Genomic DNA, 72,089 nt, shown 5'->3' on the forward strand with positions numbered 1-72,089 from the left:
TGTGAGATTTATCAAAAGTTTCATGTAGCCATAAATAATTTGTATATGCAGTCATAAAACAGACATTTTGGTAGTCACTGTTTCATTCTAAAAGGATTGAGACAGACGAATGCAGTACAGTTGAATGGCTGGTCTAGCTGATATAAAGCAGGCCTCTCCATAAATTCAATATCTCATCTAACGCTTGCCAAAAACATCCCTCAGACTAAATCACTTTATTTTCATTGTCCAGCTTTGGATCTTCACAATGAGCAGCTTCAGCAGCATCTCAGATCACAATATTCTTAGTTAGCTGTCAAATATTCAATAGTTGATCATGATAGTCACTATTCTGTTACTTAAAAAAGACGCTTTAGGGCAGTGTAAAGACAAAAACATGAAAGAGAAAGTAAGAGGATGGGGGAAAATGTGGTTGCCATACAAACGCCTTTGCTTTTACTTTCAGTTTTGTTGTTCAACTATGTCAAAGCTGAATTTGAATGACCGTTCTCTCATAAAGGAAAAGATCAAATGTTGATATGTACATTATTTACTTTTAGCACAGATCTGTTGCTAGACTTTGAGGTCATTAAACCAGAACAGAAATGGGAGAACTGGGAAATACATATAAAAAACAAAAACCAAGGTTCATGTATGTCTTTGCTGCTGGAGCAGTTTGAGCATCTGGTAGTCCAGACCCTCCTCCAACAGCTCAGCTCTTTCCAATCACACTCGGATCTCTCTCGGTCTGCTGGCTATAACAGAGGCGCAGAGAAGTGGTTGTAATAACGCCTGAACTTATCCTTCTAAATGCCGCCGACATTGTATGTACTTTATTGCATTGTAGAGATTTGTAACAGCATGAAAACAGTCCCAGGTTATGAAAGAAAAGAGCTTTCTGAGAAGTTTTGCAACCAGAAGTCCAGAGTGCACAGTATATTTTAATTCCTCTTGTAAAGCCTGTTGTAACTTTTAAAAGGTGCAGTGTATTAAAGTGTGCCTGGTTGCTCGCTTAGCTAATTAGGTCTAGGGGGAAAAAAATTGTATTTCAGCAGAATAAAATTGATTTCAGTCCTTATTAAATCATAATATTCATTTCAGCCATATCCCATAGCTGCATATATATCTCACAGTAATCCCTACATACCTTTAATACACACAAATTCACCTAATCACATTACAAAACAGACTCACTGTTAAATTTAGCTGAGCATTAATCAACATTACTGAGCTATATATGTGCAATTTTTTTGCTCAGTTTTTCCAAAATTTTCATTCATTTTAGATGAAAAAGTCAGGAATATATAGTATTTGTCCACTCAGTAATGCAACAGTCAGTGCAACAAGTGGAAAAACACATTCTGATGTCATCTCGTGAAATCGTCTGTGAAATTCCCTCATATTTTTCCCAAACACAGTTGCATTTATCCAGCTTGATATTTGGTTCTTACACAAAATGAAGCTTACTTTGAGGCTGTGGAACTCCACGCAGCTTCCAGCTCTGCTCCTGGCGGCGTCCACTTTCTCGTCCTCCATCCCCACTAACATCTCCATGTCAGAAAACCTCCGTCCCCCTGCTGGCATTGTGACTCTGACAGCCTGCTAAACTGACATGAGCTCACTCTGATATCTTGATTCACCTCTTGAATTTTAGTGTCTTCTGTCCTGTGTATCTCCTCTTCTTCTTCTGGTTTTCCTTTCAAGCATCAAGTTCAGAAACCCCCTGCTTCTGCACACTTATCCATTGAGAGGAACCAACACATTCACAAAACAAGCAAGAAAAAAGGCAGATTTTTCTTCCAACTCTCAGCCTCAGTGCTCCTGCCTGTCTGGCGGGGCAGAGTGTTTGGTCCTGTCCAGTCGGTCATCCCCACCTCCCACCCACTCCCCATTCATTCCATGCCCAGACAAGCCTGTCTGGTCCCATTGGCTAGTCAGGTGGAAGGGGGCAAACAAGGGGAGGGGCTGGGGGCAAATAGAGGAGGAGGTACAGTATAGGAGAAATGGATGAAGGGGAGTCAGGAGGAGGGCTGACAGCGTCCCCCAAACTGTCACACAGGAGGCAAAAAAGGAGGGAGAAGATGATAAACGTCGATTTCTGTTTAAACAGGGTTGATTTTTACCACCTTCTCAAGGGGTCAGCAAGACATGAAGGGAGGAAAGGTGGTGGCAGACCAACATAAGCGTCTTCGTGGAGCCTGAGACTTAACAAAGCAGAAGAAACTGGAGTGAAATAAAGTCCAGACTCAGACATGCTAGCAGAAATGGGAAAATCTGCCAACAAGTCAGACAAACTGACAGCAGCGATAAAGCAAACAGTGTTGAATGTGTGTTTGTGTGTCACCTAGTGCTCATCCCACAGACTGATACTGGTGTTGTTAACCTCCACCCACTGCTTCCCCAGTAGCCTTTGCTATTCAAATACACTATGCTGAAGTGAGAATAGGCGCCATTGTGCTGAGATTTATCTAGTGTGGCACACACACACGTATGTTTAAGTTGGGAGATAGTGTCTGTTTGCTTCATCTTGTCAGGTTAGATTTAGGCTTACATTAGTGTTACATTGTACAAACGTTGTAATCCATCATTGCATCTCAAATCATCATGAGTTTTTTTAGAGCAGAATATGTGTATATTTTTTTTAAAAGATATTTGTTAATTTTTAGCTTGATATGTGGAATAAATTAAGTTCCCAGTCAACACATTTTATGCATGTTTTTTCAAGCATTTAAATTTGATGCTATTTGAATGACAATACCTCAGGAACTATGCAAAATAAAAGAGTGGAATTTGTACAGTTGTTTCTATCATGTCACTGATTCACATTCTCTGAGATTGGAGAAGTAGATCAAATAACTTCTGACTACGAGTGAGTTAAAATATGTAAACTAATTGCAGCTGTCATGAAAAATCCCAACTTTGAGCACACAATAACATAAAAATATATAATACAGAAGTCAACTATGGATATTTTCTGAACCACATGTAGCTGAATGTCACAATAGCACAAAACAAAACAGAATATTTTTAAAATGAAATACTTGGTTTGCAAATAAAAATAAAGCTATTTTCATCTAATTTTGAGAAGTGAAGAGGTATGAGAAGCTGCAGCACAATGACAAAAACATTGGTAGACAGCGTACTCCATGTGTAACAGAAAGAGATTCTAAACAGTTCTTTTGACTTGTCCAATGTTGCAGATTCTAAATCAATGTCATTATGAGAACTAAGAGTGAAAATTTCAGGCTTTTATCTCTAATAGATCTTGAGATTATGTCATTCAAACAGTGTCTGCGAAAAAATGTGTGATCCCCACCGAATAAATGCACTTGAATTAAAGGCTGGATTTTCCTTTTCTTTCATTGTGGTCCTATATTATTTAGAAAAAATGAATTTATTAAAAGCGCATCTTATTCAAGGGTGCCAATAATTATGGAGGGCGCTGTACACATGAGACATACCTTAAACCAGTGAAAGCAGAGTAGACAGTCAAATAAGGAGGGAACACACACAAAGGAGAAAATGAAATAACAAGAGAGGTAAGGAATCTTTTCAAGATGACAGATGAACACCATACTGTAGTTTCTTATATGTGGTGGTATTTTAAAGCTGTATCTAAGTCTGATTGTGTCAGTGTGTCAGAGCAGGATCCTCATCACTTACACCACCACACTTTATCCACGGTTACACAGGCTCGCGTGTATGGAAACCAAAACACAAGGAGACCAGACACAAAGGAAATCTTTCCACCTCTTCTGGGAGCTGAGGACATGAGATACTGTTGCCGGTAAAGACACAGTTGAAAAGATTAAAGCCTCCAGTCTGAGACTCTTTTAATGATTTCAGTCACATGTGAAGGTTAAAGAAATGCAGGACACAGACAGATGGGGAAAAAAAGAAGAAGCATGGCAAACCATAACAGTTGTAAAACCCAGACCAGGTGAAGGATTATCAGGCTTCAGTTATACTTTGGTTTCTTGTGGGATTTTCATGCTTCAGTCATGACTTCAGCAAGCCTGGAGCAGCAGTTTGTTTGCTCACTTTGATAGATAGATAGATATATTAGATAGATTAAACCTTTATTAATTCCACAGCTGGGAAATTTACAGTGTACAGCAGCAAATAGAACACTTGAATCAAAGAAAGAGTGCAGCACACAATGCACACAGTGCATATTATTTTCTTCAGAAGAGAAGAAAGCTAGCTCGTTAAAGTACGCCGGCCCGCGGGCGGGCCGTTTTTTTATCGGTATACGCTTTTTTTAAAATAGAAGGACACTGCAAACACGATTATACAAACACTATACACACATAGAAAGCTGAGATTCTCATGAATCCGCCGGTATAAACCACTTTCAGATGTGATTACCACAGCGGGTAATATAAACACATTTATCCAACAAACAACAAGTCATGTAAACGTGCACAGCTCACCTGTCGACGCAGTTTGGACGCTCGTTTCTGGTCATAAAAGAAGATAATCCACAAAAACTGGCCAGAACCCAAGCTTAGCCATCCAGAGGAAACAATCCAGAATAATACTTTGGCCAAAACATGTCTCGAAATAGGTAAAAAATCCAGAAAACGATCGGCTCCGTGCGCGTGCTCGCGGCGCGTGGTGGCGCTGTGCGTTTCATATTCACTGCATCTTTCTATTATAACTTTATCATACACGGTCCTATTCCCTTTGTTCGCGATTCAAAATGGATACTGAACGCTTCTCGACCGCTTCAAACCGGACTTCAACCAATCAGGTGACTCGTTTCCGCCTACTTCGGCGATATAGCCAACCATGGCCGAGTCTGACAGATATCGATTACATCACTTGATTGACTTGTTTCTCAGCAAATCACGCCGGAGGAAACGTTAGATTGACAGGCCTGGTAGCCAATGAGCTTGCTGAATGGCTTGAATATAAATCCCGCCTCTGCCAGCGGCTTTATATGATATTTCATTCGTGAGCTCCGGGCTCCACCTGCTGTTTCTCTGTATTCCTCTCAATCTGTTTGTGTGATCGACACTGAAGCCTATCTGAAGTGATTTTTTGAGTTCTTTATGAGTTTTTGGAATGAAAATAATGTGAAAATGAAGTGAAAATGAATTTATACCATTCTGTACAGAGTGTGCACAGTGTATAAAGAGTGTATCCAACATTGACAGGGGCGGAGCATATCAGTACAAATACATGTGTGAAACACTCATTTCTTGTAGTATTGCTCTGAAATTTTGACCTGAACTATGTAAGACCCCAGGCTTTTGCAATATTGTGTTTTCAAGCTCTTACAGTGCTGCCACACTGATTTTCAGGTGTTTTATTAGGGAAAAAATGTAGGCGAGAAAAAAATTAATCCTAATTCAGTGTGTGCCAACATGAAATACTCTGTGCCAGTAGCACCTAGAGTAATTCTGACTGCACTGGGTGAAAATTCAGGTAGGTTGTCAGCTTTCAAATGAGACCCCAACCATGCATGTACTCCAAACAGTTCAAGAACAGCATTCAATTTACTTTCTGTAAATCTCAGTAGAAATTTCGGGCGGAAATTGCCCAGACCTTAAAGGGCTAGCCTAGCCACGCTAGACAACCCATGGCAACGAATTCAATTCTCTGCCAGGGTGGGTCTAGTTACCCTCGGTAAGCCTTGAGGTTGGATGCTCCTAAAACTGGCCAACGAATCACTCTGAAGTGTAGAGTCAGAAGGCGGGCGTAACTAAGTGACGACAGAGGCGTGATGATTCTGACAGAAACAAGCGGAAACAACTAGCCTAGCTGCGCTAGACAACCCACGGCAACGAATTTAATTCTCTGCCAGGGTCGACAACAAAAACGACAACAGTCGTTGAGCTCCATTAGCACCGACTCTGAATAATCTTTCTGTTAACATGTCTGTAATATACTTGAGCTTCGCCCATTGACTGTATAAATAAGACTTCACCAAACTACCACATCCTCTGATTTCCAGCGCTCTAGGAACTACGTCAGCCTATTCGTTGCGCTGATTGGTTGTATACCTACCCAACTGCTGCAGAGTGATTTGAAAGACAACCTTTTAGCCCGCCTCCCTCCCTGTTGAGAGTTCCTAGACCCTTGTGTCTTCAGAGCTCGGTCTAGCAAGGCTAGGCTAGAAGAAAGCAGTATTTACAGCAAAATTTCTATGAAATTGAAATTGCACAGCATCATTATTTACATTTTTATTGCACAGTTTGTAAGTGGGTAAACTGAGACAACTGAGACAACTATATAAACAATCTGTGCTTTTTGACATTGTATAGAGTCAGTTTATAAATTAATCATATTTGAAATGCATTCATTAATTTTTAATTAGCCATCAAACAATTAAAATAAAACCATCCAGCACTTCGGTACAGACAGAAATATCTACTGTAACTATCTACTATTAACTGTTGGATTTGGATGAAACTCGGGTCAGACATTCAGGGTCCCCAGAGGATGAATTCTCCTGAAATGGTGACTTTTCCTCCAACACCACAGTGAGGGCTGATATGTGGTGAGAGTGATGTGTGATCTCATATCAAAACCATTTGCTCAGGAAATCTACTCATTCCTGGAAAACGTCCAAGAAATATTCAGACAGCTTTTCGCAATTTCCAAAATCTTGGATCACACCCTCCCCAAGATGAAGTGTAACCTCAAATTGCAGACATTTTTTGCACAAATAATAGTGACCTCTGACACACTACGCAGGTTTGTTAATTCCTCCTTTCCATTAATTTTCTTTTTTACTCAAATTTGCGAAAGAAGGCCAGAGGCTGTTTAGAATTCCACAAGTCCACCAAGACTGTCGATTTTTATATTTGAAAAAAAGATTTTATGCCATTCCATTAATCCTGTCTTGACCCAGGATCCCCTCCCACTCCCTCCAAAATCATCCCGCTTGTTGTGACGAGCTGCAAACTGCAGGAATCAGGCATTAAGATAAGATACAATAAGATATTTTGACAGCACACGATGAGTTGCTTGGACTCCTGCTCGTAACCCGTCCTAATACCTTCCCTGGACTCTCTCCCTCGGTGTGTTTAGGTTTGCCTTGTGCTCCAGTTTCAGCAGTTTATAGAAGCAATGTGTATGTATATGTAAGGATTACACTCTGGCTGATGTCAGGCTGGAAAAAAGATCTTTCCATAAAAGCTGTCGAGACATTTATTGTGCGATGTAAACTCACACATGCATATTTTCTGTCGCTCCATAAAAGCCCAAAAAAAAAGCAATACAAGAAATACAATTTGAAAAACATCAGATTTAATGCAACCAGATGCATGGGAGAAAAATACACTGAAAACTGGATCATGAATGTGCACACCACTTGCATGCATGTGTACACTGTAAGCTCTGGAGCTTTCATGGACACACGTTGTCGCTGGTTCGTGGGAAAATCAGTGGTTTATCCGGTCAAAACATTCAACTGCCACGCTGTCAGACTCAGCACAAAGATGACCGTCTTGCGTAAGCCCCAACATCTCACCCACTGACCAATCTTTGGTCTGGATTTGACTAATTGGATCACGACTCACTCAAGCTTTCATAATTCCAGACAGACAGCTGACAAAGACAAGCAGACAAAAGGTTTTGAAGTAGGCTGAGCTACACAAGATGTTTAATTAGCGGCAGCCTTGTTCAGCACAGAATACAGTGTTGAAGCAATGTGATGAGTGAGTGAATATCTTCTTTGTATCTGTGTGATATTTATCATTATACACTAGTAGTCTGGATTGTACATCACTAATTAGAATCAAAACAAACAGAAATGAGTCCTCCTCAACTTTATAAAGACATTAGAATCTTTGATCTACCTTTATATCTGTATCTTAGGTTATATATATAAAACATACACTGCTGTTCAAAAGTTTGAGGTCACTTAGAAATGTCCTCATTTTTGAAAGAAAAGCATTTTTTAATGGAAATAACATTAAATAAATCAGAAATACAGTCTAGACATTGTTAATGTGGTAAATGAATATTCTAGCTGGAAACGGCTGATTTGAAATGGAATATCTACATAAAGGTACAGAGGAACATTTCCAGCTACCATCACTCCTGTGTTCTAATGCTACATTGTGTTAGCTAATCGTGTTGAAAGGCTCATTGACAATTAGAGCACCGTTGTGTAGTTATGTTAGCACATGAATAAAAGTGTGAGTTTTCATGGACCCCAAACTTTTGAACAGTAGTGTACATTATTTCCATTACATTGTGTACTTTCTTTTGCACAGTAATTGATGTATGCATCCATGAATCAATGCAATAACAACAGTTAACGGTTTGTTTCATGCACTGTAACCAGAGACAGTAGTTGCTTGCTTCCTCTTGCAGCTTATGGTATGTTTACAGCCCCCTGTAACAACAGCAAAGTATGTTTTATATATGCAACGACTGTATCAGTTGTATCTATGCAACTATGGCTGTAACTGCAAAAAATACAGCTATTTTTCAGATTTGTAATGTCAAGTTTCTCATTATTTTCTGTCGCCATTTCATTACAACTCATTTAATGAACAATAAATAAGTAATTTTGAAAATGTACAACTTGAGAATTGATGTTTGGTTTAAAAATGCAATGCTGTTTTACAATGTGTGTTAGAGACTGAAGCAAGTCACATGACCACAGTTTAGTTAAGGGTCATGTGATACGGCTGCAGGATACCCAACATTGCTAGAGAAATTACATGGCTTAAAAACTGAACTCTTCTGTGCAGTCTGAGAGGCCCACATGACAACTGCGACTTTAAGGTTTATTTTTTTCATATTTGTTGGCATTCTTTGTTAAAGTGCGTTGTATAGACGATTTTAATACACTATGTTGAGACTTATTTTTGGAATCCGTCTAATTAGACACATTTTTGTCAAACTTTGTGTATTTGAAATGCTTGTATATGTTAGAAAAATAAATGTTCAAAGACATCTGTATGATGCGAGGCCTTCATTATTTTAGACCAGAGTAGTTGTGATGGTTAAAGTCCCTCTGCAGTCATTGAGTTAACTACTAATAGCTCATCTTGTTCATCAAAGTTACATATTTTGAGTTTTCTTTGATGAAAATAGTCCCTGTCTACCTTAAAATAGTGTAAATGTTGAGAATGTGTGGATCTACATTGTTTCCATCTCTTTCTTCACCCAATTCTCCCCACTCACTGCAGCTCTGCACACCAGCTCACCTATGATTCTGCCATAAAACTGCTCTACATTACGTAACAGCAAACCCTAATATTGGAGGAATTCAGCCCATATGAAGAGCCCCAACCTGTAAGTTGACTGCAGTGGTGTCCTAGTTTTGTTACATAAGGAAACCCTGGAAGTCAACTGTGGCGTTCACTGTTTATGTTAACAAGGGTAAATACTTCATTTTCTCCAGAGGGAGCCTTTATTTGACAGATTTTAGTCACCTAAAGGCAACTAAATTACAGTGTAATGAGAATTGTCCTTATTGCACTTTAAATGCCAACATTAAATGCAGCACGTGATGCTATGTTACTCCAGCAGTGAAACATGAGTTTCCTTTATCAGTCTATAAGGCTCAATACTTACACATAAGTCATAATGCAGAATCATCCAGAGCTTAATCCCTTGGACAACGGTCTTCAAAATCAATAACCATTGCAGTCTTACAGATTAACTTCAAGAGAACTGGACATATGCAGCTGCTGCTGCTGCCCCCATTTGTGTCATCTGTCACGAATAAGGATGGAATTATAGTTGTCGGCAAACACAAGAACAGATTTGTGCCTTGTCCAAGCAGAGAAAGGTTTGCAGAGCAGTTGACACGAAAATGATTCCAAATCCCAACAAGACAGCAGAAGAATCTGGCAACAAGCACACTGGCCAGCTGATCCAAGTCATAGTTGGAGGCAGATTTGAAACAGAAAGCGAGTACACACACACACATTCTATACCGGTGGGGACTTACCATTGACTCCCATTCATATCTAACCCTAACCCTTACCCTAACCCTAACCTTGACCAAGACCAAAACAATGGCTAACCCTAAAGAAATGTTTTTGCACTTTTACTTTTTTCAGTAACAAGAACATGGCCAAGAAAACACTGTTTTCCAAATGAGGTCCCCACAAATGACGTTTCTTTTCGTTTTCCTATTGCTGTGGGGACATTAGGTCCCCACAACCCCTATAATTACCCGCACACACACACACACACACACACACACACGCACACGTATGAATGCATGAACATCTTAAAACAAATCCATAAATGTTTTCTCACAAGGAGGTTCTGCCTAAACAGTCAACATTTTGTCACCATATTTCAATTTTTCCTGGTATCTCAACTCTTCTGTATTAACCATAGACCATATATAAAGATGGACGTAGCATCTGGCTCCAAAAATGAAGCCCACCCGGAAGTGTCAAAAACTTGCAATATCACGCCGTCTGCTAGGGTTGGCTCCAAAATGCTTTTGCTCCAAAGACCCCAATTCATCACCGGAAAAAATAAAATTTGATAGACTGATTTTCTACAGCTCGGGATTTTTTTCCCGTTAGTTTTCATGGTCAAAATGAGAGATCAGGTGGTCGATCTTAAAATAAATCAATACTGAATTTTAAATAAATCGTTAAAGTTGGCGGAGCCAGGGGGCGTGGCTATACTTGATAGACAGTCTTGTCTGGAATGATTGACAGATCCTTTAGGGAGAGGCTTTCAGCACTCTAGCTTCAGTCTGGCCCACCCATAGACTGGTCCTGCCCCTAGTTGCTCTCCGGTCCAGCCTGTTTGATGAAGCTTTTAACGTCACTGGCTCCAAAATATCCAAAATGGCGACCAGGAAATAGCAAAATCCGGGCTTCATTTTCTCAGCGTTGAAACCAACGGGTGACTTACATCTTTATATACAATCAATGAGAGCACAACTAATCCGAACACAAATTTCCAGGAAAGAATAGAGGAAGATTGATCGACCTTCCCTCCCTTTACCGCATCTTCTTCTTAAATCTGGACAAATCACCAGCTGGGCTTTTCCACTTATCAAACACAATGCTCCACCCTAATAAGGGACATCTCCAAATAATGAATCTTTATTGCTCCTCAGTGTGTGTCCAGAAGTGACGATGACTGACAGCTGATGTCAAAGTTTGTTCAAGAGCTCAAGACTCTGCCAAAGGAGGTAAATGAGTAAACATCTGGCATAAAGAGTCAGGACTCTGATCCCTCCTCTTACATCCTCTTCATGTGTCCTGGTCTGCCTCTTCATTTATTTAGTGGGTCAATTCTTTACTTTCCCATTTCTGTCTCCTCCCGCTGAAAGTGTTTAACCATCTGAGATGTTTTATGTCCGCTCTAATGAGAAGTGTAAATCACAGATATCTCCCTGTGGGATTGAATTCCTGCAGGGCGGGATGGTTTTTGTCTGCTGACCTCACGTTAAATTTTACCACTGTTGTGAATAATTTAAAAATGATCTGGAAATATGTGTTTTAATGACTAACCTGACCCTTTCTATAGGCTGAACTGGCAGCAGTCCACCCATTCACACATATGCAGATGAATACTCTGCATTTTTGTTTATTCATTTCAGAAGAATAAATGTCAGTGTTAGTGCTGTTATTTCTCTGTTGGTGGACTATTATGTGTCACAGCAGGTGTCAGTTAGTTATCTGTACAGTACAGCTGATTAAAACAAGCCAAACGTGACTTGAAAATGTGTGATTTCATTCCAAAGAGTTTTCTGGTTATTGTCTCAGATAGTAGATTTTTCAGGTTAAAGGATAAAAACGTGGTTTCTACAATAAAGGAGTCAACTTTGGGTTAGGTCTAACGTGTATTGACTGACTGATACACCGATGTGATACACAGATAAAATTTTGAACCAGTAATTAAAACATTATTGTTCTTTAATATTAGAGGATCTTCTCCTGTTTTATTTATGGCAGACAGCATAAATGGCATTCAGAATAATACTGCCATTGTATTTATTTCTTGAACACAAGATTAGACAGGCTTATAGTAAAGACAAGTCTTGGCCTCCAATATATTGTCCAGTTTAAAACATGGGCTTGTTTTGCTCAATAGTATGGCACAGTCTGATTCAGACATCCATCCATTCTCTATACACCGCTTTATCCTCACGAGGGTCACGGGGGGTGCTGGAGCCTATCCCAGCTGACTCTGGCGAAGGCAGGGGACACCATGGACCAGGGGTGTCAAAATCCGTTCCTGGAGGGCCACTATCCTGCATGTTTTAGATGTTTCCCTCTTCCAACACACCTGATTCAAACGATCAGGCTCGTTATCAGGCTTCTGCTGAGCTTGATGATAAGCTGATCATTTGATTCAGGTGTGTTGGAAGAGGGAAACATCTAAAACATGCAGGATAGTGGCCCTCCAGGAATTGAGTTTGACACCCCTGCCCTGGACAGATCGCCAGTCTGTCACAGGGCTACATATACAGACACAGGGAGAACATACAAACTCCATGCAGAAAGATCCCGGGAAAGCCGGGACGCGAACCAGTGATCTTCTTGCTGCAAGGCGAAAGTGCTAACCACTAAACCACTGTGCAGCCCCAGATTCAGACAGTAGTACTCTAATTTCCACTTTATTCAGTGATGGCCTAGCTATCACGGCAGTTCTGTAAGAAAAGAAAACAAGCTCAGAGAGAAAATTTAATTCCAAAAAGACTGATATTTGAAGATGGGGAGTAAACCTTTCTCTCACTTTAGCTTCACTTGAACTATCAAATGCATTTTTCTGCCAAATTACATTCAGGAGTGTAGGAGTTGGTTTGAGAGTAAAGTATATACAAAATAACTTATCCAGGCAGACTGATAGATATGTGGTAGGGGTACAGAACACATGGGTATCAGAAACGGATCCCTGCTAGACAGGCCTTTATTGCATGTCTATCCGCTTTTTCACCTATCTTGACTCCTTTTGACTCCAAGAGTCAAAATTTCAAATTAAAAAAATCCACAAACAACTTTTCATTTAAAGAGCAACTGTTTTAAGCCGTGTTACACTGTATGTCTCCTTCGACCTCAAACTGCATATCAGGATGGACAAACCCTCTCTGACACCACCCATATAAATCCTGAAAAGTTATTTTAAAGCCTAGTGTGGTGACACAGGCTGTTGCTATTTTTGTTTTTGCCGGACTCATCTTTACTCCCGACTATTCCCGAAATACACAAAAACAGTAAGTGGAGCTGAGATGGGTCATGAAAATATCTCTGAGCCATTAAATGTCCTATAATATGATAATCATGCATAACTTTAAGCCTTAATAAAATTCAGACATGTGAGTTAAATAAAGAAATCATGCACTTAAAGTTGCCTTGAATGGGTAAATTAGCTAAAGAGACCAAAACTGTTTTTGTATCAGGCTGTAAACATATGAAGAGTCATTTGCAAAAACAGGTAACTCTGTTTTCAGAAAACTCATTTTCTTATTGTTTACTTGAGATAACAATAATAATACCACTAATAATTTAATTTTTCTCTATTTTGTCATGTATTTTTCTACTGAGTCAAATCCACTCAACTTCAGTTTGATTGATATTATCTCAAGGTAAACAATTCAAAAAAGTATTCTGAAAATTTATCAAAACGGAGTTATCTGTTTTTGCATATGAACTCTTCATATTTACTTCTTCTGTAAAGTTGGACATTTCAACATGGTGGTCTGTGGGGACTGTTTCAGACTCAGGTGGACATCTGAGGAACTTCAGTTTTCAAACAGCAAAGGAATGGTCGCTGTACAACATCACATCACCTGAGGTTCAACAGCTTTTAACCAAAATAAAATAGTAATATCATCTAAACAAGTTCCTTATCGGAAATCCAAGAACTTTGACCTTTACATCATGCCAGTTGTGTTATATGGCCCTGATTGTGTTAACTGGACAACAAAATCCCTCCAATATCCCACTGTATTTCAGAAGCACATCATGAGACTTATGACTAACAAATGCCTCAGTGGCCATACTCTCATCAATGAACTATTTAACACTACCAAACTGAAGCCAATAACATCAGTTACTAAATCAAGAGTACTTAAATTATAAGGTCAAATCAAAGATCAACCCATGATGTGAGTAAGATATGTCTCAAAGGAAATTTAGCCAGTAAAAGGAACAAAGGTTGATAACCAAAATACTGATGGTACAGCCCTCACTCGACAGTGTTCACTCATGGATTGGACTTAACCTTTTTTCTCTTAACTTATCTGCCAGTGATCAAATTTTGTGGAGACAAATATCTCATGTTGATGCAATCTGCAACAAGCGGAGAAAGCAATTGATGAGTTTTCAGCCGTCCTGCACTGATTTCCTCTTTCTGCCGTGGAGGTTGCAGCTCACCTCTGGCTCACCAGTGATGCCATTTGAATCTGATTAGTTGCACCTGTAACCCCACCCAATGATTATATCACTGTCACTGTTTACTGACACGAGAGAAGATTTTTAGTTAAGTTACTGTTTAAAACAACAATTCTGATATTTAGTTAAGATCCAAGCTATAGAAAGCATCATGGTCTGAGGGCTACAAAGTGGGGTTAGCACTTTCGCCTTGCAGGTAGAAGATCCCCAGTTCGCATCTCGACTTTCCCGGGATCTTTCTGCATGGATTTTGCATATTCTCCCTGTGTATGCGTGGGTTTTCTCCAGGTTCTCTGGCTTCCTCCCACAATACAAAAATACGCTGAGGTTAACTGATAATTCTAAATTGCCCATAGGTGTGAATATGAGTGTGATTGTCTGTATATGTAGCCCTGCGACAGACTGGCGACCTGTCCAGGGTGTCCCCTGCCTTCACCCCAAGTCAGTTGGGATAGGCTCCAGCCCCCTGCAACCCTAATGAAGTTAAAGAGATGTATAGATAATGGATAGATGGATGGATCATGGTCTGACAGTGCAAATGAACTGATAAATTGAGATTTGCTTTCAGTCTCATCAGCTAATGTCACGCTCCATCCTATTGTTTACCTACTGTTTAAGATGCCTCACAAGATGTAATCTAAGACACAGATGTCAACTAAGCTGTCAGTTTTCCAGCCTTTCCAGCCACTTTTAGCCTTAACGTGTCTTTAGCCACGTGTAATTATTTAGTCAGCGACAAACAGCACAGCAGGATGTGTGGGTGAAAGGAAGACCAGATGATAATGTGCCGGGGAGCATGTCGATTGTGGAACAAATGTAAGTAATGTGTCGGCGTTGGAGGAGAGGGGCTGATGAGTAAGAGGGAGGACAATAGGTTAAAGGTGAATCACAGTGTGGTCAGCAGACTGAAGGGCAGACAGCAGCACAGAAAGGGATGCACAAGAGGCGATCGTAATCAGATGTGTTTGTGCATGAGTAAGAGGGAGAGGACAGCTTTTCATGGTGCTGACGATAGATCACTGTGCAGGAGAAGGATGTTCTCAGCCTATTGTCCAGTTTACCAACTTGCTTTACGTGTTCTTTTTTACCTCATGTGGCACCTCATTTAAATGAACAGATCCATTCAGTTGAAGAAAATCTTGTTTTTTACCTCTACAGCATGTTCTTTTTAATGCAGGAAGACAACTCATGACCAAATATGGAAGTCAGTACTATGGACGAGCATTTCCTCCGTAAACTACTGATGGCAGTCTCGAAAACACAGATTCATACGGCTAAGGAAGTAATCCCTTCAGCTTGCAGGCTTTCAGAATTGTTTTTGGACTTTAACATACATTGTGAATTATTCCAGTTTTACAACTTGACATTGTGTAGCAGAGAGTAATTTTAGTAGATCTGCACATTCCAGCAAAAGCAACTTCTAAACAGGAAATTTTGATATACAAAGGTGAGCATTCAAGGGTTTAAGCAATGACCAGAGATGGCGTTTAATCCAGATAGATGAAATAAACCTTTGGGTAATTGTCATGGTTTGTGGTTTTGGTATGGTTTTGCTTGTTCCATCCTTGTGTGTTCTCCTTCTGTGTCTTTTGTGATTTGAGTTCACACCCCTGTTTTGTCTGCAACTCTGCCTGCCTGCTTGATTCCCTTCATCTGCATCTGGTTTGAAATTTCAGTTTTTTGTACCATGTTCATTCATTTCATGTTTGCCTCCCTGTTTGCTTTTCTTTTCTCTTTGGATTCATTTTTGTTGGACTTGTTCCCTGGAATCTCCAGCCAGTTTGCTCCCCACCTTGTGTTAACTAGTTGTATTTGATTGAAATATCCTTTATTATTCATTTTTGTCACAACCTTATATGAACACTCCCTCACAGTAATTGATCCTTTCTTTCCAACAATTTGCTAAATGGTATTTAAGAAATTTTAGGCAAAACTGAAAGACCATGGGTATGTCAACCATTTAAGATCAAAAACAGCTCTTACATATTCACTATAATATCTGAGTAGCTGCAGAGACACATCTAAACCACTTTGAGGCATGAAGGGATTCTACATACAGACAAATCTGTGTAATATTAATACTTGCCTATCAGTATTTCTTCTCAGGAAAGAATTTGTGCAATACCATTGATTTATGCAATATTGTTATTTCCATATCCAGAGGAACTTATAAATATAAATAAAGGTCTTGAATCTTGAACTTGGACAATCTGGACTGCTACTTTTGTATATTATTGTTTAGTGTTCTACTGATCACTCTTTCCAGGACTTCGTAGGCGTTTTTCGATATTGTTGTGACCTAAAATGTCTGAACTCGCGGCAGCTTTTCTAAAAATATTGCGATCTATATTGTGGTGTTTGAAGCGTATTTGTTGCTGACCTTTGTTTCTGACCTTTCCTGAAAATTTCATCCAAATCTGTGTCAGGCCAGCAGCAGCTGGGCCTAATTGAGCATGATTCTGTGGTTTTGTTGTGTATGCTTTTCTCCCTCTCTCTAGGTGTGGCTCAGCAGGCAGGAGTGGCAACAGGTGTTCTTTATTCAATCATGATCGCTGGGCGAGGAAGCAGCTGAGAGCAGCTCATCAGAACATCACCATCTCCTTCATAAGCAGATGCTGCCTGCTCCTCAGCGCTGGATCGTAGCAATAGCAACATCCATTCCTGTAATCACTCACCTGATTACTTTACCACTTCTCACCGTCATCCGTTCCTAACACCGCTCTTTGTTCTTCTCTCTAGTCACCGGTTCAGCTGTCCCAGTTCCTGCCTCGCCACAGCCACCAGCTACGTATCGTCTGCTCGTTTGAGGAAATTCGGCAGAGGCGTTTCTCCCACACATCGATGGTTGCCTTTGTTCCAACTACGTTTCTTCTGCCGTTGCTTGAGGAAGTTCGGCAGACATGTTCCTGCTGATTCGGCGTCCCTTTAATACATCGATGGTTGCTCCGCTCCTGCAACCTTATGGACTGTCGACCGACTACAAACCATCAATCAGCCCTGGAACCCAGTCCGAGCATCCCGTTTCTTCCGTTGTTAAGTACTGAGAGAAAACTAATTGTTTGCCTGAGTTGAGTAACGTTAACCTGCGTAGTGGTAGTTGAGATGAGACAGCTGGTTGTCAGAGCAGAGCATTATTGAGAGAGAGAGAGAGCGAGTTAGTATTGTTCATTTCTGTGTGTTAACTTCACTATAAGTATTCTTGAGATTTAGTGACATTGGAAGCGCTAGGAGATTAGCTTTGTTGGTGAAATGTATGTAATTCTTGTTGAGGAATTTAGTTTGGAGTTTTTTCTCTGGTGATTAGTTCTCTGAGCCACTAGTCTGTGCAACCTCTGTTTTGTTACACAAGATACTTCCTGTTACTCGTCCCATTTTTGGGATTTGTAGTACGTTGCAAGATTCATTAAATTTCATTCTTTTAAAAACTTATTGTCTGTCGTTTCCTGCACCTGAGCTCCTCCATTTACCTTAACAATCTGTTTCTCCGTTTTTGAGTAATGTTGCTAACAGAGGAAGGATTCACTTACCCTGATCATCACATAACTCTGCTGCGTTCGTTGGCGAAGTAGTTAATCTAACTTGCCTCCATTCTTTCAGTGCTCTCAACAGATCTGGATGCAACAGCTTCAGTCATGGTGATTTGTCTGGTCTGTGGTCTGCTCATTTCAGCCATTCTCTTAATATGTTTCTTGGCAGAAAAGCGTTTGTATAGATTTTCGTTTGTATTTCACCACAATATTGCAGGGGGTGCAAAACAGTTTAGCCCTAGCCTAGCCATGCTACACCCATGTTTCTGACGGCACAAGGGTCTAGGGAAGCTCGACAGGGAGGGAGGCAGGCTAAAAGGTTGTCTATCAAATCCCTCTGCAGTAATTGGGTAGGTATACAACCAATCAACGCAACGAATAGGCTGACGTAGTTCCGAGAGCACCGGCGGATTGTGGCTAAGTCCCATTAGCTTCCCAACCAGCAGAGCCAACTGGTATATTAAGGATTTTCCATATCCCGTCGGCATAAGTCCAAATACGTCTTTCTTCTCAATGAAACACTTCAGTGCCGTCCTTTGTTTATCTTTCAAGTTGAATTTTAGCTTCAAATCTTTAAGGGCTGCGGCCAAAGCTGAGTGGAAAGATAACTGTTTATTGTGCGCTGGTTGTTTCTGTCAGAATCGTCATGCCTCTGTCGTCACTTCGTTACGCCCGCCTTCTGACTCTACACTTCATGGTGATTGGTCCGGCCAGTTTTAGGAGAATCCAGCCTCGAGCCTTATGGAGGGTAACTAGATCCTCCCTGGCAGAGAATTAAATTCGTTGCCGTGGGTTGTCTAGCGCGGCTAGGCTAGTTTAGCCCCACTTTCAAGAAGAAATCAGGGAGTTGTTTTGCATGGTCTTCAGCAGTAGTTTTTGTTGGTAAATGAGACATTAGAATCAGACATGCCTGGATATTCAAACCATAAACGGAAGTGAGGAAGTATGTGCATTAGGTTTGCGTTAGAGACTATGATTGATGGAACTCATGGGAGGCTGGCCAAAATTGCAGAAAAGTTGCAGTGATTGGACAAAATTGCAAGGTCACGCAGAATTCACGGAGATTGCTTGAATTTGCATGAACGGTTGTAATCGCAACATCACAAATTCATGGAGGGACTGACTGTTTGCTGCTGTAGTAATGCAAATTTCGCCACTGTGGGATCAATGAAGGCTTATCATCCATATCATATGATTGTTTTCATAGAAAACAACTTCGAAATATGTCATTTTGAGACACAAAGATGGGTTGTGATCTTCGGAATTTAATCAATAGGACTGTAACGTCCATCAATCTTGCCACAGCACGATGGCTGTTATGCCTGCTATGAGGCTGCATTTAGAACTGTTTATTATCACAGAGCTGGAGCTGGAACCAGCCGACCACTGGGCTTATTGAGTGAAAGTACTTACAATCCTGTGTTGAGCAAGAGCGAACACATTGAGAGAAAGAGGGCTTGTGCTGCATGTGGTCTTTATGTGTGCAGACCGTGACCACACGCAGCATTTCTATGCCTGGCTGCTGCAGTTCCTGGTCTCTGATTGCTGGAATTCATCCTGAGAGAAAATATCTGTTGGCAAACATGCTGTATGTAGTCAGAAAACAGCTGTGATTGACGATTTTTAAAATAAACACAGCTTCTAATTGAATGATTTTTGCATTGTTAGAGTTTCTCTTTTTAATGCAGTGGAAAGACTAATGTTTTGTCAGCAGCAGCACCACATAAAATCAAGTGCTACAAGCGAACACTTCCACCTCTTGGTTGGTCCATGAAAATGTCACAGACTGTCGACTGCCAAACCAAACAAAAGGTGTTTGTTGTAATTCAGCTTCAGTGATAAAATTCCAGTTCACTCTTCCTGGCCTAAGTTGTTAGGCTCCTGGCAGTGCTTTCTACCAAGAGGAAGTGGGAACAAAATATTTTTCACTCTTTGCAGTGTGCATGTGTTGGGTTGACCTTGTTGTGCAGCAGAACTGCAGGCCGGAGAGTGGCAGAGTAGTTTGTAGAAGCAGCACAGGAAGAAAAAAAAATCAAGATAACTGAATGCAGACAGCAGAAAGACAGACCCAGGAAAAGAGAGAGTTTTGCGCCAACGCAGACAGAGAGGGCACTGATTTTTGAGCTAATAAGTCACATTTGCTTGCACTTAAGCACAAAGAGCCACGGCTGCCTCCTCCTGGATGATTCTGTGGAAAATAAATCTAACACAGTGCACCAGGGAAATTTAAGAATACTTCAGTTTTGCCAGATGTCAGTGCAACATCATTCATCTTCAGACTTCAAGAAGATGCTGAACTGACATCGCGTTTTTGCTACAGGGTCCAAAAATACGCATGTCCACAAGATTATAGATGTATTTGTTTACTTTGTCAAATCAACGCAAAATCTGAGTTTGGATGTGAGATGAACTCCAGATTACCTCTGAATGGAAGAGAGACAAGCAGGAATCAAGACTCCCCAGCAGGTAAACATTCCTGAGCTGTGGTCGCACTGATGTGTGTGGAAGAAAGGCATTCACGCATTTAGCTAAGTACGCTGTCAATCAGAGCTGTAGAAATACCTCAAGGTGCTTCATTTGGTCACATCTAAAGTTTATGTAGGTGAAAGCAGAAGCACAGATGTGACAGAACTTCACAGAAACAGCACTTGGTTGTAACAGTTTTTAACAAGTGTCAGTTTTCTCTGTCAGTGAGTCACCAGGTGTTTCATCTGTAATTCATTGGGATTTTAGAGATTTTCTTGGACAGTTATAGCACTTTTCCTGATTCTTTCTTGGGTTTTCCTCTAGGTTATCAGGTTTTACCTGAGCATTAGGTGATGCTCCTATAGCAATCAAGTCTTTATATCAAAATCTATTTGAAAAACATATACTCTTCTTTGTTACTGTCATTTATCTGGTCTTATTAGATCACTTATGTTTTTTTCTGTTTAAATTACTGCACAACTAAACTAAAACCACAACGATATAACATGCCAGTTTAGAATGGGCCCATGGCCTATAACACTAGATGACATATGGTGTAACATTACATTAATATAACAGCAGTGGTGCAGAAATTGCTGTCTACATAAAGAAATATTTACAACATCAATTTTAAATGACCACTGGCAGAATACATTCTACATTTTGATAATCCTAACAACCTTCATCATGCTTGAGTTGGAACAAAAAGCAAACAGGAAAGTGCTGTCGGTCATACAGTCTTGACAAAGCACTCCAAGATTCTTTCTCTGCAGGTGCTCATGCACGACAGTTGAACTGGTGCGATCAGTCATTTCCTTATAGTTTGCAGTGCTTGCAGAGCACCGTACTGTGAGTGCAGTGTACCGATGGCAGTCTCAAATATTCACATTTCCAAGGTTTCACGTGCAACAAATGAAAGAAACCAGCCCTGTCAATATGTCAGTATTCTTCAGAATTAGTTTTGCATCAAATGTGTGGCTGAATTACTCCAATATTACTGGACCTTTAAGTAGACAGTGAAGTAGAAGCTGGACAAAAAAGTTTGGTTTCTTGTAGGGGAAATGTGGAACTGGTGAGGGCACCTGGCAGCCAAGTGAAGTTTAAGAGGGCTTGAACAGGAGGAGGCAGCTTTGCAAGACATAATCCTTTTTTCTGAGACGTGGCACAGAGAAACAGGAAGCATGAACAGACTTGGACACAAAAAAACAAGGATTCAAATAAACTAATCTTGACTACAGATTGCACACTACAAATCTGACAGTCTGGTGGAGAGTGAACTGGTGTCTTATACTGCAGGAGGTGATGACAGAACCAGAATCAGGTGAGCTTGATTGCAGAATTTGGTTCAGGTGAGGAAGCAGCCAGCCAGATGGGAGACAGAACAGAGAGGGGAACACAACAGCCCAACACAAAACGGACACCGCAGTAGCTGCTGTAACAATTACAACTTTATATTGTGCAGTACACAGTAGTTTTACGGAATTTTTAGATCCACATTTCTAGATGAAACAGATAGTGTTGAGTTACATGTAAGTCATTTTAAGATGGGAAAAATATGTAACTTTGAGGCTGAGTTGCTTCCTCAGGTGAAGGAGTTTTATGGATTTCGGGATCTTGTTCATAAGTGATATAAAAATGGAGATTGATGCAGTGTCAATAGTGGTTGTACCAAACCAGTTTGGTGAAGAGGAAGCTCAGTCACAAGGCAAAGATCTCGATTTACCAGTCGGTCTTCGTTCCAACCTTCACCTAAGGTCATGAGCTCTGGATAGTGAGTGAAAGAAAGAGTTTCTTGATGGAAGCAGCTGAAATTAGTTTCCTTCGTAGGGTGGCTGGACAAAAATGACAAAATGGATAGATGGATGGAATTTTTGGGTTTTAAATCAACAACCAGAGAGTTACATGACTTTACAGGGACTCTAGGGCATACTTCCTGCAGCACTTGACAGAAGTAACAAAAGTAAGACATGAGCAAACACACAGGCGATAGGTCTAAAGAATTTGTGTCTCATGCCAGTCACCATTATCATAAATCTCTTTACAAATACTAGATAATCCTTCTTCCTGAGAAACAGCTCGCCTCAAACCACAGCTACTTATCCGCCAAGGCTGCGGTTGGTGTCACAATGCTGCAGCTGAGCGAGACTTTTATCCAAAACAGGTAATTTATGAGTAAGGTCAATTCCAGTGCATTTTTGTATTTTTGAACACTCACTGCTGGCTGCAGTAACTTATGTGCAGGAGAAATTGTGGCATGGACACACAAAGTTCATATTTGATACTACGCATATCTTGTCTCTGTAAACTGTCAAAAAAGGACAAACTGATGGTGATTTGCCTCAAGAATTAAATGTTTAGTGAATGTCTCCTTGCAGATGACAGTTTATACTTACATCTAAAAAAAATATGAAAAATTGAATTATACTGTAATAGCTGGACTATACAGTGTCTGTTGCTTATGGAATGTGTTTTAATCTTTGGTGCGTGAAGAGATTTCATGGATTTGCAAGTCTGGTTGCTCACATTTTTTCGTGGTAAATTAGTTTCCACTCCCTTTTCCAAGGCTAGATGCTGATTTGCAGTTATGTAAATATTCCTTCTAGGTGAAATACCAGTTTCGTTAAAGGGAATCACCTGTGTTTTTGCAATTTGAGCGATGTCTACAGTGTGAGACTCTTTTCTTTTGACCCCCCCTCTTTCATTACTGCACAGCATTATTCAGCATATCTTTATAGTTCGACTAGTACAAACAGGAAAAATGAATCCACATTTTGTGAATAATTTGATATCATGAGTCAGTTTATTCAGTCTGCTGTCAGCAGAGTTGTGAAATTAGGGTTTCATATCACAGACAACAGGCAGATATGTTTTCATGCTGCTGATTGCTAGAATTTGTGTTCAAATTTATAGATAAATATACAGTATTAGGTCCCAAATGCACGAATATAGCCTCTCAATACTCCCAGATAAAAAGACTGAGCTGTGCAGAAGAACAGAGCACACACTCTCACTTGCCTCGTTCATCCACACGACTGACGCACTACCCGTGACACTGTTGACATAGCGATGATTGAAGCAGATAGGGCAGTGATCCGGTGTGTGGTGCAGAAATACCAGACGTCTTATCAGCACGTGATCAGATTTTTTAGAACTGGATAGTCAATGTTGTTCTTGGAGATGAATGAGCTTTTATTGGACTACATACAGTATTATCTTAGAAACAGAGACTAATCTTGCACTTGCAGAATGAGGAAGCAAACATTGGGGTTGCCAATTTTTCCTTTTTCTTTTCAAAAATAGTGGTGTTGACGTACACACATGTCCATGCACAAAGGAAAGCATATGAAAAGCCCACACCTGCACAGAAAACCTCGCTTGCACACTGCCCCAAAAACCTACATCTCACCCCAGAGTTGCTTATAACCTCAGGATATTTATAGCTGAGATAAAGAGCTGAATTTATGCCTTCTCAGGGGAGTTTTGACATAAGAGTGAGCACTCACAGGTGAAATATGAAATGTGGAAAGTCAGTTAAACGAGGACATACGAGCTGTGTGGAGATATCCAGCTGTGCTACTTACAAATACTGACACAATAGGAGTCCTGCCCAGTTAACACATTACAAATAATGGCAATTCTTTATTTTTGCATGCGAATAGAAGAGTTGGGTCACAAATGGTTCTTTTTGACCCAAAAATTCTCTTACCTCTGAGTAATAAAGGTGAACTTCGAGAGAGTTTCAGCTTCCTCTGTCTCTTTATTGCATGAAGCATCCTCAAGAGGGATTTTTAATTTTTTATTTTTTTTGCAAAGCTGAACTCCTCTGCTTATGCAAACCTCCCAGTAAAAAAAGTTAGTTTATAGGATGTTCAATTTTGGGCTGCATAGTGGACGTAGTGGTTAGCACTTTCGCCTTGAAGCAAGAAGATCCCCGGTTCAAATCCCAGGGTGGGCCTCTTTCTGCACGGAGTTTGCATGTTCTCCCTGTGCATGCGTGGGTTTTCTCTGACCACTCCGGCTTCCTCCCACAGTCCAAAAATATGCTGAGGTTAATTGGATATTCTAAATTGCCCGTAGGTGTGAATGCGAGAGTGATTGTCGGTATGTAGCCCTGCAACAGACTGGAGACCTGTCCAGGGTGTCCCCTGCCTTCGCCCGAGTCAGCTGGGATAGGCTCCAGCACCCCCGCGACCCTAGTGAGGATAAAGCGGTGTATAGAGAATGGATGGATGGATCTTCACTTTTTGAGTTTCATTTCACTGAATTTGTTCCGCTGTGAGACTTTGAAGTGATGATATGATAGAAGACAGATGCAGGATAAACGCCAGAAGGAGAGCTCAAGGCTGTAATACTTGATTTATACCATTCCACTTTTATGTCATTTTGCGGGAAATGCACAATCCCACTCTTTCTCTGAGTTGTATACTGCTCTTAGTTGTGGACATCAGGAACCAGAATACAACAAGGTGGAAAGGCAGAGGAAATAAAAGAAGACTTGTCAAAGCAATCAGTGTTTCCATGCAGTAACTCAGAAGGGATGAGAAAACGTGACTATTGTTGCATCGTTTCGAAATCTCATCTGGATTTGTTTTAGACAGCTGCACAGTGACAACAGGGTAACTCAACACTTGGTAGCTCAGCAATCCAGCAACACTAATGTGATTGCTTTTTCAGCAAAAGAATGGAAAAAAGATACGCTTATAAGTTCCTTTCACTGTTATTATTAGTTTTTGGCATTCCTGCCGGTTTTAGTGACAGCAACAGAAAAGATAGAAACATGGGGAGAAAGAAGAGGACATGCAACAAGTCTTTAGCTTAAATACAACTGAGGATGCTGAACTTGTATGGTATTAATCTCCCACCAAACTATCAAGGACATCCCGGAACATCCAAGTTTCAAATTACTTTACGGTAACTAATACCAGTGAAGATGTGTCAGCTCTATTCTGAGCTGTTGACATCACAAACAGTGCTTGTGTGCCAAGTTTTCCACTGAGCTGAACAACACAGCTTGATAACAACAAACTGAACCTAATACTTTCCTCTCTGAATCCCAAAGCTCATGGCGTGTTTTCTTTGTTAAAAAGTCATTAAAACTGCACCATTCATCAGAGCCAAAAATTGTAAAAAATAAAATAAAATTTAAATAAAAAAATATATAATAACAAAATAAAATTTGTTGCATTTAAACCTTTCCGACAGTCCTTGAATACATCATGTCTGTCATACATAGCCTGAAATGCTGACATTTCATCAGAATCCCTTTATTATATTATTATACTTATGCTTTACAAATCTGACATAATCAACATTTTGCACCAGAATCTGTACAAAATAAATATTCTGCACTACTTTGTGCAACTGCGAAGCCATGAATGATTGAGGTGCCACCAACAGTTATATGACAAAAATTCTGTGACTATTTGGATTAACTGCAGGCAGTGTTTTTTATGGCGGAGAGAGAGAGAGATTGGAAGGAAAATGAAATATGCAGTATTGGATCAATAGTCATACAGCAGGGCAAGACACCAGCTAAGCTGACAGAAGACACATTCAACATGATGACATACCTTTCTACAGTTGGTGTACAGAGCAATGTGAAAACTACATTTTTAGAGAGTGCAAAAAATGTAAATAGTTAAATGTGTAGTGCATGTGGAACCCTCTTTTTTAATGGCAACACCTGTAGATAACTGGAAAAATGTTGTACATATTAATTCCATTTTTTCAATTTTGGTAAGATCACTGAAGATTATTTTTATAGCATTTCTAGCCATAGTTGAGCTGTTTCCACAGAACTGCAGGGCTTTATAAGTGTGACACTAAATTTACAGTGTTTCAGCTGATGAGTTTGAGCATCAGCAAATGGTAGAGGGGTGGCTGTAGATAGAAATGAAGACTCCAAATGGATCCAGGTGTGCAGTGAAAATGTTTTTCAGTTGATAGAGGACAAATTTTCACAGAATTGGACTGTATAATGAATACTAGCTAATGCAAGCAATGTAAAGCAAAGATTAAATATGTCTACTTCAGTTCAGTTCCATTTTTATAGCGCCAGTTCCCAACATATGCCAGGTCGTAGCACTTCGCATAGTAAGTCAACGAAATTACAAATTTTAAACAAGGAACCTAACAAATCCAAAGCTTGATTTGGTTTCCCTTTGAGCAAACACTTGGTGGCAATGGGAGAGAACAAATACCTTCACTTTCACCAGGAAAAACAAAACAAACAAAAAACTCAGACAGAACCAGGCTCAGGGAGGACAGCCATCTGCCTCGACCAGTTGGGGTGAGGTTGGGAGTGAGGGTAGTGGCGGATAATAGGATAGCAGATGGAGAACAGACAAACAATACATAAGAGAACAAAACTACTAAAGCAGTAAAGTATTAAATTGAACTTTCATTGTATGTTTGCTGAAATTAAGCAACCGAAATAGCTTCCACAATTACAACAGGCTGTAATTCGGGGTAACATCTTTGCCTTAAGTCTTTTAAGTTTGTTTTCTTTGTCATGATCATTTTGTCTGTCAAGATTCAGACTTTCAGGCACATTCTTGCTAAATGTACAAGGGCTTAGAAGCTCATCTCATTTCACTAATTTCAGCCTCCTCATCTCTATCCTCTTGCCTGTGACCTGGAAATCAATCTTGGTGTGCTATTACAAAGGACATCATAGTGTAACAGCACCAGACTTCTCATGCCTCAGAAAACAAATAAACAAATAAACAAACTGTTCAGAAAAATGGACACAGCTCTGTCAAAGGTAAAATGTACATTTAAACCCAGTTGTCTCCCACATCATATGGGTGCAGCTCTTGAAAGCCCTACCACTTAACTTGGTAGGGTGAATAAGGTGCTTCATTGAGTTGTATCGTCAATCAAGTTTTCCACACCTGTGACCTAAATGAAGGGACACACAGCTGGAATATACAAACTATGGCTGCATTCCATTATTTATACTTCCAAACTATGGCGTATACCAGAACATTCTGACCCAGAATCGTCTGCATAGTTACATCACATACATTGGTCCGTTGTACACGGTGTACACGTTGTACACGAGTGTAAACAAGTCAGTTTTTATTATGATGAAGTAGTTTGTCCCAGTTGTATTCATACTGAAACAGAGGACAGCTGTACTTAAAGTAAAAAGAAAGTATGCAATCTGTAACCCAGCCAGTGTTAGGAACAAGACAAATGTGTGTATATTATATTTACATACCACTCAATCACAGTTTATGGCAATTGATATTTGTATATTGCTCTTGTGCGTACCTACCTCACTGCATGTGTGTTATATTTTTTTAAAAACATTTTCTTAACATTCTACTATGTTGTGAATTGAATTATTACAGAATTTATAACAAGTTATCATAACCACAGTTCTGCTCACCTGACAGAGATAAAATACATCAAAGTTAATTTACATCACTTTAAAACAACACATTTTTGTTTATGTACAATTTCTCTGGGAATTTCCAACACCCTTATGATGTTAAACATGGTCAACAAACAAGCACAGAAGAAGCATCCAGCCCCATTTTTACCAAAAAAAAAAAAAGAAGCTTACATATAACTCAGTGGTGATTCAGAGCCATTCATAGTTGTTTGCCCTTGATGACATGATGATAAACTCTCCTTGAAGTGCCCTGGCTATGAAGAACAAAATATTATGGCCTAAGCTCACAATAGTGTGAAACGTGCGTTGGTGTTGTCAAGGTAAGATGGTGTCTCACAGCATTTTAATCAATTGTAGCCTCAGTCATCGTTTGACGTCAGTTAATTCTATGAGGTGCTAAAGCCTTCAGGTTATTGGGCCTCCGTCCTCCTACATTTGAGAGCTTCATTGTTTAACACAATGCTTGTAGCTTCACCTCCTCCTGGAAAACCTCCAAATGGTCATAAAAAGCTCCTACAAGACATAATCCACTAACTCTCATACAGCATCTCTCAGTTTCCATTGTATTAAATTCCATTTTTTATTTGAAACAAGACATTGTTTTATTATCATTATTGTAGACAGTATTGTATTGCATAGCAGCAGATACGGTCCTGTTGAACATGAGACATTACACAGCCGACGCATAATCGAGAGTCTCATTAATTTAATTTACTATGGCCATCGCTGCTCTGAAAGTTAACTTTGGCTCCGGCTGTGCGAGCATTAGCCGGTGCTCTGGTTCATTGCCAATGGAGTATTAGCAATCTAGGTTAGCTTTGAGTGCTAATGAGGGCCATTTTTCTGCAATGGAGACAAGCTAAATATTGTGTTTCAAAACAGTCTGTGCTTAACAGCTAAATGCTCACAGTGCAAAGCTACTGAAGTGCAGCCAGAGAAGAACAGACTCGTCTCAATTTACTATCAAAATGTCAAACTGATGCCAACATTTTAGTCTACAGATCAGAGATGCGATGTTGGGAATAGAAAATTTAACTGTCTGAACTGCTGTTGAGGTTTAGTGAAGTCTGTATACTGATTTGACCTCGGTGGCTTTAAGGTGTGAATGCAACTGTTACTGAGACACAAAAAAAATCTGATAAGTAAAAGACCGCATCATCAGTCAACAGAAATATCCAAGCTTTTTAAACTTTCTCTCTGGTCATTGATTTAGCCATTGAAAAACTCATCTTCTTGTACTAAAATTATATGTTTTGAAAAGATTCTTCCTGTCATAAAATAGTTTACATTTAGTTTTTGCTTCCTCAGTTGTGCAAATCTATGCAGTTCCTCTGATAGCAGAGGCTCGAGCACACCAGCTCTCCTATTAGTTAAAGACTGTAAAAGTAATTTGCACAGCACAATGACAAGTCACAATGTCACCACGTGTGATCCAGGAACCAAATCTGAACAAGAATATTGATACAGAATACCCAACCTGATAAGCTGACAGGATTGGTTATTTAAGTTTGTGATGTATGAAATCCCAGAAGCTTCAACTTGTCTTTTTGAGATGGTCATCGACTGTCTTACAGGTACAAGAGCACAAATTATTTATCCTGTACCAGCATCTCTTTGCTGACTTTCTGGTAAATACAGACTTGATTGTAAGGTTCTTTTATTTGGTTTAACATCTGGCAACCTCACATATTTCAAAGCCTCATAGATCCTCAGAACAGCTACTCTTTGGTGTTCCACCATACAAGGCTAGTAGGTAACAGAGATCAAGCCTATTTCAGTATTAGCTCCAAAGCTTTGAAGCAGTCTAAGGTGCTGAAAAGTTCCGCCTCCACTCACATTTTGATTAAAAATCTTAAGACATACATGCTTTCTGTGGCTTTTGGCTGCTTTTAATGCTCTTTATATATATATATATATATATATATATATATATATATATATATATATTTGCTTTATCTCTGAGTTTCGTATTACAAGAAGTTTCTACCATATTTTGCCTTGTATTCATATTTTATTCTACTTCATATTCTTTTACAAATTGAAAGTTTTTATCATGACATGTTTAAGACTTTGGTCAACTCAGATTATTTTAAAAGTGCTTTTCAAATAAACTTGATTTGATTTGATCGATACACTGTGGTTGCAAAATGCCCCATCGTGGCACTGATTTCTTATTTCCTACATGCTATGTCTTCTAGAATATAAAAATGTGAACATGTTACCAAGATAAAACAAACAAAATGTGATTTTTCACTAAAGAAAGTTTTTTAATGTGCTGATTTTCTGTTTTTCTTGATTCTTCCAGGGGTTTATTGATGGTAAGCTGGAGTCTGGAAAAATGTGAAAAGCATTCCTAATTTTTCCTAATTGTATAAAGACAGTAAAAAAAAGTAGCTGATTTATTGCTTAAATACCTGCTAGTGGCAGCCCTCCTGAAAATGTTTATGTAGTCCTTTTAATTGTAATCTAATGATACAGCCTATAGGGGAAAGTGGGATATTTGCTTATATAATGCATATATTAGAGTTGGATTGTGCAAATTAAGTCATTATGAGATGGATTGATGGTAACTATAGCAGAAAACACTCAAACTTACTAAAAGGATTGAACTGTTTGCTCGGTAAAGATTGTTGTCCTGCTGAGCAGGGTTTGTTTGGCTCATAGTGAGACGGCCGGTATTATCGGCTAATATCAGGTATTTCCAGGAAAGTGTTCCATTACACGAACCTTAAGTCTGAGCAGAAGGCCAAAAGCAAGACTAAATTAAAAACAAACAGTGTAAAAACAAGAATGTAAAAGATAACAAAGCATAATTTCAGGGTAAAGCTCTGTTTAGCAGCTGGGAGGAGCCGTAGTTGTTTTTGGCAGCGCTGCAGTGATCCGCCCAGTCGGCCATTAATAAACAGCTGGTTTATCATTGAGCTGCGTCCAGTAACGTGTCAAAGCAAATGGGTCAGAAAATGCCTTTCACTCCATTTCTGCTTGTTCTGGGTGAATGAGTTTAATAATGAATAAAGAGACCAGAGAGCTGAAGAAAAGATAAAACTCAGAGAAAAATTAGAGAATGTGGGAACCCAGATGTGACCAGTTTTAAATGTCTTTTATGTTTATAAAATTGGCCATTTACAGTCTATCATTGGTCTAGGACATGATCTGAAAGCAATTCTTTACTCTTGTATTGTAACTGTTGTGTCAGTTGTTGCTATAATTTTACATTGATCAAGATAAGAAACAGAACTTAATGTGAATCATCTGTTTAACAAGTTGAGCATCAACCCTGATACATTCAGAACGGATGAGTGAAACAAAAAAAATAACAGAGAAGTCACCCGAGCAGTGTGTAAGATGTTCTTGATTATTTTATCATGTTGGAATGTTTTTCTTGAAACCAAACATCTGTTCATTTGGTTTTAATTTGTCATTGTTTCACTGTGAGTTTCCTTGGTTTAAAGACCTCTAATCTTTTGTGAATTACAACTTCTGCCTTCAGCTAACCTCTTCTTCTGGACACAACTTAAGAAACGTGGACTTTTATTCATGGCTTGACATTGTTATTTATGTAGAATATGCAATTTTACTTAAATTGTTTTCCAATTTATGAGTCTGAGTATTATGACACCATGCTAAATTTTTCAGTCCCACAATTCAGCATTTCCAGAACTTACAAAACTAAAAATGCATTTTTTGCAAACTGATTAACTGATGGTTTTTGCACTTCATTCACACTTCTGTGTACAGAAACAAACAATAATAAAAGGAGTTTGCTCAGTGATCTCTGAATGTTCTCCTTCTTTGTTGCCTTTTCTACGTTTCATTTGTTTGCGAGCGAGCTCAGGGTTAACATCCAAGCAATGAAGCTTTTTTTCTCTTCGCACCTGATTTTGTTTTGTTGTTTATCTACGTGTACAGTTTGATAGACTTACCCCCGCTTTGTGATACCAATCAGGCTTCTGCAGACTCAAAGCTCAGCCATGCACAGTGACAGAACAAAATAGTTGCTACCACGAGCAGAGATCAACAACATTCCACAGACACCCAAATCAGTTCTCTCCTGGTACTTTTGGTGTCTGTACAGGCAAAGCTGGAAGGAACCGACTGCATCACTATGCCATCAATCTGTGCAGATTGTGTGATGATGTCTGGACAAACAAATGTGATCTGATCAACTGCAAAAAAACAGTACAAACAGTAAAGAGCTGATTTAATAAACAAATCTGTCTGAACAAAGCCTTATTGATTGCAAAATTATCCCACATTACCACAGAAAGTTGTAGGTTTGCTAACTTCCTCTTATTTAGCTTTATATTTCTATAATATAAACACTTTGTTTGTATGTTTCGATGCACCATATTCTCCAATTCTTTCTATAGATGCAGATAGTTTCACTTTTTGAATCCTTGTGACTGAATGAAGAATTTCCTTGCTCTTACAAAAAAATGTAAAGACATGTTTTCTGTTCAGACTGAACATGTGCTTCAGTTCTCCAAAAGAGGGTTTGATAGATAAAAGCTGCCTGACTTTTAATGTTCTGAGATACACGTTGAACCTTCTTAACTTGAGCAAACCATTTACAATTTTCAAGCTTGTCCCGGTGACACATTTCAAACATCTGCACGTGTCCGACCTCTTCATTATTTCCAGTGAAGGAGAGTCGACCCGAGGCAGTGAAAGTGAAGCTGTTGATTAAAAGCTGCTGCTCAGGGAGACAAGCGGAAGATGGAATCTGGTGCATGCACTGACCTCACACTCCCACACCTGGATCAGAGTTTGCCTCCAGCAGACACAGAGCGGGCTCGTGCACATTTGTGATGATGTATATGAGTGTGATCTTTACCAGCCTGAGGACACCGCAGAGAAACACGGCGGCAGTGAGGTGTGAAGGTGATGACTCAACTGCGACTGTCAGCAACAATCCTCTTCTACATATTTCCCTCCTTCTCTCAACGTCTCTGCTCAGCTCCTCACTGGCTAAATGGAAATCTGTATATGTTCGTACTTCCGATGTCAGAAGATGTGGCTAAATCAGAACCGCAAAAAGCAACTTTCTGTGCAGATAAGATCACCTATGTACCTCTTGAACCTCTGCAACGTTCACTAATGAGGTCCAGCTTTCATCTCTGTGCCATCAAAAACCGTGAAAAACCCAATTACATAGAATTCAAGATGAGATTGATATAAAAGATGATTTATGTGATGTCTTAGTGTCAAGAACAAGCTGAGGTCTGTTACAGTTGTTTGGTAAGAGATGCAGGATAGCAAGAAAGAAGTGAATTTAGTTATAATTCTTTGTTTGGCTCTGATTTTTTTTTCCTCTATTGGGAAGATTTCGTCACCTTTCTAATATAATGACCTAAGTCAGATGTCAAAATTTATGGTTTTTTTTGCCCAAATCATGTCCTCATGATGCTGGCCACCTCTGGTAAAATCTCCTACATCCTCAGTTGAACAAATCATGTGGTTTTACCCCTGTAGTATAATGGTCTGGGTCAAAATTTGGTTCAGTTTTTTTGTGTTTTGTGAAAAAACTAACAATGTTTTTGGTGCTACTCAGCAATTTATAAATGACTCTGAGGTAGAATTAATGTTACTAAAAATTAAAAATCTACATTTCGCTGCCTCAATACCAGAAGCAGCAACACATCAGGAGATGCCCAGATGCAAAAAAATTAAATAAAACATTAGGCAAAATCAGTCATGCATTGATATTTACATCCAATTTCAGTCATACCGAAAAGGCTGACTTGTGTTTCCCAGGATTAATGCAGTCCAGTCTCCAAAAAATAAGGTTCCCATTCAATTAAGCCGCTGTTTCTGTTGGATGCCACTTCCAAATATTTTTCAGATCAACATATCTTTCCTCTTTATTTTATCACTTTACTGTTGCTCTTTTTCATGAGATGGGATGGAACTCTGGAAACCCAGAAAGCACGTTTTGAAATGGCCGTAATTTACCCTAAATTGCGCTATTTTCCTCAACAAAACCACTCAACGCTTCTAACAAGTAGTTATTAATGTGAAAGTGTCAAACAAAATATGATATCTACCTAAATCTAACCAAACATCAAGTGAAAACTACAAGTAAACAGCGAGTTAAAGAGAAACCTAAGTCTAAGAATAATACATTTTCTCCTGCCTTTTCTTTCCAGTCTTACCTTTCAGGTAAACAATACTTTCATTAAAAGCATCAGTGAAAATGCAGTTTAGTTCCACGGGAATGTGATTTTTGGGAGAGAGGGCTGATTTAATGGAAGTCAACTCCTTTTAAAAAGCAGAAATGTTATCGTATATGCTCCACTGATCTGCAAATCCTAAAGTAGGACTCCTTATTCTGACTGTACAGTGCATGAATTGACTTAAGGTTGGTGGTTTAGTTCTGTGACAATACGAATCCGCGTGAATCTACTCAGACAGTTGTTTTGGGGAGCTGTAGATCAAAGCCAATGTGACAAACACCCAGCTTCTATCAGATGAAGATGGATTTGAAACTGCAAATAAAATGCTTGTTTGCCATGCAGAGATTTTCAAATCAAAAACAACAGCAAAAGCATGTTCGAGCAGTGACATCAGCAAAAAAAAAAAAAAAAATTTTTCTGCACTTGCAAGTTGAAAGTAATTTAGTTTAAACCCACTTAAATCTCTCTGAGGCCCTCCAGTGAATATCACACCTGGTGTGAAGTGGCTAAACAAAATATTTCCCCAAGAGGCAAAGTAAAGTGAGACTTCCCTGAGATCTTATCTGTGCTAAGTGACCGATGTCGAGGTAATCTCGGTCAAAACAGGTAAATTAGCATTGAGTTGCAGCACGTGAGTGGAGAGGCCCGTGTAGGATTTCCAAGAGTGGGCTAATAGTTTTTGGAAGCACCTTCAGAAACATGTGAACGTTTTCCACTTCAGAAGAGAAATGATGCCGAGCGCTCAGTGGTATACCCGGTGATAGAATGCATTCAGAAACAGCCGCAGCATCCAAAGTCAACAGTTTGCTCAATGATGTATCACACACCAAGGCTGCGCTCTGTAATTAATTTATACTGAGCTCTGTGCAGAAATCCCATGACTCAGACGTGCTGAGATGAAACTAATTAGGCACCGTTATTGATGCTGGTGTTGTGTTATAAAACTTTCAGAAACGTTGACTCACTGGTGAAATGTTTTTATCTCCGACTTCACAGAAATTCAATGAGGTCCTGCCAAAGCAACGTTCAACGCACTTTATAATCAGCTTGTAAAATAAATCCACAAAAGCATGTGAGAAGAAATGAGGCAGAAGTAACAAATAATTGAAAGTGATGATTGCAAAGTGGGAGCTGGAGATTCAATCAGAAGAGGATATAGTCTGGATCCTTAGCAGAGCAGGATTTGAAGTTTATACGAAACTTTCTTTCACTCCGCTGAAGTTCTCTTGAGCAAAAACTTGCCTCTAACCTCTGAATCCCTCTCAGAGAATTTCCCTTGAATCAATACTGTAGCTACAACGTTTACATTCGTCCCACATTCCCGACATTATTATCTTTAGTGATCATAAAATGTGGTGTTAAAACTGATAAACAAACTGCATTCCTGTGGAAGACTCAGCGGGAGAGCTGCCTAATAAGTCTTCAGAGAAGTGACGAAGACAATGCAACCGCGGCCAAAATACTTAATTTGTTTTATTGTAGGAAGAGAAGGAGTCGTCCTGAACCAAATATGGACATAAACGCAACACCTTGCCTCTCTGTAAAAGTGCTGGCAGCTCATATGTGTGTGTCTGTCTTATTTATCTCAATTCTGCACCTAGAAACAATGAATACGTTGCTTGTTTAAACAGTCCCAAGAGGCTTTTAGACAATAAAAACTGTCCTGTCCCTGCTCTGTAGCTCATAAATACAAGTAAGAATACACATGCTGCAGTTTTGCATACACACATGTATACACATTTCAGCCCGATCTCACGGGGATTCGTGAAACTGTCACGTAAGTTTTAGTTTCGGTTTCGTGCGCACCAACACGATTTCGTCATGTTTTTCGTGCCGCTCACCACGAAATGCGCACCAATGTATTTTAAACGGCGGACTTTTCGTGCCACTCAGAACGTATTTCAAAAGAATGTGTATATTATATTTTTAATGTAAAACCGTGGCGAATCCAACGCTATATTTTGCATGACATCGTCCCTAAACATAACCCTAACCATAACCCTAACCATAACCTAACCATAACCTAACCATAAGCCGGTGGTACACTTACCAATTTGCATAGGAATTTCAAGAATGTCCGGTGGCCGGCGGCCGCAAACGCAATCACACAAGCAGTATACGCCGATGGACAGCTTAGATCGTCATGAATCCGCCGGTATAAACCACTTTCAGATATGATTACCACAGCGAAAAACATTTCGTGGTGAGCGGCACAAAAAACATGACGAAATCGTGTTGGTGCGCACGAAACTGAAACTAAAACTTACGTGACAGTTTCACGAATCCCCGTGAGACCGGGTTCCACATTTACTGACAGCTACTCCAGGATGCAGTTTGTTGTAAGAAAACTGACTCACACACTACAGTCATCCATATTGAAAACTGAAGCTTTGTTGAACTTGACAAAATTTAAAAGTCCTGTTCTTTCAAAAACAGAACTTAATATTCCTCAAAGCAGTTTCTTCTTAAGACATTAAACAAGATTCCTTTAAAAATGTCTTCATAAATGTACCAGTTGATCTGGATTGAATCCAACATGGCACCTACAGTTGAACTCGCATTTCCTTTGTAGAAGTTCTGTCCAGTGTTCCTTTCTCCCAGAAAATCCATTCAAGGAAGTTTTGTTGACCAAATGTAATACCAATTTCAGTCAACTTCTTGAGTCTGCTGCTTGACTACAACTGACAGCTGAGTTGGGTTTAGTCTTGACACATGTAGATGAAAGAAAAGGAGTAGAAGTGGATGCAGATGGTGCCAATTACCATTTATAGCATTTACTGTTGTGGAATTACTGATAAGTTGGAATAAAATTTAAAAAAAGCTTTAAAGTAGTGCTGTCAAAAGATTAAATTTTTCAATCAGATTAGTCACAGGGTTGCTGTGAATATATTACTGATATTTCCCACTGAGGTGGCCAACGTGCTATTTAGCATCTTCCATTTCGAGTGGCTTGGTTCTGATACTGCCGGATGAACTGCCCATGTGCATGTGTAGCGGCATGCACAACAGTAAGTCTACTTGGACAAACTGCCCAAAATGAGTTGCCAGAGACCTTTCAGGGATTTTGAGTCATTCTGCACTCCAGATTGATTAATTGTCTTGTAATTTTGAATCAGATTAATCATGATGATGGATTAATTTGCATTATCGCGTTAATTTTGACAGCCCTACTTTAAACTAAAGAGTCTTTAAGGCCTAGCTCCTTGATACAGCCACACAGTCAAAAAAAAAAATAACTGTTTGCCTTCCTAAGATGCTGGTTCTTAAGCCTTCCCCCCTTGGGCTCCACATTCAGGCTCCTCAGCCAGGTGGGTTCGGCTCTCTGGTCTCCTCTAGGTGGGGATAGACACACCTTTGGCCATTCATTCCCCCATACGCACACATACACACACACACTCTAACATTCACATCCACATGCTAATAACAAGAAAGACTGTATGAAAATCAATGTAAAGCTCAATCTGGCTCCTACTGTAGTGTTCAGAGGTGTTTTCTGGTTTCAGTTGTTAGTCACTGTTTGCTGTGGTTTATGCTACAAAACTATTCGGTTAGATTCAGAAAATGATCATGGTTTGTGTAAAAGTTTATCAGTGTTGTTTTCTAGGTTACTAGGGTGACACCATAACAGTATCCTCTAAAAAGCAAAGCATCTAATTTTACAGCCTTTGTTGTGATGATAACACGTCTTGCACTGAGGACCTACATACTAATTACATTATTTTGGTGTGAAACTGGCTTTGTAAGGGACTTTGTCATAAATTGGTCAATCAGAATAGCAGAGCAAGTTGTGCACCTGGCATCTTAATGATTTGCTCTGACAGAAAGACACAATAAAATGGTGGAAACTAGCTCTGAACTTTTGTTTTTGGACGCCCACAGAATAAACAGCAAGCAGGAAATACCACAAATACCCACCAAAGGCATAAAACAAAATGATCAGTTTAGTTCTTGTAAAGAGAAACTAGTAAGGGCTTTGTTCAAGAACTGAATTGCACAGTTTTAAAAATGCATAAGCCTTGTCAACAACACAGTACTTTGACAGGGATATGTCAGGTGAATGTGACATTTATGAGATGCACTTCTAGGAGATAATGAATGTTATTCGCAGAGTGACTCAGAGCAGAAACATGTGGGCCATCTGCGTTGGATCTGACCTCGTTTTTTAACCAACTGCAGGTGATTACTGAAGTCCTGTTCAGATACAAATAAAGAATCTTGTTGCCTTGATTTTACAGAATATTGTGTGAAGCTGAACTGTTCCTCAACGTTCCTCAAAGCCAAAATCCCAAAGATTCGTCACATTTTCTGGGTTTTCTTTTAACTTTACTTCACCCTTGTGAGTTTTACAATATAAAGTTTCCCACACTGCTCATATAGAAAAAATACCTGACTGCTAGTGAACCTCTAAAGTATTTTTCTCTCAATTCCATCCCAGTTCAGCTCCAGGAATGCCAAGAAGTCACAGATGGGAAGGAGAGGAATTATGTGGGGGGGCAGGAATGGATCCCAACAGTGAATTAGAGCAGATGAAATGCAACCAAATGAAAGAGTCTAGATGACGGATGAACGGATGAACCGGAAGGATGGAGCTGCATTGATAGATCAAACAGTCAGCACAGTAAACTGATGAGTAAATACAGGAGTAAATAGATTCATTTGTCAAACAATGATGGGAAACGAAGCCATGCTAGTTAATTTTCATTTCAGGGTGCATTCAGCTGTCAGTTTAAAAGGTACAACTAGCTGAAGCTAATGTGGTCTAATGCAATAAATCCTCCATGAAAGTCATATTTAGAGAGCAGTTAATTCAGCTTTATTTTAGCTTTTCATACTTGCAGTTTATGGTGCTGGTATTATATTATCCCGATTTGTGTTTCTGTTGTTTACTCAACCTATTTTGGTGCAAATGCATTTGATGTAATACCAGAAAAAAACAGCACCACAAACCAGCACATTCAAAATAATATGAAGTTGAATGATGTATATGATGCATACAGTCATGAGCAAAGGTCTCCATCCACGTAGAAAGACTATGTAAATTAATGAAGTCTTGAGTTCTATAACTTTGAAACGTGTCTTTGTCACAAAAGAAACATACATTCTGGTTGTTTCATATAGCTTTTATAGGTTATTATTTTAGGTATTATACACACGTGGACAAAATTGTTGGTACCCCTCAGTTAAAGAAGGAAAAACCCACAATTCTCACTGAAATCACTTGAAACTCACAAAAGTAACAATAAATAAAAATTTATTGAAAATTAAATAATCAAAATCAGCCATCACTTTTGAATTGTTGATTAACATAATTATTTAAAAAAAACAAACTAATGAAATAGGGCTGGACAAAAATGATGGTACCCATAACTTAATATTTTGTTGCACAACCTTTTGAGGCAATCACTGCAATTAAACGATTTCTGTATTTGTCAATGAGCGTTCTGCAGCTGTCAACAGGTATTTTGGCCCACTCCTCATGAGCAAACAGCTCCAGTTGTCTCAGGTTTGATGGGTGTCTTCTCCAAATGGCATGTTTCAGCTCCTTCCACATATGTTCAATGGGATTCCGATCTGGGCTCATAGAAGGCCACTTTAGAATAGTCCAACGCTTTTCTCTCAGCCATTCTTGGGTGTTTTTGGCTGTGTGTTTTGGATCGTTGTCCTGTTGGAAGACCCATGACCTGCGACTGAGACCAAGCTTTCTGACACTAGGCAGCACATTTCTCTCCAGAATGCCTTGATAGTCTTCAGATTTCATCGTACCTTGCACACTTTCAAGACACCCTGTGCCAGATGCAGCAAAGCAGCCCCAAAACATTACTGAGCCTCCTCCATGTTTCACCGTAGGGACAGTGTTCTTTTCTTCGTATGCTTGGTTTTTGAGTCTATGAACATAGAGTTGATGTGCCTTACCAAAAAGCTCCAGTTTGGTCTCATCTGTCCAAAGGACATTCTCCCAGAAGCTTTGTGGCTTGTCAACAGGCATTTTTGCAAATTCCAGTCTGGCTTTTTTATGAGTTTTTTTCAGCAGTGGTGTCCTCCTTGGTCATCTCCCATGAAGTCCACTTTGGCTCAAACAACGACGAATGGTGCGATCTGACACTGATGTACCTTGGCCTTGGAGTTCACCTTTAATTTCTTTGGAGGTTGCTCTGGGCTCTTTGGATACAATTCCAACGATCCGTCTCTTCAATTTGTCATCAATTTTCCTCTTGCGGCCACGTCCAGGGAGGTTGGCTACTGTCCCGTGGGTCTTGAACTTCTGAATAATATGAGCCACTGTTGTCACAGGAACTTCAAGCTGTTTAGAGATGGTCTTATAGCCTTTACCTTTAAGATGTTTGTCTATAATTTTTTTTTCGGATGTCCTGGGACAATTCTCTCCTTCGCTTTCTGTTGTCCATGTTCAGTGTGGTACACACCTTTTCACCAAACAGCAGGGTGACTACTTGTCTCCCTTTAAATAGGCAGACTGACTGATTATGAGTTTGGAAACACCTGTGATGTCAATTAAATGACACACCTGAGTTAATCATGTCACTCTGGTCAAATAGTTTTCAATCTTTTATAGAGGTACCATCATTTTTGTCCAGGCCTGTTTCATTAGTTTGTTTTTTTAAATAATTATGTTAATCAACAATTCAAAAGTGATGGCTGTTTTTGATTATTTAATTTTCAATAAATTTTTATTTATTGTTACTTTTGTGAGTTTCAAGTGATTTCAGTGAGAATTGTGGGTTTTTCCTTCTTTAACTGAGGGGTACCAACAATTTTGTCCACGTGTGTAGGTGGGTGTCAGGCCAGCTGCAGCTGGTCCTAGTTAGCTCTGCTCTGTGTTCTCTCTCTCCCTCTCTTTCTAGGTTGGTTCGGCAGGCAAGAACGGTACAGGTGTTTCACATTTCGTGATCATTATCAATTGGCACAGGAGCAGCTGGGGACAGCCAATCACATCCTTCGTCTCTCGCTTTATAAACGGATGCTGCCCACCTCTCTGTGCCGGATTGTAACATCTCCTGTCCATCCATCCATCCATCCATCCATCCATCCATCCATCCATCCATCCATCCATCCATCCATCCATCCATCCATCCATCCATCCATCCATCCAGTCAGTCAGTCAGTCAGTCAGTCAGTCAGTCAGTCAGTCAGTCAGTCAGTCAGTCAGTCAGTCAGTCAGTCAGTCAGTCAGTCAGTCAGTCAGTCAGTCAGTCAGTCAGTCAGTCAGTCAGTCAGTCAGTCAGTCAGTCAGTCAGTCAGTCAGTCAGTCAGTCAGTCAGTCAGTCAGTCATGCCACCATTACCGCCAGTGCTTGCTCTTAAACTCGTTTTTGTTTCCTTCATTCCAGTCTGCGTCACTCCCGGAGCCGCCTGATTATTCACCCTGCCATCAACAAGACGAGATACAGCTGTGTTGCCTCCGTTACCTGGCGTTCTACCTGTCACCCTGCGGCAGTAGTCCATCATCTGCCCCCCCAAACGGCCAGCCGTCTTCAACCCGCTCCAGCTGCCCGAAACCCAGTCCGAGCATCCTGATCCACTGTGTTAAGTAGTTGAAAAGAGAGCCACTCGTTTGTAAAGTGTAGCTCGAGCATCCTGATTCACTGTGTTAAGTAGTTGAGAAGAGAGCCACTTGTTCGTAAAGTTTAGCTAGAACTGAGCTTTTAGTGATTAACTATATACGTTGGAGTAAGCTGACTCGCTTAGTATTTTTCGGTGATTAAGTATTTTCTGCAGTGTTCGCGTCTGTTCGGTATGATTCTTGGATTAAGTTTTTGTGAAACCTCTGATTTTGCAAAGCGTAGTAAAACTGAGACTTAGACCCCCGTCCCGCTAGTCAGCGCTATTTTTGTTTTAGGCTGTTGTCTAGTTCTGTTTTTTGATTGTTTTCCCAGAAACATTTCCCTGACTGGGATTTGTAGTCTTTTGTTTATTGTAACAATAAAACCACTAAAAAACCTAAGAACCACTGTCTGCCGTTTCCTGCGCCTGAGCTCCTCCACTTACCCATAACAGTGGGTCAAAAATAAACAAACAGCGACTTGAATTATTAGTTTTGGTGATGTAGAAAACAAATTTTCTTAGTAGCATGGTCTCTTTTCTTCTCATGAGAAATTATAAATAAATACAGCCAATGACTCCTGAGCCCATTTGGTACATCTGATACACTCCTTAGACTCAAACATTACAGTGGGAAGGTATGAGGAGCTCAGCAAAGATCTGAAAAAGCACATCCTTGACTGGAACAAGTCAAGAAAATGACATGGACAAATCTACTGTGCCAGCTGTGTTAGTATACAGTTCATGGTACAGATGTGTTCCTACCACAGTCAGGAATAAAACACAAAATATCACCTGATCATAAGAGACAACTGGTCAGGATAGTAAAATGTCATCCAAACCAAAAAAAAAAGCAGACCTGCAATGACTTAGAAGCTTCTGGAACACAGCGGTCAGCATCCACAGTTAAATGTGTTTTATATCACCATGAGCTAGGAGGCTGCAAGAAGGAGGTTCTTCCTCTTGAAAAGGCATCTTAACATCTTAAGGCTTGACTGAAGTTTGCTGCTGATCACTTGGACAAAGAAAAAGTCTTCTGGAGGAAAACAAAAGGTCAGCTATTTGACTGCAATGACCAGAGAAGGTGAATTCTATAACCTCAAGGAAACCAAACGTACCATCAAGCATGGTGGTGGCAGTATTATGCTCTCGGTCTGTTTTGGTGCTACTGGAACTGGGGCTTTACACAAAGTATAATAAATATTAGCTTTTCTGTACATATAGTTTTGATCCAGCAATTTCATCATATTTAGAGAAGGCCTTTAATAAATCTGTAAAAGAACCAAAATGCATAATTGTGTGTGTGTGTGTGTGTGTGTGTGTGTGTGTGTGTGTGTGTGTGTGTGTGTGTGTGTGTGTGTGTGTGTGTGTGTGTGTGTGTGACAAAAGCATAACGGTTTTAATGATTCCATGACAGATATTCAGAGTTTCAGGTGTCATTGGAAATTCAGGACTGTCATGATACATATGGTCTTTACAAGTGTATGTAAACTTTTGTTCATTACAGTATGTTACAGTGCCAACTGTTGCAAAGACTCGTGACATTTTCTCATATTAGAATCCAGTTTAGAGTCTCCTCTCATAAATCTTTCGTGTTTGTGAACTTGCCTCCCACAGTTTTTTTTATCAAAGTACTACAATAATTCTCAGCTGGTGGTTTACCCACATATTTCTGTTTTGGAAGAAAATCAGATAGGATTAGGAACTGGAATTAGGCTAATTTTTAACATATTTATGGTGCAATACCCAATAAACTCTGGCTGTTATAGCTCTTGACAGAGAGCATGCTGCCCACCAACTTAAACCAGTGGAAGGACCAAGATATTGTAACTGGCAACTTGTGGAAATAAGTTAGTAAGCAAGCAGAGATATCAAAATACTATAAATAGTTAAAATCAATTGATGCATTGTTGACATCGTGCTTGTAGTTGCAAGACAATTGCAAACTTTGCCGAATCTACTCAATTTTTAGTTTCTATATGGAATAATAAGTAACAATTTAATTTTGAAGTCCCTCTCCAAACATTAATTAAACCTCTAAAAACATCAGAATTACTTTTTTCATTAAAATAACCTCTTTCATGCCTTAAAATGGCTAAGATGTACTGCTGTTTCCTTTAGAATGTGCAGCTCTACGAAGTTCCCACCTCTCTTTCCACCCATCCCTCCAACACTTGTTGCATCTCAAGCACACCAGCTCACCTACGACTCAAACACTGTGATGCTACTGTACACTACACAATGGCAACATCTAACACTGAAACACTTCAGCCACACATTCAAATCTGAAATCTTCCCTGAAAAATAATGCTGTAGAAAACCCTATAGTGTAAGGTGACAGGATTGGCTCCTTAGATTTGTGACACATGAAAGCCTGATTGTCGGAATCTGTGTTTTTGAGACTGTCATTGCTACAATCTGATGGTGGAAACATTCAGCCATCACAGTCAGTGCTTATTTCACTGATGATGCATGATCCGGAATATGAGAAATGCCATATAGTCATGTTAACAAAGGAAAAACAACAACAACAAAACAACATCTTCATTTTACTAATGGTGGCCTCAGGGGCACCGAAAAAGGGGGAAAAAGGCGAAGGATTCTAGGGGCCCATCATTAACAGGGGCCCAGAAAGGCCCCTGATAAAATTATAATACTGACAAAATGAATATGGCACTATCTTGTTAATTTATAATCACAAATAAATATTATTTACAATGCGCTGGTAACACTAAGTTTATTTGTTTTGGAAACATTTCTCAAACCCCCCCCCCCCCCCCCCACTTAAAATGGTTCAGTCCTACCGAATCGACTGAACTGCTGCGCGCAGCGGTGCTTCAGTCAGACTGAGTAGGGTGACGACAGTATGCCTCAGAAGTCAGGTAGTCAAAAACGAAAAGAAAAAAAGATGAGGCAGGAGAGAGATGCCAAGGGCTGGCGATATGTTACCCAGTTTTTTAAAAAAACAAGGTGGGTTTGGTTCATGTGGTGGAAAGTTCTGGAACATTAGCCTGTTGTTGTTTCTACTCTCTTAACTTTGTGATTTTTAAGCTAGCTCACTTTTCTCCCCATATTAGCTCATATTTTTGAAGAAAATTCTGGAATTTTATATTTCACTGTTCACATTTAGCAAGCTGCCCATATTTAATCAGCCCCCCCACCCCCCCACCCCACCCCCCACCCCCCACCCCACCCCCACCCCCCACCCCACCCCCCGTGTCAAAATTATGCATGTGCTGCTGTCTATGAGGCCTGTGAGCCCCCTACCCCTGAACAAGCCCCAGTACCCACAACTGAGGAAGGAGGTGAGCAACTGCAACCACCAGAAGAAAAGGCGAAGATTCCATGATGAGACCTCTGAAGAGGAGAGGTCTCAGGAGAGTGCAGACACTGTGTATGGAACACTGTGTTTTTACTGCTATGGACAGTATCATAAGTGACTTGGGAACTAGGTTCCAGACCACAGCAAATATTGTAAATTAATTTTCTGCTGTTCTGAAAGTTGGGCAGATTAGTGAGGACAAATCTCTTCTCTGTGCCAACCATTGATCACAAAGTATTCTGGTGATCTTACGCCTGATTTTGAAAATGAAGTAAGACACCTTAACAGTGTGTATGCTTCCAATTTCCTCCCTAACTTGTCCCCTCTTGAACTCCTGAACGCTATTTGTACGAGGGTCGTGGAGGGTGCTGGAGCCTATCCCAGCTGACTCGGGTGAAGGCAGGGGACACCCTGGACAGGTCACCAGTCTGTCACAGGGCTACATATACAGACAAACAATCACATTCACATCTACGGGCAATTTAGAGTAACCAATTAACCTCAGCATATTTTTGGACTGTGGGAGGAAGCCGGAGTACCCGGAGGAAACCACACATGCACAGGGAGAACATGCAAACTCCATGCAGAAAAATCCCAGGCTCAGGCCGGGATTTGAACCGGGGATCTTCTTGCTGCAAGGCAAAAGTGCTATCCACTAGGACACTGTGCAGCCTTGCATGAAATCAATGTAATGATTATATTTTACAGGTACAGATATGGGAAAATTGAAATATGGAGACAATTAAATATAAAATAGCTAAAACTGACAAGGAAAGCGATGAACTTTGTCTCACTGGTACATATTGCATCATAAACATGTTTTATCATGTCATTTGTTTTTGCAAAACAAAATAATCCCCTCATCACAACAGGATTATACTGTAAGCCTTTAAATGATAGCATTTATTTTTGGCACAGTTCATGTTACTGCAGCAGGTTTTTATTAAATCCTGACTGACTGAACCATGACTGTACCAGAAATGACATCTTGTAACTTTTTATCTGTTGTTTTTATGGGTGATTTTACTTTTATAATGACTAAGAGACCAATCCGTGTTTGTATTTATCAGTCCAGCCACATTTTTTCTTTTCTGTCTCTTCGCTTGGGAAAGTTATTCATGGAAAAATTACCCCATATGGTTTCTATTTCAGGGTGGTTTCTGTTGAAGTATTCAGCTATGAGAAAATAATAACAAAATTACCACTAAGATGACTAACACATTTCAGATATGCTTGGAAATTGCTCCTTCGGGGGTTTGATCCCACAACAAGAATGACAAATGCTGATCACCATCATCTTTGAGAAATTATCCTCACTGGGTCAGTTTGTTGTTCACCTGGTGTTGATTTACACCTTAACAGGAACATGTGAGGTTATTTACCTTCAGTCGATGTCATTATGGTCTGTGAAACAAAAGAATGACTTCACAGAATGTCAACAAAATAACTGGGAGGGATTTTATGTGTTGTTTTCTTTGTTGTTTTTTTTCATTTGTTCTTGTAATCTCCTTCACTCTGACCTTTACCGAATCATTTTAGAGCTTTTAATGTCCAAAAAGTTACCATATTTATAGTTCTCATTTTTAATATGAGCCAAATAAATGATTGTTTAAAAATTGCTGTACCGAAACTTTAGTGTTACGTGTTATTACTATGAGAATGTAAGTTCTGATCAGTAGTGAAATATAATGTTGATTTTTTTTAGGTTTGATTTATTTTATAGTGTAAGTACTTGAACACATCATTTGGATAAAAAAAATTAAACTTTCCTCTTAAATACATCGTTTTTCGCACTCATTTCTGAGTTTTAAATGAGACTGGATTAAACATATTTTGTTTCCTATGATAATGAAAAGAAAATACAAATATTTCCCTGCATTTAACCCACATGTCATGTTGTGTTTCATTGTTTCCAGAGTGAAAATTAGCCATTTCTTTTCAGTAAACAAGCATTGGGAAAACATAAATCCAGCCAGACTGAATAGAAACATTATGGAAGGAATACAAAGAGAGTACACAGTTCAAGATGTTAGACATTTTTAAAAGTCAAACAGATGATTTCCTCAGTCAAGTTAAATGCTAGTTAAAGTCACATATATACAGAATCAATAGTGTTTTGCATAATTTTCAAGGTAAGTCTCAAGCCAAGTCCCTGAGGGAATTAAATCACAAGTCTATATAGGCAAATAGTAGGTTTTAGGTGTTTCAGGCATCTGAATGCTGACCAGTAACATTAAAAAGTGGTTTTGCATCGATAGACCACTATGGCTTAGAACAAACTGGTCAGATTTGAGATGCACGTCTAATGTTTCATGATAAAATCAATATACAGTCATGAACAGAAGTTTACATCCACTTGTAAAGACCATATACACTCCCTGTCAAAAGTTTTAGGGCACTGTCTCATTCAAATAAAGTTGAACCTGTCATACAACTTTTGACAGGGGGTGAATTTCATCATATGGATGTGATCAGGGCAGGATTCTGATCATACATGTAAAGTTTCAGGCAGATTGGAGCATGTTCAGGGCATTTAGACAGCATTTGAAATTTCATGGCGAAGGATCAAAATTCCAGAGGCTGCCACGGACACTTTGACTTTGGAAAAAGATTTTAATAACTTTGGATCATTAAGGCCTCCTGTATGTACTGGCCGAATTTGAGGTGAATTGGAGTTTCCCCCTAGGAGGAGTTCGCTCTAGAAAAAGATGAAAAATGGGCAAAATCTGACATTCAACGCAAAATAGTTCACTTCCTGTTGGGTTTGGAATGTGGCTGTCACTGACTTTTTTGTTCAGCCTGATGTGCTGCATATGTGTACCAAATTTGGTAGATACACCCCCTGTCAAACGTTGTAGGACAGGTTCTACTTTATTTGAATGAGAAAGTGTCCTAAAACGTTTGACAGGGGGTGTACAGCAGTCTTGAGTTTTGTGACTCCTTAAACTCTTCATTTTCTGTGATGGAAAGATTGAAACACATGTGGCTTTGCAACTAAAATAAAAACAAGTCTTGTATTGAGGGTTCTTCTATAGATTTATTAGGTCTTCTGGAAAAATGACAAAATCTGTTGGCTCAAAAATATAAAAATGTACATACAGCATTTATAATATTTGGTTATTATTTATTAGCTGGACGACACAGCAGTGTTACCTAGTGGTTTGGAGATGGAGCGGGAGTATTGCCTACCATTTACCATTGGAGCAGTTGTCTTGTCACCTGTTCCACTAAGCAAAGCAATCTACAACAATAACCCGATTATTCATAACACTATACGCATAACACTATACGCATTTGGAAACAAATATCTCAACATTTAAATCTGAGGACAATGTCTTTTTCACTACCCATAGTGGCAAATCCCTCATTTGCTCCCTCTAACATAGATGGCAGTTTCCTTGCGTGGCGAGAGATGGGAATATCTAAGGTGGGCGATTTTTACCTGGGGGGACATTCATATCTTTCCAACAGCTTCAAGTTAAATACAGTTTCAAGCAACAAGATTTTTTTAAATACCTCCAGGTTAGGAGTTATGTGAGAGCGCACCTCCCCAACTTTGAGACTGCAGGGCCAGATAAGCTGGATAATTGTCTGAGACATCTTGCTGGGTCTGAAAATGTAGTCTCTTATTTATATAATTCATTGCAGAATATGGCCCCAACTTCAACAAACACCATTAAGGCAGAATGGGAAACTGAACTGGGTGTACAGATATCAGAGGATACCTGGGACAAGAGCCTTGAACACATACATAAATGCTCAATTAATACAAGGCACAACTTAATACAATTTAAGCCTGTTGCATAGATTACACTATACTAAATTACAACAACACAGATTCTTTCCTGAAATTTCAGCTCAGTGTGATAAATGTGGCTCACTAGAGGCAACTTTACTTCATAATTATTGTTTGTGCCCAAACCTGCAGAACTTCTGGAAAGGAATATTTAGACTATTTTCAAAAATACTAAGGGAAGAAATACAACCGGATCCAATATTAATTATCCTAGGAATATCAGATAGGCAAAGGAGGTTGAGCATGGCTTACAAACATTTGTTGTCGTATGGGCTCCTTACGGCTAAGAAGCTCATTCTCCTCTTCTGGAAGAAAAAGGAGGTACCAACAGTTAAACTTTGGCAAACTGAACTGACTGAAACTCTGCACCTAGAAAAAATAAGATTCACTCTTAAAGACAAACTCAGCGAGTTTGAAAAGATTTGGGACCCCTTAATCTCCTACCTAAAAGGTTGAAATTAGTCAAATTGGAATACAACCTGCATGAACTGGTAGCACTCTTGGGAGGGAGGGAGGGTGGGAGGGAGGGAGGGGGTTCTATTGTCCTTCTCTGTTTTTTTTCTCTTTTTTTCTGGCTCTTCTTTCTTCTCGTTTATTTGTTCTCCTGTATTCGATTAAACAAAGAAAAAGATGATGGAATTGCTTGATGGATGACATGTATGGAAAATTTAATAAAAATATTTGAAACAAAAAATAATATTTGGTTAGATGTCCATCGGTTATTTTCACCTCAGATATGCTGCTTTGGCTTCCATGCACAAGCTTCTGATTGTATCTTTGACTCCTCTTGACAGAATTGGTGCAGTTTACCTAAATCTGTTCTCGCTCTGACACAGACTTGTTTCTTCATCACCACCTATAGGTTCTTGATGGGGTTTAAACCAGAACTTTGAGGAGATCAATCTAAAATCTTAATTCTGGCCTGATTTAGAAAGTTCTTTACTGCTTTATGATGTATGTTTGGGGTTTTGTTGGAGCACTAAACAGCACCCAAGATCTACCTTCTGGCTGAGGATTTTTAGGTTTGATTTGATAAACACAGCTTTCTACATCACAAAAACTGATCATTCAAGTTGCTGTATGTAAATTTTTGACCTAGCAGATTCTGTCGCATTTCCAGAAGACCTGAACTAAACCTATGAATGAAACAAAAGATATATTTATTTTTCTGGCCATGTTTTTCATCATAGAAAATTTAGAGTTAAAGGAGCCACTGGAAACTCCAGACTGGTATGATATACATGGTCTTTACAGTGTATGTCAGCAATAAAAATGACTCATCTAGCATACAATCATTTAGTTCATATTAAAGCAAATACCTGTAAAATAAATAAATAAATAAACAATACAAATAAAATAAAGAGGATGCAAGTTATAATTTTCATTTTTTTAAATATACAATTGTGAATAAACATTTACACATGATTATAAAGACATTTTTTTGTTTTTAAAACAGTAAAAGAAAAATGTAATTTCATAATTAAAAAAAGACTTACCATTTAAAGACATTATTCACAGTTTTGGCAACTGACAGTTAACTTGAAAATTAATATTTTTTCAGTGATTTTATTTATTATCCATATTTTAATAAATTGGGAAAATTATGTTAAATAACAGTTAAAAAACTGTAGTATTTTTCAATCCTTGATATATGAATATATTATATGTAAGACCATATAATAAATAATATAATGAACAAAAACAGTAAAAAAAAAAAAAAAAAAAAAAGTAAAATAACAGTAAGTTGTTAAAAATTAACAGTTAAATTTGAAAAAAATTAAGTAATTTTTTTTAGAGTGCACTCCATAATTCTATTGTGTATCTGGACAGCAGAACTATCAGAATTCAGTTGTCCTTATGCAGAACCTGTGAGAGTCACATCTTGAAAATGAGTCAATCCTGAACTGAAACTCATTTCAGAGTTTGAAAATGGTCTCCAGCAGCCCATAGAGGATGTAAGATGTTTAGAGTTCTTTGGTTATTAAAGAACAAATGTCTTGTGGTATCATTCACGCACATAATGAAGCAATTTTTTTCTTTCAGTTCCTTGTGGATTAAATGTTATGCAGAAACATCTGTGGTATGCTGGGGGCTTTATCCTTTGCTCTTACTCCGAGTCCTGCTCCTCCTCCAGCTCGGCCTGTATTTTGGGTGTGTTTCCGAAGCGCACATATATATATATAGCCTCATACGTCTCCAAGTCACTAATCAACATAACCACAATCCCAGACTTCTCCAGGAAACCCGGCATGTGGCAGCTCCAGAGACAGGCCTCTGATTGGCTGAAAGCATATAAAAATAGCCTTCAGATTGGTGAAAAGAAGGTACTTTCTAAGGGAGGAGCTGCTGCAGTATCTCCTGAGGAGCATTATGGGTTCCAGTTGGAACTGAAAAACACACAGTTTAAAAAGAGAGTAAAAAAGTCACGAATCTGACACTGAAACAAAAAAGTATTGCTTTACATGACATGTATTAAACATTTTTAGCACAAATATGAACAACGGAATCATTTTTTTGTAAATATTGCCATATGTGAGCAAAATAAAGTGCTTAGTTATGATTTATGCACCATCACAATGTTACAACCATCCAACTCCAAAGCTGTCTCCCCCCCAGTGAACTGTTTCAGTCAGAGATGGGACCACAAGGCAAATGAACACAGTGAGATGATTTGCAGAGTGACACTGTGTGACTCATTTGTTGTGAATCACTCTCTTGAAGCCCCAGTGAGGTCAACAGACACATCATTTACACAACAAAAGAAGATTTGACTATTGATGGGGTCTGTTAAAGGGGAGAGACGTCTTTCTCCGAGTCCAGCTGAGCTACCAGGCGATGCTCAGGGCAACACTCACTCATCATTCATCAACACTCAACATTTACTCTTTACATGCACATAAGTGACCCAGTTACTGTTGTATTTCTGGAGTAAACATACTTCTGCATGGGCAAGTTAAGAGATCAATTTAATTAAACTCAGCTGACCTTAATGTCTGAATAGTTTCAAGTTTTGTAAAGCTTAGTTTCTGCTAGAGAAATTTTCTTTCTTGTACAACATGCTGCTATTCATAGACCTCAGACTTAAAAGTAACCTGGTTTCTTATGAGCATCCAAGTTGTTTCACTTTCTGTCAAAATTCTGTAACTTTTCCAGCAAGACGTACTTTTTGAAAATGATGCTGTTAACAAGGAAAGGTATGCCATGACATGACATCAGGAAAATCCCTTTTAGTCTGTCTGAATCAGTTTTCCTTTGAAGAACAGCATTGCCTCAGGCAACACATACTGTTCAGTTTCTATTTCTCATTGAAGTTTCACTTTTGCCTTGTTTCCCTGTGAATTCAGTGAAATGACAGCAGTCTCAGATCTAATCGGAAAGCAACCAGTGACTGAAACATGCTTCATTTACTGATGATGAGGAATATTTCTAAAAAGGAATGACAATTATCATTTGCTTCTTTGAGTTTAACCAAAATGAACATTTCGCAAACTGTGCTTCCTGAGCTATTTTGTGTTTTCAAATGTCTAGAGTTGAAAAGACAAACCTACACTAAAGGGCACAGCTCATACTGAAAGTAATGTGTAGTAGAAATAAAGTGTGGAGTTGATCAGTTTTAATAAGACTATTTTATATGTGAATGCATTTAAAACTGTTCAAACCTGAAATAGTGACTCTCACCAATACAATACAATACAGTACAATACAATACAGTACAATACAATACAATACAATACAATACAATACAATACAATACAATACAATACAATACAATACAATAACTTTATTTATCTCTAAAGGAAAATTCAATTATTTGAGGTCTCATCTGTTTACTTCACAATTAAATAGTCTAATTTCTGATGGTAAGAAAGATTTTCTGAATCTTTCTGTCCTGCAGCACAGGGATAGGAGCCGTCCAGCACCGATGTTTCATTGCTTACTGAGGGAGATAGGAAGTGGATGATCCATGTTTGTCAGAGTGGCCTCCACCTTGCTCAGTGCACGTCTCTCCACCTCATCCTCCAATGATTTCAATTTGATTCTGACCACAGAGGCAGCTTTTTTAACAAGTTTGTTCAGACGCCTTGCATCCTTGTTCTTTATACTGCCTCACCAGCAGACTGCAGTATAAAACAGGACACTTGCTACCACAGACTAATAAAACATCTGCAGCATCTTACTGCAGATGTCTATTGATCTGAGTCTTCTGAGCCAAAAGAGTCGGCTCTGCCCCTTTTTGTAGATATAGTCTATGTTTATAGACCAGTCCAACTTATTATCAAGGTGGACACCTAAATATTTATGCGATGTCACCATCTCGATGTCCACGCCACAAGTGTTCACTGGCTGAAGAGGGAGTTTGGATCTCAGAAATCTATGATCATTTCCTTTGTCTTTGAGGCGTTGAGCAGCAGGCAGTTTTTGTGACTCCAGTTACTGAAAGCATTTATCAGATCCCTGTATTTGGCTTCATGTCCATTTCTGATACAGGCCATGATAGCAGTGTCATCAGAGTATTTCTGAATGTGGCAGGATTCAGTGCTGTATTTGAAGTCAGATGTATACAGAGTGAACAGGAATGGAGCCAGGACTGTTCCTTGTGGAGCCCCAGTACTCATTAATGTCCCAGAAACACAGTTCCCCAGCCTGACAAACTATGGCCTTCCTGTCACGAAATCTATGATTCAAGAAACACAGGAAGGATCCACTCCCATCTCTGTGAGCTTGTCTTTGAGAATGGTGGGTTGGATGTAGTTGAATGTGTTTGAAAAATCAAAGAACATGATTCTCACATAAACTCCAGGTTCCTCCAGATGAGACAGGGCATGGTGAAGCATGAAGAGGATGGCATCATCCACTCCAATTTGTATGCAAACTTCAGGGAATCAAGTTTGTCTTTGACCTCAAGCCTCAGTAGACGTAAAACCAGCTGCTCCAGTTTTCATGATGTGTGAGGTCAGGGCAATAGGTCTGTAGTCATTTAGTTCAGCCGGACATTTGATTTTTGGTACCGGTACAATACAGGATGTTTTCCATAGAACAGGCACTCGCCCCAGCTGTGGACTCAAGTTGAAGATCCTGTGGAGAGGTTGACACAGTTGAACAGCACAGTCTTTAAGCAGCCTTGGACATACACCATCTGGACCAGCTGCCTTCCCAGAGCAAAGTCAAGAGAGAAAAGTCACTGCAAGTCCCATCATGTATTGAGCTGCTGCATAACAAGTCAATAAAAATGAAAAAAAGATAATTACAAGTACCAGAAAACAATGAGCGAAATTAAAAAAGTTAAACAACTGCATAATGTAGGCTGTAAAAGCATAACTGTGTCTTGAAGACGTGACTAAATGTATTGCCGTGTTTTCTTTAGGTTGTTCTACGGCTTATCAGCAACAAACACCAGATCGCCTTTAAATTCCTGAAAAACAGCCAGAAGAACTCTGAGTTCTGTCTCATTATGAGGAGTAAAACACTTTTATTTGCTGTTCTGATTGTGTTGAGATGTTTGTGTTTCTGTGATGAGAACTGGGAGAATCTGTTGTGGTTGGTCACTAAAAAAGTTGGGCCGTGGCGTCCCAGATGTTTCTTCTGCCTCTGTACTTTACAAATATAACATAACATTAGCTAAGCTGTGACGTCTGAGCATTCCTGTCTTCATTTTTATAGCTTTGTGTGTGTGTGAAGAGCCAAGAAGACAAACTTGAATTATAAACCCCAAGAGCTGAAATAGTGCTCTGTTCCCTTTTGTTTAACTGTGAGAGGACATTTTTGCACTTAGTCAGTCTGCCTGAGGGTCATTTATGCATTTGTGAGTTAGGAAATGTTCCTGTTTTCACACAAGAGTCCCTTAAAACTGTGGATGGTTTGTGCAAAACCGAATACATGATAAGAGCTTATGTTACCTTAGTCACAAGAGTGCAAGTGAATATTCTGTAAACATAAGACTTTTCTCTCAGATCTTAAAAGTGTAATCTTGGTCATATTACCACAATAAATTCATGAAAATTAAGTAATTATTGGGTCTGTTGCTTGTCATATTTCAACAGCACCCTCCAACAAAAGATACAGCGAACAGCCACAACATTAAAACTGCTTAAACCCACTGAAGTGAATACCACTGATTATCTCACTACAGTGGCATCTGTGAAGAAGTGGAATGTTTTAACCAGCAAGTAATGGGTGAGTATCTGCAAAATGTGGTGCAAGAATTATATTGACAAGTTTGATTTGATTTTGATGGAGCATTTGGAGAGCTTGGATCTTACTTTAGAGCAGCACTATAGCTCACTTAAACCCAACCATGGACCAGTTTTCTCAAGAGACCTTTTAAACTCATAATGTATTTGCTAAAAAGTATAGTGTGGGTGGAATAACATTTTAAAACTATGAGTAAGCAGACAGAAAGTAGTATTTTAGCTGGAATACACCTTTAAAATTAGATTGCTTCGGCAAAAAAAAAAAATTTATAAATTATTTTGTGGAACCTTTAAAACTGCAAGTTTTGGGACAAAAAGTAATATTTTTGTTGGAATAAACCTTTCAAAAAAAAACTAACATTTTTGTAACGAAGTACTATTTGTAAGACAGAAGGTGGTATTTTGGGTTGAAAAAAATACTTTAATCCTATGATTTGTTAGTTGGAAAGAACTGTTTGAGTGAAATAAACCTTTAAAACTAAAAGTACTTAACCAGGAAGTGGTATTTTTGGTCGGAATAAATATTTAATTCCACAGCTTGTTAGTCAGGAAACACTATTTGACGAGAATAAACCTTTAAATCCATAAGTGCGTGGACAGAGAGTAATACTTTTGGATGAAATAGACATATAAATCCATATCTTGTTAGTTAGACAGCACTCTTTTAATGGAATAACACTCTAAACTCAAAACTCATCAGTAAGAAAGTAGTATTTTGTATTGAACAAACCTATAAAACTTTAAGTAATTGGACACTGAGTATTATTTTGTGAAAAATAACCTTTTATAACCCTAACCCTTTAGTTAGAAACTACTACTTGGAGCAAAACCCTTTAAAATTATATGTACTTTGACAAAAAAAATAGCATTTTGAGTGGAATAAACCCTTAACCCATAACATGTTAGTTAGAAAGTTAGAAAGGTATTCTTTGTTGAATTTCCCTTCGGGGATGAATAAAGTGATTCTATTCTATTCTATTCTATTCTATTCTATTCTATTCTATTCTATTCTATTCTATTCTATGCTATTCTATTTTAGAAGTACAAGAAAGTGGTCATAAAGTAATATTTTGGGTGAAATACACCTTTCAAACTAGACGTGATTGGGCAGAAAGTCCTGTTTGTGTGGAATAAATCTTTAGAACTATAGGTAATTGTTGAAATAGGATTCCCACCAAAATTTAATTAGAAATGTAGTTTAGAAGTATAACAAAGTAATTTTCCAGAGACTGAGTTGTCAGGTCTGCAAAAATCTCAGTAACTTATGTAACCCATATTTAAGCTGAGATTTAGGAACTATCATGGCAAATGTAGGGGTAAACAATGCAGCTTCTTACAGAACTTTGGTGTTTCATGATATCTTTTCACATTAAGTGCTGATGTCAATTGCTGTGAGGAACAGATTTAATTTAAAATCTCTAAAAAGACACCTTTTTAGGGAGTATTCTCATACAGTTCCAGCATCACAGCTAACCACAGCTGCTACTGTGAATCTGTTCTAGGTCATATGTGTGTTAAATGCATTTACAGACACATTACAGTCAGATCTGAAAGGTCATAATCAGTTCAGTTCCATTCAAATTCAACATTTGCAAGCAGAATACTTGTGTTTGCAGTTACCATGCAAAGAGGCTACACACAGTGGCGGCCAACCCCGCTATCTCTTTCCCATTGAGCCATTCTGGACAGCAACCAGCTGATGTTCCCCTTTATATCTCACAGTAAGTCCTCTGTCTCGGTCTGAACTCTCAACATCCACAGCCAAAGATAGCCAGCAATGACAGGGCACAGTATCCTCCCATGCTCTTTAACATCTCAGTTAAATAAACCTTCCTACCCTGCAAGAAACTACCATAGTTGGCTGAGCAAGGGGTTGCACCAAGACGTACATCCTGCTGTTACACAACTTTGGCAGCTGAGTGAAGCCCTCAGCCAGACTTGAGCATATCAAGATACTCATCCTTCCTTTACTAAATGAAATCTGAAGGCCGAGGCTCAGAGGGTGAAGCTGACCTTGAGGGGAAGAGGAGTTAGCTGAGCCCTTAAAACATCCAAAAGTCTCTCATTTGCAGCATCTCCTCAGCACCAAAGATTCTACGTGTGTCATTACATCATGACATTTAATTGACCTCTTGTGCATTTGTGCAAGTAAATTCTAGAATTGGAGGAATTTGTGCCGGCAGGACAACTAAGCAACAATCTGGAATATATGCAGATACAGTGAAGGGCTTTTCAATAAAATGCTGCAACTTATTTAAAGCTCATTTGACAGAAATTACTCCTATAAACCTATTTGTTAGATGTTTTTGGTTTAGACATTATTGTAGATGCCTTTTATGGGAAAATATAGTGTATTGACAACAATTCTTCATCGTAAAATTACACAATGAGTAGAATTTTGTTTGTAAAAAATATTTTAAAACCCTAAACTTTTAATTAAAAAATACTATTTGGGTGGAATAAACCTTTAAATCCATAACTTAATAGCTAGAAAGTGGTATTTTAGCTGGAATAAACCTTTTACAACCCTAATCCTTCTGTTAGAAAGGATTTTTTGGCTGGGGAAAAAACTTTGAAATTAGAAATATTTGTACAGAAAGTAGTATTTTGTGTGGAATAAACCTTTAAATCTATAAGTGCATCAACAGAAAGTAGTACTTAGGAAGGAATAAACCCTTAAATACATAATTTATTAGTTGGAAAGTACTATTCAGGTGGACAAAAACGAAGTAGAAGTGGAATAAACCTTAAAATCAATATCTCGTGAGATTAATGTTCTGGTTGGGTGGAATACACCTTTAAAACTGTAAGTATTTGAACAGAAAGTAGTATTCTGGAAAATATAAACCTTTAATCTAGCTTGTTAGCTAGAAAGTACTATTTGGGTGAAATAACCTTCTAAAAAGTATACATACATTGAAAGAAAGTAGTATTTGGGTGGAATATATCTTTAATCCCAGTACTTGTTGGTTAGAAAGTACTATTTGGGCAAAACAAACCTTTAAAACTATACGTATATTGATGGAAATCAGTATTTTGGATGGAATAATCCTTTTAAAACCCTAACACATTAGTTAGAAAATAGTATGTGAGTGGAACAATCCTTTAAAACTTTACATACTTGGACACAAAGTAGTATTTTGGATGGAATAAACCTTTGAAACCTTAACACATTAGTTAGAATGTACTATTTGGGAGGAAAAAAACATTTAAAGCATATAGTGTGTACTTTTGGGATCCTCCAGTTCTATCGGTGGCATTGTAAGCAAGGGTCTTAGAACTGCAGTCCAACAACTGCAGTTCTGAAACTGTTGTCTCCTCTGTTGCAGATACATGACATTAATAATGTACAGACAACAGTTCTTGATCGTGCTTTTACCTAAAAACATCCAATTCTTCCTTCATTCAGGATCCTAAAAGATGTCCGACAGCACAGTGACACAACACCTTATGTCACAACCTTTGCTACACAACCAAAGATCACAGAAGTTTAGTTGTGATAACATCACTCTCAGGTAAAATGACTGCTGTGGAAGTTTGTTTTCACAGTGGAGACGGTCAAACTTGGATTTCAGGAGCGGCCCAGCGGCTCTAAGGTGTTACGGTTATTTTAGTGTGGAGCGTTGGGTCGGTTGTTTCAATAACGTCGGCAGTGTTAAGTTGGATTCCCACCAGGGCCGCCCAATATTAAAAAATGTATCCATTTGCAGAGTTATAAGGCAGCTTGGATACAAAATAGCATGGGTTCCTTGTGTTGTATAAGGTTATTATAAAAGGTTCGTGGACAGCAAACAAATAGTCTTCTTTGGGTTGACCTGTGAAAACAGTTGGAGGAGACGAGCTACAATACTCATTCTATTCACTGATTGTCTTTGGACAGATGCAGGTCGAAGTCAGAATCCCAAGAGCAGCACTTGTGGGAAAAAAAAGAAAAGAAAAAGGAAATTGAAAAAAAAAAACTGGGAAAACTGGATGCCAGATACACACGTGGACAAAATTGTTGGTACCCCTCAGTTAAAGAAGGAAAAACCCACAATTCTCACTGAAATCACTTGAAACTCACAAAAGTAACAATAAATAAAAATTTATTGAAAATTAAATAATCAAAAACAGCCATTACTTTTGAATTGTTGATTAACATAATTATTTTAAAAAACAAACTAATGAAACAGGCCTGGACAAAAATGATGGTACCTCTATAAAAGATTGAAAACTATTTGACCAGAGTGACATGATTAACTCAGGTGTGTCATTTAATTGACATCACAGGTGTTTCCAAACTCATAATCAGTCAGTCTGCCTATTTAAAGGGAGACAAGTAGTCACCCTGCTGTTTGGTGAAAAGGTGTGTACCACACTGAACATGGACAACAGAAAGCGAAGGAGAGAATTGTCCCAGGACATCCGAAAAAAAAATTATAGACAAACATCTTAAAGGTAAAGGCTATAAGACCATCTCTAAACAGCTTGAAGTTCCTGTGACAACAGTGGCTCATATTATTCAGAAGTTCAAGACCCACGGGACAGTAGCCAACCTCCCTGGACGTGGCCGCAAGAGGAAAATTGATGACAAATTGAAGAGACGGATCGTTGGAATTGTATCCAAAGAGCCCAGAGCAACCTCCAAAGAAATTAAAGGTGAACTCCAAGGCCAAGGTACATCAGTGTCAGATCGCACCATTCGTCGTTGTTTGAGCCAAAGTGGACTTCATGGGAGACGACCAAGGAGGACACCACTGCTGAAAAAAACTCATAAAAAAGCCAGACTGGAATTTGCAAAAATGCATGTTGACAAGCCACAAAGCTTCTGGGAGAATGTCCTTTGGACAGATGAGACCAAACTGGAGCTTTTTGGTAAGGCACATCAACTCTATGTTCATAGACTCAAAAACCAAGCATACGAAGAAAAGAACACTGTCCCTACGGTGAAACATGGAGGAGGCTCAGTAATGTTTTGGGGCTGCTTTGCTGCATCTGGCACAGGGTGTCTTGAAAGTGTGCAAGGTACCATGAAATCTGAAGACTATCAAGGCATTCTGGAGAGAAATGTGCTGCCTAGTGTCAGAAAGCTTGGTCTCAGTCGCAGGTCATGGGTCTTCCAACAGGACAACGATCCAAAACACACAGCCAAAAACACCCAAGAATGGCTGAGAGAAAAGCGTTGGACTATTCTAAAGTGGCCTTCTATGAGCCCAGATCTGAATCCCATTGAACATATGTGGAAGGAGCTGAAACATGCCATTTGGAGAAGACACCCATCAAACCTGAGACAACTGGAGCTGTTTGCTCATGAGGAGTGGGCCAAAATACCTGTTGACAGCTGCAGAACGCTCATTGACAAATACAGAAATCGTTTAATTGCAGTGATTGCCTCAAAAGGTTGTGCAGCAAAATATTAAGTTATGGGTACCATCATTTTTGTCCAGCCCTATTCCATTAGTTTGTTTTTTTAAATAATTATGTTAATCAACAATTCAAAAGTGATGGCTGATTTGGATTATTTAATTTTCAATAAATTTTTATTTATTGTTACTTTTGTGAGTTTCAAGTGATTTCAGTGAGAATTGTGGGTTTTTCCTTCTTTAACTGAGGGGTACCAACAATTTTGTCCACGTGTGTAAAATATTTTCAAAAAGGGGGTATACTGTAACATTTCAAAACCATAAACATATAATAATGATATGTTTAGCTGCTTAAAATAAATTTAAATAGTTTAATTTTGTGATCACACAATGTTAAAGATTAAATCTGCTATTATGGATTTGTTTTTACTGATTTAAATGAAATAAAAAATAATTCAGTGTTATGGTCAAACACTGTAAAGGAATAAAATACTATTTGCAAAAAAGAGACTTCTGATGTGATTGCCATTTACAATTTGGCCTGTTTTTTTAATGTAAATTAATACTTTTTGTGATTTCACTCATTATAATTTGTAATTGTATTAAAAAGTAAACCTGTAAAATGGCAGTAAATCCTTCAAACATTGCAATTAATTACTAATATTTTTTCTTACAGTGTATTAACTCCATTGCTTCTCCTGTTCTAAAAATAAAAGGATCTTTTATTTACATTTGTGAATGTTTTACTAACACAGCTCATAAAAAGCGGTGCTAAAAACCTTTTTTCTCTCATTGTGAGTTATCTGTGTCACTGATTTGTCTGTGATTCACATCACGGTTAAACAACAACAACAACAAAAAATAAAACAAAAGACAATTTCCAAAGTCAAAGTCGTGATTTGTACGACAACAGATGGAAGTTGGAAATTAACTCCAGTTAAGCAATGAACCTTTTGCGAAACACGTTTCTCGTATTTCAACCACTGGCATGTAATCAAAATATTTGCCTTTTCCTTTGTCACGCTAACAAAGGGAGTATTAAGCTTGTCAATTTGGTGTAAATATAAAATCTCCAAAAACTAATGGGATTCCTTGTGTTTAGACTTGCAGACACAAATTTACAAAATGAGAGAAGCCAAGTAAAAGCTGGTTAAGGAGTCAGAGGGATGAATTTGCTGTTTCTTAGTGTTTGAGTTTGTTTGGTCTACAACCAGATGGTGGATGTGGCATTTATTTAGGTCAGTGATGTTTCACATTTCCTTAATTCCTACAGGGGAAAGAGGGAGAGACGGGGGGGGGGGGGGGGGGGGGGGGGTGGAAACCTCAGCTGCCACTTGTGTGAGCTCAGACAACTGAGTAACCAGTTAAAAATGATGACCGATAACTCGGCGAAGCAAAGGTCTCTGAAAGAATTAAATCAACAAATGAGAGACTTGTTGACAAATGACCCAAAGATGAGTCAGTTACTAAGCTACAGTGCAGCAGATGTTTCAATCAGACATATTTTAGACCACAAAGTGCAAAGTTGAACAGTCGAAGAAGTTTTTAATGTGTTTCTGATGATTTATTCTCCTGTCAGGTTTCTTTTTTTTTTTTTTTTTTTTGTCTGCATTTATTCTCATTGTTTAACTCCACGGAAGGGGTGTCAACACTTTTGAGATTAATGCATATTTTAGTCTTGCAGCCAAATATTATTTAGTGCATTCGTGTGACCATCACCAGCCCTCCCTGAAAGCTAAGCTGACACTCTTTATTACAATTCCCTGTTGAGAGTCAGGGAGGGCAGTGCTACACCTCAGTGGTGACGTGAAGGGAAACAAAGAGTGGACAGGACGAAACAGGACGGACAGGGACTAGCAAGTGGTGCTATTACATCTGAAGAATATGAGGTGCTGTGTTATTCCCGACTATTAATTACCCATCAATAAGACAATGAAACAAACACATACACAAAAAAAATGAATAAATAACCAGACAGTACTGAACACCATAGTTGTGGGTGTCATGTCAGTATAGAGTGGAATAGGAAGAAGATACTAGAGAAAAGGAGAGTGGGTTTAGTGTGAGATTAGACTCTGGAGAGAGTCTCAGCACATTCTGGTGGGTCCCATCACTGCTCAAGAGCGGAACTCGACAGGAGCTGGTGGGACCTGAGCAAACATGCACATGCAAGTGTGAAAGACCCTGAAGCCCCGAACAGCCATCACAGCAATGCAGGGCCAAGCCGACAGGGTGCCCCCCCATCCCCAGATCACTCTGGATGAACTGCAGAGATCTACAGCTGAGGTGGGAGAGTCTGTCCATAGGACAACAATCAGTCGTACACTGCACAAATCTGGCCTTTATGGAAGAGTGGCAAGAAGAAAGCCATTTCTCAAAGATATCCTTAAAAAGTCTCGTTTAAAGTTTGCCACAAGCCACCTGGGAGACACACCAAACATGTGGAAGAAGGTGCTCTGGTCAGATGAAACCAAAATCGAACTTTTTGGTCACAATGCAAAACGATATGTTTGGCGTAAAAGCAACACAGCTCATCACCCTGAACACACCATCCCCACTGTCAAACATGGTGGTGGCAGCCTCATGGTTTGGGCCTGCTTTTCTTCAGCAGGGACAGGGAAGATGGTTAAAATTGATGGGAAGATGAATGGAGCCAAATATAGGAGCATTCTGGAAGAAAACCTGTTGGAGTCTGCAAAAGACCTGAGACTGGGACGGAGATTTATCTTCCAACAGGACAATGATCCAAAACATAAAGCCAAATCTACAATGGAATGGTTCACAAATAAACATATCCAGGTGTTAGAATGGCCAAGTCAAAGTCCAGACCTGAATCCAATGGAGAATCTGTGGGCAGAGCTGAAGACTGCTGTTCACAAACGCTCTCCATCCAACCTCACTGAGCTCCAGCTGTTTTGCAAGGAAGAATGGGCAAGAATTTCAGTCTCTCGATGTGCAAAACTGATAGAGACATACCCCAAGTGACTTGCAGCTGTAATTGCAGCAAAAGGTGACGCTACAAAGTGTTAATGCAAGGGGGCCGAATAATATTGCACGCCCCACTTTTCAGGTTTTTATTTGTTAAAAAAGTTTGAAATATCCAATAAACTTCGTTCCACTTCACGATTGTGTCCCACTTGTTGTTGATTCTTGACAAAAAATTAAAATTTTATATCTTTATGTTTGAAGCCTGAAATGTGGCGAAAGGTTGAAAAGTTCAAGGGGGCTGAATACTTTCACAAGGCACTGTACATAGCAAGTCAGGATCTATATATGCATTATATAATAGCACAACATTGCCTGAAAAACTATCAACAAACATGTTATAAAACATATAAGCACAGTAAACATGGGGGGTACATAGGGTGTGAGTGAAAGTGAGGGGGGTGAGTGTGTGAGAGGGGGAGAGGGGTAAAGGGAAACATATAGAGAGGGAGAGACAGAAAAGTAGTAGTAGGAGGGGGTTCTCCAGTGGGGAGTGTAGATAGGGAGAGTGACACATTTACATTTGTGTGATTTTGATTTTTTTTTTTATTACGTTTTCTAAACTAAATTAATAAGGTTTCACTGCTATTCAAAGTGAACAGGTTTAAAGATTTTATGGGAATATCTCAATTTTGTCTGACGGGTCTCTGCTGTTGCCACATGAATGAGCACCGATGTGCCAAAGTAAGTTTTCACTGGTTTACACGTGCTAAAAATGAATTTATTCAAATTAGAGTAAGGAAATTTTGGACTACTTGCAGCCACACCTACAGGTGTGGGTGCAAATGCTATAACACACATGCTGAAGACAAGAAATGCTCTGATGTTGTAAAAAAATAATAATGGTATAGTTAACAGAAGCCCAACAGAAAAACAAAAACCTATTTAAAAGTGGAATTGTTTAATCTGTTTAATCTGTTTCTGTATTGTGAATTTAAATAATGGCAAGAAACATGTTTTTTTTCCCTCAACAATATGATGTTGCAGTGAAGTTGACTTTTGACCTTTTGGATATTGATTGTCATCAGTTCATCCTTTTATCCTGCTGGTCAGGTATATGAAATGTTGTCAGAATTAGCTTATTAATTGCTGAGTTTGGGCAAAAGCATTTATTATGAGGTACCAGTGGCCTTAAGTTTGACCTGACGATTAAAATGTAATCAGTCAGTTTGTCTTTAATTCCAAGTTACAGTTGGAGAAATTCCTGAATTAGTACTAATTCAGTCCTAATGGACTGATTTATTGCAAAAAAAGCAAAAATAAAACTTGTTTATAGCAAGATCAAAATCGAAGCATTTTTTTAAACTAGAATTAGTGACTCACAACGGTTTGTCTAAGCCATCCTGTTAAGTTACAGCTTTTACAGGCACATGCGCAGCTCAACGGGTTCAATGGGCAACCCATGTACAGGGGCTTCCCCAACGCAGCAGCCAGGGTTTGATTCCCTCTCGTGGCCCTTTGCTGCATGCCTTTCATTCACTCTTCTCCCTCCTTTCCTGTCTGTCCCCACTGTACCTATGAATAAAAGCTGTAAAAGGCCAAAAAAAGAAGTTGCAGCTTTTACGTCCATCTGTTTCTGCATTGTGGCTGAAAATGAGGGCAAGAAGACGGTTGTTTATTCCCTAAAACCATATGATGTTGCAGTGAAGTTAACCTTTGACTTTCTGGATATGAAAAGGCATCAGTTCATCCTTTCATCCTATTGGTCATGTGTATACAATGTTGTCAGAATTAACATATGAAGTGTAGCATTATAGTCAGAAACGTGTTGTTTGACCTGACAATTCAAATGTATTCAGTTCATTTTTAATTCTAAGAGAACAATTGTGCAAAATCTGGAGAAATTCCCTAAATTGCTGTCTTCATGAGCTGACTTATGGCCAAATAAGCATGTTTTTTTAGCAAGGTCCCAGGGACTTTGATGTTTGACCATCAAAAATCTAGCTAATAGATTCTTGAATCCAAATGAACCTTCTACTGAGGTGTTCAAGAGATATCAGACCCTGATAGTGGGAGAGATAGACGGACAAATGGGCATGATGGTCAGCATTAAAAGGGGCGAAAAGAAACAGAGGTTTGTTTTTTCACTGCTGTTCATTTTCAGCTGACAAAGTTTTCGCTGACTGCAGGATCCACCGATGAGTATTTCATCCCCTGATGTCAAAAACATTGAATTATCTGTTGTTGTTCCGCTTAAGTTGGTTTCACGAGCTTGTAGTCTCTGTGTCCAATACTGAATGTTTTTCATATTCAACACGCTTTTTTCCTCTGGCAAATACTCACATTGAAAGTGTCTGTTCGCCCAAATTACAAAACAGCACATTTCAACACTTACCAGTGGTTTTGTGGTTGTCGGTTTTCTGATGTCTGTCTCTGAAACATCTGCTGACACAAATTCATTTTTCACTTCTGTTCACTGTCTCTCTCCAGAAACGACATCCTGGCTTCTCCACAGACATCATGTTCACATATTTGTACAGAGAATACCACAGTACACAATGTACTACAGCACTGCACCAACAGTAATAAGGAGGACATGTCTTTTTTGTTTTTTTTAAATTAGTAAATCTATAATTAAAATGAATGGACATTTACTGTTATTTAGTGGTGTATCTATTGTGAAAAATAAGACATTTTCTTCTATTTATTGGTATGTCTGCAACATAAAAACTCTAATTTCTAACAAAAAACAAAAAAATTCCATAAGACAACACAAAAACTACCAAGAGTTCATTACCTGGACTGCAATTAGAAATGTAAATTTCCTAGAAATGTATGGCTCACTCCGTTTTGATAAATTTTCAGAAAACTTTTTTTATTATTTACTTCAGATAATATCAATCATACTGAAGTTGAATGGATTTGACTTTGGAAAAACATATGACAAAATAGAGACAAAAAATATTCCTATTGTTATTATTATTATTATTATTATTATTTTAAGTAAACAATTAAAAAAACTTTTCTGAACATTTATAAAATTGTCTGTTTTTGCTAATAAACTCTTCATATATATATATATATAGACTTAACAAAAATATAAACGCAACACTTTTATTTTTCCTCCCATTTTTTATGAGATGAACTCAAAGATCTAAAACTTTTTCCACATACACAATATCACCATTTCTCTCAATTATTGTTCACAAATCTGTCTAAATTTGTGATAGCGAGCACTTCTCCTTTGCTGAGATAATCCATCCCATCTCACAGGTGTGCCATATCAAGATGCTGATTAGACACCATGATTAGTGCACAGGTGTGCCCACAATAAGAGGCCACTCTGAACAGTGCAGTTTTGTTTTATTGGAGGGGTCCACTCCTCTTCAATGGCTGTGCGAAGTTGCTGGATATCGGTGGGAACGGGTACACGCTGTCATATACGCCGATCCAGAGCATCCCAAACATGCTCAATGGGTGACATGTCCGGTGAGTATGCTGGCCATGCAAGAACTGGGACGTTTTCAGCTTCCAAGGATCTGTATCCTTGCAACATGGGGCCGTGCATTATCCTGCTGCAACATGAGGTGATGTTCTTGGATGTGTGGCACAACAATGGGCCTCAGGATCTCATCACGGTATCTCTGTGCATTCAAAATGCCATCAATAAAATGCACCTGTGTTCTTCGTCCATAACAGACGCCTGCCCATACCATAACCCCACCGCCACCATGGGCCACTCCATCCACAACATTGACATCAGAAAACCGCTCACCCACACAACGCCACACACGCTGTCTGCCATCTGCCATGAACAGTGTAAACCGGGATTCATCCGTGAAGAGAACACCTCTGCAACGTGCCAGACGCCATCCAATGTGAGCATTTGCCCACTCAAGTCGGTTACGACGACGGACTGGAGTCAGGTGGAGACCCCGATGAGGATGACGAGCATGCAGATGAGCTTCCCTGAGATGGTTTCTGACAGTTTGTGCAGAAATTCTTTGGTTATGCAAACCGATTGTTTCAGCAGCTGTCCAACTGGCTGGTCTCAGACGATGTTGGAGGTGAACATGCTGGATGTGGAGGTCCTGGGTTGGTGTGGTTACACGTGGTCTGTGGTTGTGAGGCTGGTTGGATGTACTGCCAAATTCTCTGAAACGCCTTTGGAGACGGCTTATGGTAGAGAAATGAACATTCAATACACAAGCAACAGCTCTGGTTGACATTCCTGCTGTCAGCAGGCCAATTGCACGCTCCCTCAAATCTTGCCACATCTGTGGCATTGTGCTGTGTGATAAAACTGCACATTTCAGAGTGGCCTTTTATTGTGGGCAGTCTAAGGCACACCTGTGCACTAATCATGGTGTCTAATCAGCATCTTGATATGGCACACCTGTGAGGTGGGATGGATTATCTCAGCAAAGGAGAAGTGCTCACTATCACAGATTTAGACAGATTTGTGAACAATATTAGTGACTAAACTGTCTTCTCTCCAACCTCACTTGATAAACCAAAGTTACTGCTGCAAGACAGCTTTATTTGATTTGGGTTTACCCACAGTTTAAAAGATGTTTGCACAAAATAATATCAGCTTTGTAAGTTGTGACAAATTCCACCTCGTGCAGCCCCAACTTTAACCCCTGACGGCTACATGCTGCGTTGTGTTATGTAACTTCAGTAAACCAACAACAAGCAGCGTTCTGCTTCAGTAAGACTGAATGGAGACCTGGTTTAATTGGCCCAGTTCTCATAAACTGTATAATGCCTGCTAACAAGGCTTTAAGTTTGATGTACGTAGATGTTACTTTGATGTCCGGGAAGAAAACTGTGGACACAAAAAAGACAGATGGGCGACGTGTCTCTGTTGTGTTTTCACTGACTGGTCATCCCGATCCGAAACTCGAAACAAACTGTACCCATGAACCGAAATAATGACTGTAATGAAGCCAGGACCGAATGATGAACTGGAGCATGCTCTGTGTAAACAAACATGGAGTCCTTTCACTTTGGTAGAAACACGTGTGTGGAACATGCTTTTCTACACTTTTGTCTTGGTTGAAAAGGCTTATTTGACTGTAAAATTATAACACAAGAAAGAAATAAACTGCATCTTATCTTGAATGTTTCTAACTTAAACTATTCTAGTAATTGCAATATATTCAATAATGTAAACTTTTGCTGCTTTTCAATTGTTTATTCAATTAATTACATCCCAACCACATACCTCGTTACTGAAGAGAAAGTGTCCAGTGTGTATCTCTGTTTAAAGTCTTAGAATAATATTTAAGTGTTATATATCAGCCTCCATTATACACTTAATTGCACATTTACATCAATTAACTACAGTAACATTTATAAAACAATGGTTAATTTTAAAGTTGCTGCTTATATTTGGGATTTTAATTGAGTTGATTTAAATGCTAATGGTTACATGAGTCGACCAGAATCACTAAACACAGCTTGGTTGGTGGTCAAAAACCTGACTCATCAATTCAAGCACACACTTAAATACATACAGGCATCCACAGAAGCATTGCACAGTTGTAATGAGAGGTTTTTTTTAAATAATCCACACATTCTTGCTTGTGACAACCTGTAATCACCATTACCCACAATGCAACTCAACCACCACATATTCACTGAAAAACTTGGTAATGATTTAATTCATTTTTAGTCACTTATTTCATACTAACTCGATACCAGTCTGGTTTAAGCCGTATATAACAAAATTTCTGCTATTTCTTTAGATATAAATATTGTAATCCCAGCTTTAAATACAAGAAAACACTGTGTTGCACTTATATGAACAAAGGCTTTTAACACAGTTGATCACTCTCTGCTTTTACATCTTTCATTTGCAGGTGTTGATGATGGCAGCTGCAGATGGGTTTAAAATTACATTAAAATAGGCAACTTTCAGTCCCTTTTTCACCCGTCAGTTATCAAGATTTATTCACTGTTTATATAGACAATGTCACTTCTGAATTGTGCAATTGTAACCTCCACGTTTATGCAGACAATACTGTTCTTTATCCATGTGCAGATTCTATTGAAACCACAACTCATAACTCCTTATAGTCTCAGCTCAAGATAGCTTTGTTTTGCACTGTTGATTATTTAAACATATGTGTATAACACATTTTACCACTCTCAACTGCAGATAGGTTCAGAATTCAATACGTTTAGATTCAGACAGGCAATTGTCAGTCCTCCTTTATTGTCCTGTCTCCCCATTAAGATTTATTGACTGTTTATCTCGATAAAATTACCTCTGCATTGTTGTAACAATTGAAACATTGTAACATCCATCTTTATGCAGATGACACTGTCCTTAATGCATGTGCAAATTCTCTTGAAACCAGAACACTAATTCATTTCTGCTATTTCTTTAGATAATTGGTAATACAGTCTCAAATGTGTATAGCACGGTGTTGCATTTTTGATTTTTTGATCAACGGCTTATGATACATTGACTCAGCTCTGCTTTTACATCAGCTTTCTTTTTCAAGTGTTGATGACAGCAGCTGCAGATTAGTCTAGAATTTGATTCAGAGAGACAATTTTCAGTCCCTTTTGTCTCAGCATTACTAATGTTTATTCACTGTTTTTATATGCAAAATTAGCTCTGCAATTACAATGTCCATCTTTATGCAGATGACACTGTCCTTTATCCGAGTGCAGATTCTATTGAAACCTTCACTCTAAGGGGCTCGACACACGGGAAGTGACGTAGACGTGCACCCGCTGGCTTGCGACGCGATACAAGAAAGTAGAAAAATGTTCAACTTTTGTCGCTGTCGCCTGGAGCTTCAACCAATCAGCGAGGATTTCATTCACTTACCAGTGAGCTTACAGCATGTTACACAGTGCAGTCTGCTCCTATACATTAATGGTCCGCTCCAGTTTTCAACAATTGTTTTTAGCCCTTTTTCAACATTGAGGAGCAAATCATTTTAGCTGTGATTGACTTCCTGAGTCTTTATGATCCTTCCCTTAATGACTATCATTATATAAATAAAAAAGCTGCTGCATGGGAGTTGGTTGGCGCCAGGGTAAACTTTTATAAGACAATGTCAAGAGTAAAATTTCGGCTAAATCAAGCAATATGTTCTTGCTCATCATCTTTATACTTTTCTGTCATGAAAATCTTTGAAAACGAGAAAAAATCCCTCCAATTTCGCAGCCGATCAGAAGTGAGGGAGACAAGCGATCTGTGCTTTTGCACAGCGCGCCGTGTGTCACCGTCACCTACCGCCGTCGCCTGCCGCTGCCAAGTATCGCGCACCGTGTGTTGAATCTATCTCCTGTTGCGATGACTTTTGCATTCCCCCCTCAACTGTCGCTTCCCGTGTGTCGAGCCCCTAATGCTCCAGCTATCATTTAAGCTCTTTGAAAAACCTAAATGAAACCAAGAAAACATCATTTGAAACTGAACCTAAAATGTGTAAAGATGGAAGGATGTTGTTTTTGAATTGTCATTATTCTTGCAATTTGTTCATTGAATGACGTATTAATAGAGAGTGTGCATTTCTATAACTATTTATGCATCTGCAGTGAGAAACTTAGCAAGTAAACAATGGCAGATTGTTATCAAAGCTGAAATTGAATGTTTTATTTAATTATAAAAGAAGTGATGCAGGTAATCTCATTCTCAAACTATTTGATGAAATTGTATTACACCACCTTAAGATTTATCACTGGAGATAGTTATGGGACATAAATATATCTTAAATACACCAATGATATTAAAAAAAACTGGCTTGCCATCCTGTCAGTAAATAGGAATCAGAATTAGTTTTTACTAATTTGTATTATCTAATTTGTTGGAATCAGGAACATCTGATTTGAGTTACGTTGCCTGACATACTTCGAACTTCCCTCAACCAGGCGTGAACTAACCGTGACGTCACCCGTTGGTTTCAAGCCCAGATGAAGCCCAGATTTTGCTACTTCCTGGTCGCCATTTTGGATTTTTTGGAGCCAGTCACGTAAAAAGCCTCATCAAACAGGTTGGACCGGAGAGCAACTAGGGGCAGGACCAGTTAATGGGATCAAGTATAGCCACGCACCCTGGCTCCGCCAACTTTAACGATTTATTTAAAATTCAATATTGATTTATTTTAAGATCGGCCACCTGATCTCTCATTTTGACCATGAAAACTAACGGGGGAAAAATCCTGAGCTGTAGAAAATCAGTATTAAATTTCATTTTTTCCAAAAATGAATTGGGGTCTATGGAGCAAAAGCTTTTTGGAGCCAACCCGGCGTGATATTGCAAGTTTTTGACACTTCCGGGTGGGCTTCAATTTTGGAGCCAGATGCTACGTCAATCTTTATATACAGTCTATGGCCTCAACAGAATTTAAAGTTGACCTCATTAACAGCACAGAGAAGTTTCCAAAATTAATTGCTGCTCTTATTAAGTGTAACAGTCATTGCATTAAAATTATTCTTAATAATTGTTCAATTTTCATTTTCATTGTTCTTATTGCTTTATTTGTTTCATTGTTTATTTCAACATTTTTATTATTCTGCTTCTAATTTATATAGTCTTGTTTTTTAAAATGTTTGCATTTATTGTATTTGCCTCAACACCATTGAAAATCCATGCTGTTCAACTTTGTGTTCTTCGAGGTTTGAAATAAAATTAATTAAAATAAATCAGATGTTTTATGCTAGCGTAGCCTTGCTTTCCTAGCCTCAAGCAGAAGTAAGGATCAGGCTGCAGACATAATAAGTGTCTGCCAATTCAAAATTTTTAATATTCAGACTTATAGTCTTAAGGCACAATCTGGCGCTGAGTCAAGAGACATTACTTACGGTAATTTAGTCTTTGCACGGCTCCCTCTGGAGAGTTTCTCTTTTCATTAAACCACAAGCTGAATATTTGTTTGAAATTTCTTACAGGTTTTCCACAAGCATCTCCATTTTGGGAGATTTTTTTTTCTATTAAATTGTAACCGCTAACAGCTGTAAATGGTACTTTAATCTACTTAACATTAAACCAGCTTAATCCTGACTGAATAGAATTAATGAAAGTTGTAAAAATCTTGAAAGTACACAAGAAGGGG

The sequence above is a fragment of the Acanthochromis polyacanthus genome, chromosome 14 (assembly GCF_021347895.1).
Source record: "Acanthochromis polyacanthus isolate Apoly-LR-REF ecotype Palm Island chromosome 14, KAUST_Apoly_ChrSc, whole genome shotgun sequence".
Lineage (NCBI taxonomy): Eukaryota > Metazoa > Chordata > Actinopteri > Pomacentridae > Acanthochromis > Acanthochromis polyacanthus.